This window comes from Chenopodium album, chromosome 5, assembly GCF_948465745.1.
Source record: "Chenopodium album chromosome 5, dcCheAlbu1.1, whole genome shotgun sequence".
NCBI classification, from domain to species: Eukaryota; Viridiplantae; Streptophyta; class Magnoliopsida; order Caryophyllales; family Amaranthaceae; genus Chenopodium; species Chenopodium album.
Window position 1 is genome coordinate 5161716 of NC_137838.1, and position 60049 is coordinate 5221764.

A 60049-nucleotide genomic window follows, 5' to 3' on the forward strand; every position below is an offset into this window, starting at 1 on the left:
AAATTAGATGAACAAAACAAGACCTAAGAGGCAAAGATAAGAATGAGAGGGAAGAGAAGAAGTAATTTGGAGGGAAAATGGATCCGATCCCTTTCCCCTCGCCTTTCCTCCTTTTTTCTCCTCTTTCGTCTTGGTTAACAAAGTGTTAATCTCTTGTAGTAGACATTTTGAGTATAAATTTAAGATCAATTATTGTATATATTCTACCATTATTTGATTTGTTTCTCGATGGACAAATTAAATAGGACAAACCCAAAATGGATGTGTACTTGTATATTTTTTTGGCGAAAGAGTAGCGCAATTAAATTTCAAAGTTCATCAGAAATATACTCCTTATCAAGTATCAACTGATCTGATATTTTTAACAAGGATGTGTTAGGTCAAAAGAGTATTTATTATTGTAATCAATTTATCAATTAATTTAAACGTAGTAAAGTCCACTGGAAATTGTATCTGTTGCTTTGACTTTAACACCAATTAACAAAAAACAAAACAAAATGATCATTGTCCTTTACAAGCTAAATACTCAATTCCACCCCCAGTCCCCCACCCCAACCCCAACCCCAACCCCAACCCCTTTTTCTTCTTATTAATTGTAACAATAGAAATCATGAAATAATTAGAGGAAAATAAATTATTTTAAAATTTTTTGGATATAAAAGTGAAAGTAATAGAGATATGTCTATACGAGTAAATATATGAACTACATCCGAATCCTTTATTTTCTCAGTTAATAACTTATCGTTAGCTACAAGTTACTCCTACTCCGTATGCCTAACAACTATTACTACAATTTGTCTACAATTAACGACCATACCTCCTGTCCAACAAAAAGTAAAATTAAAAAAAAAAAACCCTATAAATATATTTTGCCAAAAATCTCCTACATCTAGTTTTGAAGTATGTTTAAATCATTTTTATTACTTTGTATTTTGTTATGATCATTATAACCAAAATAAATATTTTAACCGTTTTTTTAGCTACATCATTTTGCAAATTGTACATAGACTCCTAAACATTTTTTTTTAAAAGATGAGAGAGATAGAAAAAAAAAGGACTCATATGATAGGAAAGAGATTATCATCTAAAAAAAGCGATTCAACTAATGTAAAACTTTCATTTAGGTACCAACCAAAAAAAAAAAAAACTTTCGTTTAGGTCATTTTAGAATAGCAATGCAAGTACTCCCTCCATCTCCGAAAGGAGAACTCTTATGGCCTAAATCTAGTCCCAAAATAATCATCACATTTGCATTAAAATACTCTCCTATTTGCAATAATATTTGTTCTTCCCCGTGTTAATTTTGCTTTTGCATGTACTTTTATTATTTTTTCTTTTTTTCTTTTTTGCAAACTCTATGTGAAATTCAATTTCTAATATACTTTTACCATTATCCTTTTCACTTTCTTAATACCCGCAAAATCAACCTAGAAGTGTTGCTCTTTCGGTAACGGAGGGAGTATAAAGAAAGGAAGAAATATTTGAAAGTCAACGAAATAATTTTGACAAATAAAAAAAAGATAATATTATTAAAAAATGACGTGGCAAAAGCCGATTAGTTGTAGGCAGTAGAATATAGCAGAAGCAGCGGGTAAGGAAAATCCGTGAGAGAGATAAATGCCTAACGGCAATCCCGCGGTACGTCAGTTACTCCTCCTCCTCTTTACACTCTCTCTCTCTTTACTCTCCTTCCTTATTTTCTCTCTCCTCCCCTGTTTCCACACCTTCCCAATTTCTCATTTGTTCTCTTTCAAAATTTATCATATGATAAAATTTCATGACATAAAATGAAATGGAATATGCATTAAACCTATTATGTGATCATATTCTTTACAATATTATCATAAGGTATGATCTTTGTAATATAATCATACTCCTTTGATTACTTATTTTCCGTTTTCGTTCGTTTTATGTGTTGATCTTAAGGTTGATATGTTATAAAGGTTTGTCCTGCAAAAATGGGGAAAAAAGGAGGATGGTTCTCTTCTGTGAAGAAGGTCTTCAAGTCTAAAGACTCCTCGGAAAAAAATAAGGTATGTAAAATGAGATATTTTTTGAATCTATTATTAATCTTGATTTAGTATTTCTTTAATTTAAATTGTATGTATGAGACTAATTTAAATCTTGATATAGTAGATATTAAAAGTAGGTTTGTTATAATTATGGTACCATGAAGGCATGTAGTCATGAACTATTATCGGCTCTTGTACTTGTTTGTAATAAATTTTATCTTGACGTTTCAAAATAATATACTCGTAATTTTTTTTTTACAATTTTAAATACATAAATGGCATTTCAAAAATAATGTTGTACACATTTGAGTTCAGTGTTTATATAATTATATGCTAATGTCCAATTTTTACCTATCTTGATTGAAAGCATTTTTATGATATTTTGTTTAACAAAATTCTAAACACTTTAGATTTTCCTAATTTAATAGAGACGTATTTGACATGATAAAAATCGAAAATGTAAAATTTGTCCAACCTATCAAATTTAAACAAAAATTACCTATCTATTATATAATTTCTACATCAATTTAATTAATTTAAGTTAATTTAGAAATAGCTAAATTTTTACTCCTTAAACTTGACAAAAATACCTCAAGTGGAAAAAGAAATGAAAAGAAAGCATAAATTTACTTTAACCGTACCATCTTTGCTTTACAGTTTACACAATTACACTTTAAGATTTGACACGAAAATCATCTCAATTGGATTAATTTACTTAATGTTCAAGGGAAATTTACTATTATTGAATTTATAATTTCTAAAAAAAATCTTGTCTTGACTTAAATGGCAAGTTGCTCTTATGCATCATATAGCTTTTGAGGTAACTTTATGCTTTATTCATGTAACTAATGTCGTTAGGTAGCTATTGATGAAACCTTTTTAAGGGGGAACCTAATTTATTAGGACCATGAATCAATCCTCATTGATCTGAAAATCTAAAATGCATATGATACTTGTACATATGGTCCCAATAGGTCACAAGTTGTAATCCACAATAGAATCATGGAAATTAGGCTATCAACATCAACCTTTGTGATCATCATGTGTTTTTATTAATGTTAGATCTCCATCATCCAACTACGATAAAGATTTATAATATTTTTTTTTCGTTAACTTGATTTTTATAATGTCTACACTCGATATAGTCATGTGCCATCTTATCAAATTTGTTTTAAAGTTTACTTCTATAATACATATAAATCTTTGTTGATGGTTACAGAAATAGAGTAGGGTAGAAGTGGTAAGGTATACTATTAAGGTTTTGATAAAAAAGAATAGAGTAGAAGTGAGTCAAACTTGTTGAAACGATTTAGAATAAAAGGCAAGTTAATTGAAGAACTATCCAAACTATAGGGAGTATATAATTGTGAGGTAAAGTTTGTACAATTAAAATGATATAGCTAATTTTCTCTCCTTTATTCTATCTTTGAGTATACAAAGGAAAAGAATACTTGTACAAGAAAAGCTATTCTTACTAAAACTTGTAACACAAGCTTGGAACCAAAGAAAGGGAGGAAAGCACTAGGAAAGCCACAAAAATGACTTATTGTAAGGTGAATCGTGAATGAGATAAAAAAAATTATCATAGCAATTGGTCCAACCCAATATCATGCAAAGTAGTCCACGCACACATTGATGCCTTCATGCCTTAATATAAGCTGTTAAAACTTCTGTCGTTTTTTAATGGTCGTAATAATTAATTTTATACTATTTATATTCTAACATTAACTACTTCGTATATCATACAAATATTATGTATATACTTTACTACTCCATAATATATATAAGTTAGTATTATTATATTATGAACGGTAGTTAAAATTTGGAATAATGTTTATTTTCATATACGACTACTTCGTCAAACTTGTGCATTATCGACTACTCTAATTTAAAAGTTTATATGAAGTACTCAGCAGTATTTTTGTTATCCTACATTCACTTTAGGAAAAAGGTGCCCAAAAGTGGACCAATAATGATGCACTAGAAGTTGTGTCCGTGGAGCATTTCCCAACTGAAAGTTCCCCTGATTACACCAATGATGAAAGTGGTGGAACATCTCCAACAAGGGATGATCGCACCCATGCTATAGCTGTTGCAGCAGCCACAGCAGCAGCAGCCGAGGCAGCCGTCGCAGCAGCTCAAGCAGCCGCTAAGGTTGTCCGACTAGCAGGCTATGGCCGTCAATCTAAAGAAGAAACGGCTGCCACTTTAATTCAATCACATTATCGAGGATACTTGGTAAACAACACGTCTCATTGCAAAATTTCATTATTTTATATGATCCATATTGTTTTTATTATGGAGTTAATTACTACTTCCGTTAACTATTATTTGCAACAAAGGAATATTTTATATCTCATAAATAATATTTCGTACCTCTTTGTTGCAAATTATAGTTAACTGAGGTAGTATTATGTTATGAACACAAATTCTTTTCCCTTCTTATATAACTCCGTATTTAATTTATAAATGACTATATAATTAATTTTTTTTTTTTTTTTTTTTGAAAGAGACTATATAATTAATTTTAATGTGTACCTACTTAAGATTTCACGTGACATATATATGAACAATACATTAAATATATAATGCATCACATTATCTTATTGGTATGACATTATTTTATAGATTAGATGTTTGATTTGATTGTGTTAAAGATATTAAAGTAATAATTTGGTTGTTAATTTGTTTTTGAAGGCTCGAAGGGCTTTGCGTGCATTAAAAGGGTTGGTGAGATTACAAGCATTAGTAAGGGGACATAATGTACGGAAGCAGGCTCAAATGACAATGAGGTGCATGCAAGCTCTAGTACGAGTCCAGGCTCGGGTTCGAGCCCGGAGGCTTCACTTCACCCAAAACCATCATCGCGCTAATCATGGTGCTAATCATGCCCCTAATGATAATTATGGTAAAAGAGACAATTATAACAGGACGAACACGTTGCAAGATCAATTAATCACGTCAATTAAGAGTCCAACTAAGATTAATTATGGTAGTAATAGTAATGCTGATGAGTGGGATGAAAGGCAACATAGTTTTGAGCGTATCAAGGAGAGTTCTCTAAGGAAACAAGATGCTGCTTTAAGGAGAGAGCGCGCTCTTGCTTATGCTTATGATTATCAGGTTGGTTGATTCAATCCCCACTTTATTTTTTTAAAAACATTTGTGTAAGGTCGTTTTATCATCATAAGACCACTTTTGTGAGTCACTTATAAATTTTATATCTACACATGATAAGTCATAAAGAACATTGGTGTAGATATGTTTATATTCCTAGTCTTGGATAACATAAGAGTAACATTTAAATGGCAGCAACAACACCATCCAAGTTATCTAAGGCAATCAGATAATCCTCCAATGAATGAAACAATGTTCTCAACTTATGCCAATTCAATGGACAAACCGCCGTGGGGATGGAATTGGCTAGAGCGATGGATGGCCACCCAACAACAACAACAACAACAACCAATTCAAGTCTCAAATAAAATGAAATCGGCACCAAATGAGAGTACATACGTAACAGCGGTCACCACTAGCACCGATGATGTCTCCGAGAGAACAGTAGAGATGGACATGGTTGATCCACCTTATCAAAGGTACGTAACTTTTTAATCACCTTTTAATAAAAACATAAAACTTTCAAACTCAACTCAGTCAAAACTCAACTCGAACCTTACAGGTCAGGTAGGGAGTCTAGGCAGTCCAGTTTTGACGGAGTTCCAAGTTACATGGCCCCAACCCAATCAGCCAAAGCCAAGGTTCGAGGCCTAGGCCCATCTAAACAACGGGCCCAATCTCCTTCTCCTTGGAACCATCCTTCTCCATCAGCCAAAAGGTCACCACTTGGGCCCAATTGTGCGGACTCCTCTAGTTCTGGTGGTGGGTCGGTCCACTATCAATATGCTCACACTCCAAGCCCAAGCCCAAATAGTATTGGGGCTCGAGCCCAAGCTCGAAAGATTGCAGGGTACAGCCCAGATTCTACTGGTAGTAGTGATCGAATGTTTAGTAATGGTTGGAGATGAAGATTTTATCTTATGTGATGTGACCTATGATGGACTTTTCTTGAACTTGATTGCTATTGTTGTTACATAATAATGTGAAAATTAATTTTGTACTTATTTATCATAATTATAACACAAATATCTATCTATTGTTTTGGGATATTGTGATTATCAGCTTGTGATGTAGATTTGTAAATTTTTTAAAAGTGAGTATATGTTTTGTACTGCATAATGGTAATTATATACAACTAGACTAATGTGTTTTTCTTTAATGGTAGTATAAATTTGGTAGTTATGACAAATTCATGTGTCTATGTTATTGATGGCTAACAATATTTAATCTTTTTCATAATTATTTTTCCTAATCTTTCCTTTCGAGTCTTTTATTTTTGTAACTCTAGTCACATTAGGGCGTGTATAGTTTATACCATACCAGATTACCAGGTGATTTCGATGTAATGGTATTATTATTATTATTATTATTATTATTATTATTATTTGTTTATTTTTTATACAAATCCTAGTCCCATGAATTATGATGGCCTACAACAACTTATTATATAATTTCGGAGATTTGTTTCAATATTAGTGTTACAAATAATCTACTGTACATAATAAAATATTGCTGATTTGAATACAGTCTATCTTAAAGCAAACCATATAAGATGTAAGTATAGTTGATCAATCCAATAAGGGCATGTTCACTTCAGCTTAATTTCAGTTCAGTTCAGCTCCAATCAGTTCAGTTTAGTAAATGTGAACAAATTCTTAGTTTAATTTAAATAAGTTAAGACGAAGAGAACAAACCATATAAGATGAAAGTATAGTTGATCAATCCAATGATGTGAGTATAAGTAATTAAGAGACGGAAGAAGTACGAGATTATAAGTAATTAAGAGACGGAAGGAGTACCAGAGTACATGAGAAATGACGAAAATGATGTGATAAATTTAGAAAGCAGTGCCATTCACCATCCCAAGTCGGCAAGTGTACTGTACCAGTGGCCAGTGACACATACGGTCATAGTTTATTGTCAATTTTTAATTTTTACTCAATTTTTAATTTTTTGGTTCACATTAATTTATACCTCACATACGGTCATTATGCTTTCACAAGATCCGTCCTTGAATATCTGACCTTTTTTCACAAAACCAACAAAAATACTCTAGAAATAGAATCAAATATTCATCATCAACACATAATTTTATTCTTTTTCTCTTTTTTTCTTTTCATCATTTGATATTTTCATGCCATTTTCCATTTTTACAAATCACCCATCTTTCTCTTCTTATAATGGAGTCTCTTTCACTCCAATCTTTTCACATAAATGGCTTAAATTATCGCTCTAAATTGAATTTTCCAAGCAACCCATCAGAATTTAGAGCAATTAATCAACTGGGTTTTGATTATTTTTGGAGACAAAGGTGTAAAAGATTGTCTTTTTCAGTTAAATGTCAATCATATTCTGGGAAAAATGAAGGTGGGGTTTCAAGTTCTAAAGATGGTTCTTATTCTGCAATTGAAGAGCAACAAGAAGGAGATGAAGGGCATTTAGGTCATTTGATTGGTCCTGTGAAAGATGCTTCTGGTGCCATTGTTAGTTTTAACTTGTATTCTCAATCTGGTTTGTACACTCCTCTTCTTGTTTCTATAATTTATATTGCATGTTGATTTTTAGTAATTGAAAATATTGATTGAATTTTACAAAATTATATGAATGGATATTGTGAAAATGTCTGTTTTTTTTAGATCTTAATGAATTGTTGGGAATGCTATATGATTTGTGTGGTATAATGTCATTGTAAATGAAAATATTTGAAAATTGCTATAATTGGCAATTTTGTGTTCCTTTGTCATAAGTGACAGGGAAATGATGTAACTTGAAATCAGTAGGTTTGGTAAACTATTTTAGTTGATTAGTTATGTTAACTAGCTGTTTGTTGATAATATGTAGTGGACTAGTGGTTGGAGTGTTGACTGTGGAGAAGGAATGTTGCCAACTTGATGGCTGACTGGCTGAGTAATAATTGAAATTGAAATGGTATATATTTCAAGAATAAGAAATTTGACATTTACTTAGAGGGTAGGATCAATATGAGGCTATCATGATGTGATAGGATCATGTGTCGCGGCCACAATAATCTGCATTGAATTTTTGTTTTCGAGTTATTAGTAAACGCTCAAGTGATCGCGAGTGATAATGTTTTTCATGTGCAATTGCTTTATAAATGATGGTTGTGGGCTAATGCAGGTCTTGTTATCTTGATTGATAATTTATTTTGGGGGTAATGCCATAATGTAAAGTCAGTTGACTATGTAGTTGCTCAATTTAACTTAGATAGCAATTTCCAACTAGGATGAGGGTTTAGTACTTAAGTGTATAGTTCATATTTTTAAAGTCTTGTTTCTTCACGGTGTTGTTGATAAATTGTATTAATGACCACATTATAAAATTTAAAGTTTGCTTTTCATAATTGAACAGCGAACACGGACACTAGTAACTCAAACGTTAATGCAGTCCTGGACCTGGATAAACAGGATGAAGAGCAGGGAGATTACGGCATTAAAGAAGATTTGTGGAAAGTTAGGGAAGCAACTGACAGTGAAGGAGAGGAGAAAATTTCTTCTGGATTACCGTCTAGCTTTGTTTTTGAACAAGGAGTAAGAAAGGAAATTTTGGCTGAAGACTTACTGGAAGAAACTGTTGTTGAGGGAGAGGAGAAAACTTCAGTCAAAGTAAAGTTAAGTATTGTCTTTGTTACTGCAGAAGCCGCACCATATTCCAAGACAGGGGGTTTAGGTGATGTTTGTGGTTCTTTGCCTATAGCTCTAGCTGAGCGTGGGCATCGTGTAATGGTAATTGCTCCCCGTTACATACATGGTACTGCTGCAGATAAGGTTTATGCTGGCGCATTTGATGCTGACTGCCGCATCAAGGTCAATTGTTTTGGAGGGGAACAAGAAGTCGCCTTTTTCCACCAATATAGGGATGGTGTTGATTGGGTAAGAAAAATGAATACTGCTATTAGCCTATTACTAAAGTAAAGTTCTGGTGGCTTGCCTTTTTTCTTTTCTTTTTTTTTTTTCCTCTAGTTTTTACATTCTATTGATATAGTGCCTTGTGTGGATCTTGTATGAGATTTTAGAATATATAATATATTTATGTCTCAATATATAGTGACCTTTTCATTCCATGTTATAGGTCTTTGTCGATCATCCTTCATATCATCGACCTGGAAACCCATACGGTGACAGCTTTGGTGCCTTTGGTGATAATCAGGTATGTGCCATTTCATGGATATAGAATCTCTTTCTCCTCCCATGTGAGTAGGACCAATTGTGGAAGTATGTTACAATTGAGTCAGTTTGACTTGTTTTAGTTGACAAGATACAAGAGTAACAATTTTCATCTTTGGTTGGACAGTTTCGGTTCACCTTACTTTGTCATGCAGCATGTGAAGCTCCTCTTGTCCTTCCACTAGGAGGGTACACCTATGGGGAAAAATGCTTGTTCCTTGTTAATGATTGGCATGCAGGTCTTGTACCAGTGTACGTGCTCTCTTATTTTTGACTCTCTAATGATTTTGTATTTTTTTTAAGTTGTTGAGTGATGAGTGCCAAGTTATATTGTCAGTAGCAATGGGGATCATATTTTAGACTCTTTGATTTGCTTTGATTTACTTTTCTCAATCTCATTGCTGGAGGAGGTTGAATCATTAAGGAACACTCAGAATTAAAGTTTTAAGCAGCAATGGATGAGTAGACTAGTATATTTCAAAAATGGACCTGTACAAGCCATGTAATTATTATACTGTGGAGCTCATCAAATAGACTAGTGACAGTTCCATGCCTGACCACTTTAAGCTAACTTCTAGAAAATATCTTTGAAGTACTGCAATTGATTGTAATATTGTCATTTGCAACTATGCTTGTGCAGTAGTAGTATTTGTTAACTAATGAGGTAAGGGTGCTCTTTCTTGTGATGAAAAGAATAATTTTTGTTAATATCTGAAGTTGTTTATCCCTTATAATTTTATTGTTGTCCAGTAGTTGTTTGATGAAGTACTCCATCGTTTACAACAGACCTTATTCTTGATAGAATGTTAATAAATCTTAATGCTATGACACAATGGTGTTTATTGAATGAATAGTGTTAGTTTATCATCTATCATGGGCATTTCATATTTTATTGCTTGTGAATTTCTGATAACTTATCTATGATGAACAGCAAACAGATTTATAATGTCGGTTGTTTTTGTAGACTTCTTGCAGCTAAATACCGTCCTTATGGAGTTTACAAGGATGCACGGAGCATACTTGTTATACACAACCTTTCTCATCAAGTACGTGTCTCTTGTATGGTTGATATTGGTCATGTTCTTTGAGTATATGTGATTATGTGAGTGACCACTTAATATTATAAGGTAGCCACTTGGCAAATATGATACCTTGGAAGATAATAAAGTAATTCAAAATCTCAACTTCATGCAATGCCCACATGTAATGAAGATGCAAAAGTACATTTCTAACAAACGGCTAATTATACTCATTTTGGAAATCTGTCCATCTCCTGAGCTCCCTCTTTTTTCTATCCTACATTTAGAACTTTAAATTTAGGACGTTACATACCCTTCATGCAACACAGTCTGTATCCTGACTGCAGATTTTTTTTTTTCTTTTTAAATATTTTCTATAACTACATATTGGCAGCTTTTTTTTGATTGAACACTTGTCAAACTAGAAGAAAAGCTATCCTATTGGAGAAACACTGATAATCTATATTTATATTCTGCTTTTGCTAGGGTGTGGAGCCTGCAGTAACATACGATAATTTAGGAATTCCTCCACAGTGGTATGGAGCACTAGAATGGGTGTTCCCCGAGTGGGCAAGAGCACATGAACTTGACAAAGGTGAAGCAGTCAATATTTTAAAGGGAGCCATTGTGACAGCTGATAGAATACTTACTGTTAGCCAGGTAATATTCCCTCAATTATGTATCTAGAATGTTATTTTGTTTCGTTCAGTATGCAGTATTTATTTTGGCATGCAAGTAAAATGTGGGAATAGTTTAGATACCAAATTATAATTTTATCAATTTGTCATGCTCTATGAATGGTTTCAGGGATATTCGTGGGAAATAACAACTGTGGAGGGTGGCTATGGTTTGCACGAATTACTTACCAGCAGGAAATTCGTGTTAAATGGTACTTGTATATCTTTAATTTCTTATTCAATGCTCAACTTTTCTGTTCATTGACGCATTAGGTATTTCGTGCTCTATACTCTTGTGTTGATTTTTATTTTAATTTTATTTTATATAGGGATTATTAATGGGATCAATACTTCTGAGTGGGACCCATCTAATGATGCACATATTGCAGCACCCTACTCAATTGATGATCTCTCTGGAAAGGTATTAGGATATTCATTTATTTGAAAAAACAAACCTTGAAGCAAAGATTTTAAATATATTACAGTGTATATTTCATCATCATTATCGTTTACTTGGTGTGAATTTCAGGCTCAATGCAAGGCTGCCTTACAGAAGGAGCTTGGTCTTCCTCTCAAACCTGATTGCCCATTGGTGCGATAAAGAATCAACTTCTACATCAGACTATTTAATTTACTCCTTTCTTAACTAAAACTAACTTTGGTTTTTATAGATTGGTTTTATCGGAAGGCTAGACTACCAGAAAGGTATCGATATAATTCAGGCAGCAATTCCAGAGCTTATGGGAGATGACGTGCAATTTGTAAGTAGAGTTATATGACTATATCCTTAATTTCAAAATGTGGAAAAGGGAGGTTCCTGCCCAAATTGAATCTGAAGAGGGGGTAAATGCGAACAAAATTTTCTCGGCAGAAGCCCAGAGCCTGTTTTGTTGGTCTTAATTAGTCATGTACTCCCTCTGCCTGTGATTAGCTGCCACAGTATTACAACCCCTCACAACATGACTACGCCAAATTACCCTTTAAATAGCTGTCTCTTTTCCATTCTTGCTCCGTCACTCTTCTTAAAAATTAAGCTTGGAGAGTTAATCATATAATCAATTCCAATTTTAGGATAGATCACAACCTTTTCCAGACATTCCGAAATAGTATGCGTGAATAAAATTGTTATTTCGTAATGGAGGGACTAAATAAATTTGATTTACTTAAATTAGCTGCTGTAACTGAAGTTCTTAAAGAGGAATTTAGAAGCAACTCTCCACCCTACATGCAGGGTTCTTTGTCTTCTTAGGCTTTTGATCTGTATAAAATTTTAGTGATGTGCTGGTTACGCTACTGTGAATCTGTGATGGATGCTATAACTATACTATCTGCACCAGGTTATGTTAGGGACAGGTAATTCCAAGTACGAAACATGGATGAGAGCAACAGAGGTGACATACAAAGATAAGTTTCGTGGCTGGGTTGGATTCAGTGTCCCAATTTCTCATCGAATAACTGCAGGGTAAAGTAAATAAATTCTCAGACTTATGAGACCTGGTAAAAAAAAAAATACTATGTATTACTTTCGCTAACAAGAGTTCTGTGAAACAGATGTGACATCCTTTTGATGCCATCAAGATTTGAACCATGTGGACTAAATCAACTTTATGCAATGAGATATGGAACTATACCAGTAGTTCACTCCACGGGAGGGCTTCGAGTGAGTTTTTCTCTAGCTTTTTAAGGTTTTTGCTCTTTAGAATGTGATTACTTATAATGTATTTTGCATGTAATGCAGGATACTGTTGAAACTTACAATCCTTTTGCTGTTGGGACCGATGATAGTGGTACTGGTACCGGGTATGTTTTTCTCGAGAAACGTCTTTTGTATAGTTTGCCTTTTGATTTTCTCTTATTTGTGCTTTTTTTGTTTGTTATAAAATTAACCTTTTCTTTGCATTCTTTTTTGCTACATGTAATCGACAGGTGGGGATTTGCTCCATTGGAAAAGGATAGTATGTTGTTGGTGAGTTCTATTATTTTGATCTCGATCTTTTTTTCTTTTGAGATTGAATTCTGACCATTCTTTTGATGTATAGATCTCTGTATTTCCTAGGATCTAGTTCATGTTCCTGTATCAGTCAGAATATAAAGAATGGAAAATAAAATTTGCTCTTTGACTAATACAGGTCTTTTAAATTGATAATGATATTATTCTTATCGCTAATTTTCTTGTCCCACTTAAAGTATGCACCTGGCTTTGTGAAGTATAAGCCTTAAAATTTGATCTTGGGGATCAATTAAGTAGTTCAATTCTATTTTTGTTGTGGCACGTTGATGCATGTTGTACAATTTTGAGACGGAATACTAAATTTTATTCCTTCCTCGCCTTTCCTCCCCCCAATTTTAACTCAAACTTTGTTTTTGGGGTTCGTGTACTGGCAGGCCCTGAGGAACGCTCTGAAAACTTACAGGGAATACAAGGGTTCATGGTTGGGGTTGATGAAGAGAGGCATGCAACAGGACTTCACATGGGACAGTGCTGCTGCCCATTACGAGCAGGTGTTTGAATGGGCACTCTCTGATCCTCCATACTGTTGAGATAAGAGAGAAAGCCGAGCATATAAAATTGTTTAAGCAAGAGCGGAGCATGGAAGCTTGCTGCCAATGGTACCAATAAGTATAAACAAACTTCAGAATCTCTCTAGTTGGTTTGCTGATGAATTGAAGCAATCCCATCTACTACCAATCGAGTCAGCAGCACAGAATCGGCTTTCTTTCTTCTTTTCAACTCCGTATCATTTTTGTAGGTTGGTTATTAGCAAGTCCCCTCATCTCCCGATCTTGTAATTAGTAAGCAGCCACACTCTATGCTCTTTGTACGTAGCGAGAATTTCTCTTGTAAAGTAGTACTAATAGATAAATTAATTTTCCAAGATAAAGAGAATAATAATGATGTGGAGAAAATCTATAATTAAATTAAACAGAACATATACAGCTCCATTAATTGGTCCCAAATTAAAAAGAAATGAAAGTGATGTTCAGTTCTTTAATAGAGGTATAAAGTTTTCGTGTTTTGAATATACTCTATTCCATTTATTCTTTTATATTGATGCATAATATAACTTTCTTTAGCTTACTTTTATGTCACATAATGACTAACATATTCTATAACTGTCATTTGTATATGAATTACTTTCATATAATGTTACTTCTTTTATCTTATTACGACGTAGCAATCTATGTTAAGTAGAGTTTATAGCTAGAAACCTTAGAGCTCAACCTGAAAAGAGAAAACGACTATTATTTAGAAATCGAGGGAGTATAAACCATCAGAAGTCAAAATTCCGAGTACTTTATAGCGTACGGACTACGAGTATTATATTAACCTTGATTCCTCATGGCTCACGAGTGATGAGTCATGAACCTCAAGTACAGCTAGCCTAATGTTTAATGTTTAATGTTTATGTTTTATGTTAACCTATGTTTTAGATGAATAATATTGTATAGAAATGGTGACAAGCTGGTAACACCTAAAATGGTGACAACCTAGTTATACCTTTGCTGACATGTGTCAGATCTTAACTAGATTTATCATTTTTTAAGCTTATTAATTTAGTTTTTTAATGTTCGGTTGATTGTATACATAAATTTCTCTTTCCAAAGTGATTAGGCATACTACTTGTTTAAGTACATCGACATAAACGAATCCTTGATATAAATTTTTTCTTGTTGTAGCTGGATTAAGGATTTCTTTTTCTTAAACAACAAATTTAAAAGATTCAAGAAACTTGTTTTGTGATTTGGTGTAAACTTCTTCAATTCTCTTTTAATCTTAATATACTTTAGTATTTTTATGACGTATCTTTAAAAACTATAAATAATTTATGTTGCAATTAAGAGGACACAATAAAATTTTATATTGATCAGCGCAAGTCTAACTTTTACTTGACATTAATCACTTAATTGTTCAACAATAAACTTAAACCATTTTTTATTCTTACTGTCTTACTATTCCCATCATTCTTTTTAATTTATACCATTAGTAAAGATGCGAAGCTTTAATCATAATATTCATTGATACATATAACTAAAGAAAAACGGGTCAAATCTTAAGTTACGAAAGGAGTAAAATATCATTATTACTTTCAAGAAATACTTTGAAGAAAACAAACTTTGACCGAACAAACACTTTAACATGCTAATACGAAGTACATTCAGTCATTCAACGTTATCTTAGGGATAATATCGTTCATCAAAAGACATGATTTAACATGTAGATGTAGAAGCAAACTGATAGTGAAAGGCTTTGAAAGGAAAAGGCCAACCAACTCTTGAAGAATTCTGACCAACCAAGTTACCTTTGCTTGATTCATGGCTCTAACTCAATCTAAGTACTATCTCCGTTACAAGAGTTATGTGCAACGATTTGACATAAAGCAGAGAGGGAAAATGTCTAATCGTTGCACATAACCTGTAACGGAGGTAGTATATGATTTGGCACTATAGAGTGATACTAGAGAACAAATTAGGAGTCCATATGAATATGATTGACCTTCCAAAATAGAACATGAAGCTCAATCAAAATCGAAGAAACACACGGATGAGGGCAACTTTACACCTTAAATTTAAGTTAGTACAACTTGATTTTTGCGAGTTATTGCTTCTGTTCGGATTAGTTATCGCCTAATTGGATTAAACTTTGTGTACATTATAACATGATTATTATTTTCGGTAAAGGGAGCATTGATCAAGGTCATCATTTATTTCATAAAGCTGTAAGACCAAAATATTATTATTGTTCAAATGAGGAAAAATATTCTAATTTGTAATAAGGTATAGATAGACGAATCTCTCTTAAGTAAAAACTAGATTACTAGCATTTAGACTGAAAAAAACATATATCGAATTATTAACCTTAGATATCACTATGTGACGCCATGTGTAATAATATAAGGTACTACGACATGACCACATCATCATAATCATCTAAAATCAGATTATATCATACCATTGAACGATAGACATAATATTAACGAAAAATACGTACAATCAAATCAAAATTGAACTCCTCTTTCCAATCAGAAATCAATAATCACGTTGATGATGTACTCAAAATTCAAATCGGTAACATGATAGCTAAATCGGAACTAGAGCAATAACTCACAAGATTCAAACCAAGAGTAAATTTGGAATCTTCCAAGATGAATAGGGAAGCTTTTAAGACCCCAATATAACATGTCCCATGTTTCATAAATGATTTTTTTTTTTTTTTTTTTTTTTTTTTTTTTTTTGATAATATGTTTCATAAATGATTTATGAATGTATTTGTAATCTCCCGCTATTAAGGCCAAAATTGTCAAAATAACAAAATTATCCATCCCACTTCCACCTCCACCTCCCTCCACCTTTGATGGATCCTCCTCTGCTTTCGCTGTAAAAATTAATAATTCAATTTCTTTTCTTTGATTCCAAACCCTAGATTTCTGTCTCCTTCCTAACACCCCCTTTGTCTTAACTTTCTCTCTCCTCTCTTCTTCATTTCCAATCTCAAATTCATCACTCTCAAAAACAAGAAAAAAAAAGGAGGTAATTACAGCAAAACTTATTCAAATCAATCCCAAATGTTAGCAAATATTCATCAATTTATCACCTTGATTGATTTCCCACCCAATTTTTTGATATAATTTTGTGGGTTTTTTATAATTTCATTGATTTCCCACGTAAATTAAGCTAATTTTTTTGTTGGGTTCTGATTTGATTTGATTAATTGATTGATTACCCACTAAAATTCCCCTGATTTTCTTGGTGGGTTTTCAATTTTTTGTTCAATTAATCACAAATTTGATCTGGGGTTTTGATTTTTGAGGAAAATTCCAATGATTTCAGACCCAGATCTCGTACGCTACGCTTGCGTAGCTCATCATCGTTCTTTAGATTCATCAACGATTTTGGGCGAATTTAACTCAGCTGACTCGGCGCTTCAACAACTCGCTCATCAATGTCTTCACTCTGTTCCACCACATCACAGCATTTTTTCTCACTCATATCGAAATCAAGCTTACACCTTTTTGTTAAATGATGGGTTTGTTTATTTTGGGATATTTGATTCAAAATTGAGAAAATCTGATCAAATTCAATTCTTGGGTTGTTTGAAGGACACTTTTCATCATATAATCAATGGAAAATCAGATATCAAGTTTTCAAATTTTTGCCTTCAAGGTGAGCTTCACCCAATTTTTCATAAATTGTTGTCAAAAAGTTGTGATTTTGATGCATTGCAATTAATCCCTAATGGTGTTCATAACAACAATAACTCGAAACCGGTTTCGAGTAAGAACAAGAAGATTTTGAATGTGTCATTGTTGTCTGCCTCCAAAATATGTAAAGGAGTGAAGAAAAATAAGTTGTTTGATGAGAGAACAAATAGTGGTGAGCCTTTGGTTGATGATAAAGTTGATTTGTTAAATGAGGGTAATTTTGATGTTGGTGATGTTAAAAATAGGGAAATTAATACCCCAAATGGTAATTTTTTAATGGGTGGTGGTGTTGGTGTTGGAAGGAATAAAGCTAAGAAAATATGGAGAAGACATGTTTGGATTGTGTTAGTGTTGGATTTGGCTGTTTGTTTGATTTTGTTTGGGATTTGGTTGTTTGTTTGCCGAGGGTTTCAATGCATTGAAGGGTAGTAAAATCTATCAGATTGTTCGGTATGATTTCGACAAGCTTGTTCATCATCTTGGATGTGTTCTTTTTTTGAAATTCAAGGTCATTTGGTTGATCTTGGATTTTGTGGATTTGGTGTTGAAGACTATCATCATGAAGTGTTTTACATTTGATCTTGTTGTACCATCAAGTTCATTCAGTTTTATGTCCAAAGAGTAGGAATTACTTTTGAGTGTAATTCAAAAAATGGGGATAATTTCATGTTTTTGAGCTTATTTGGTCTAGCTAATATGATAATTTGGGGTTAATATTTAGTAACCCTTTAATTTGTATTAGTTGAGGATCAATTGCTTTTGTTATACATCCCCTTGTTAAATCTGTTTTTATGTAATTCTTTGATACTGTGTATAGGAGGAAAGTCAGGAAACCATCAATATGTTACAATGTTACTTGTGCAGGCTGTTTCAAATTTTAATGGATATGATTATAACTTTTCATCTTGTTTCAACTATGTTCTTTTACTTCTGATTCATTGAATCATGGCTAATTTTATGGTTTGTGTTTGATGTATCCTTTGGTTGAGCAATCATTTTCTTTCCATGGTCTCTAGTCTTTCACCAACTTGTTTTTAAACATTTGTATGCCCTTTCTCTAATCATAATCTATAAAAGTATATCGTTTGAGATTTTCATTGTTGCTATGTTAGGTAGCACGAACATTTCTAAAAGATGATGATAGATCTTGATATTTGATACAGAGTACTTGTTAACTTGTACCAAAAGCTGCATTTCATGCTGGTTCAGATCCATTTTTGCAATTTTGCAATATTTCGGCCTTTTGCTATACTCCGTAGTACATTTTTGCCACTCATGCTGTATATTAAGCTGTTGCAATACATTGAAGCTCAAAGCACCAATATTACTCAAAAACATGGTGGGGGGAATTCATATTCACATTACCTTTTGTTTTCCACTAAACAAAACAACATTATCATTAGGATACCAATGAACAATGATTCATCGTTGCTTACTTTAAAAATTCTAATACTAAAGCAAGAAGCAACAGCTACCAATTTCTTAACACGTGTTTTTTCTATGCAAAATGCTTTTTGGAAAGATGACAAAGCTAAAGAAATTCAACCTTAATCATGATTAAGAACATGTTAAATTAATCATTTAACTTGCTAATCTAGGTAATTAGTTACAGATTAATCCTGCTGGAAACCTCGTAATTGTAGCTCATAATAGTAATAAATAAAGAAAACAAACATTATCTTGTGTCTTCATATAATGCCCATAACATTGATCAACCACCAGAATGAGAGGGTTATACTTAAACAAATCTACATAGCATGTTCTCTACAGATCCAATCTGAATTTTTAAAGGCGCGATTTTCAAGAAAAAATCAAAGTACAGCTATCAAAGATAGCCTCTCCATCTACAAATCCTTGCAAGTTTTACACAATTCGTATTAAACATTTGTATATTTATGCGACAAAATTCCGAAAATCAGATTAGTAACTCAAATGCTCGGGTATGTAACACATACAAACGTGTACAAGAGTATAATATTGTGATCTACAAATACAGCCACACAGTTATACTACATCAAGCAACCTCATTTTGTTGGAAAAAAAAAAAAGAAAGAAAATTGACCTGTGACATCCTAACATTGTGTATTTGGGTTCTCAATAAATAGTACTCCGTAAGTGATATGTTTAACCACAGGGAGTGAGCTTGCTGTTTCCTGCACCGCGAGGATTATCATCTTTCCAGTCGTCAAATGCTCTGGCTCTCTCCACTGCGGCATCATCATCTTCATCCTCCTCGGGTGGGCCTGGTTTAATAGGATCATTGTACCATGAGGAATTCGCCTCCTCTATGTACTTCTTGGTTCTCTCCTGCCATTTATTCATGATGTCCATTTCCGTCTCACCAGCTTCTTCTATACTCATGGTTGGTAACCTAAGAAGCAAAAAATTAATGCATGTAAATTCTTCATTGCAACAAGTTATGGTGTAATGAGCTGAGCTAACATGATAAACAGAGGAGCTTGTTTCCTTTTTAAATTGTCAAAAATTTATTCTAGATTCTATGTGCAGTGATGTGACTACTGATTTCAATGACTGTGCATCCAAGTTTTATGTTCAAATCAGATAAAACAGTAAAGAAAAATCCCTAAAAACGAATTGATCAACCATCCCCCCCACCAACAAAACCCCCTCAATCCAGAAGACAAAGCCGAGCTAAACACCAAGCCAGGGTTTAAATAGCAGCCTGAGGTCAGACTCTTAAGGACTGGTGAATCTTAAAGCTCAATAGAAGACTGAAATCAAGCTCAGCAGCCTAACCCAGGCGAGTCCAGGCTCAGCTTTTGAACATCCCTCACCAAATAGACAGTATCTCAATACTCGCTGAGACACTGACTACTCACCCTTCCAATATGCAGGGAGTGACGAGTAAATTTGAATGCATTAATTGCTTCTCTATAGTGCCTATCCAGCTATACTTCTAGACTTTTGACACTACTATTTTAGATTATCTTTAGGCATTACATGACATTCATTACTGAACAGGAGCCTGCCTCTCCTCTCATGATGATACACATTACACAGTGCCCACACCAAGCCCAATTAGAAAAGAAAATAATACCCAGAAAAAGCAACAGACCCAACAGTATCAGAACAACCAAAAATTTTCTGCAAATTGAAATGCTTTTCATATTCAAGGAGTCTTGATACCTGTGGCCAGGTTGAAAAACCTGTGCTGCCATTCTTTCTCTCTCGGTTGTAAGATTTCTGCCGGTGAGACTAGCTGGTCCAAATATGAGGGGTTGATGTTTGTGCTCGTGTGTCTGTGAAACACTTGCTCTCCCTTCAAGAACATCTTGTGCAAAGGTAGCACATGTTATCGGTGGTGCTGGTTTTGTGTACTGAGCTCGGGTGGCAGAATCACGATGCCACCCCTCTACCTTACTTTTCCGTTCATCTAATAGAGACTCAGTGAATTCCTTACCCAAGTCCTGCAAAGATAAGCAGGAGCTCAACAATAGATGTATAAATATCCTTACAACTACAGAGGCTGGTGTCACAGCAAAGGTATCAAAATATCAAATAAAAACCTGCATCTGTCTCTCCACAGCAGAAAGCATCTCTTCCTCTTTCTTCAGCATTTCTAGCAAATCCAAAGCCTACATAGAAGTAAAGCAACAAGTGAACAAGCCTACTTATAAAAAAAAGAGAAAACAATAAAGGTGATTTTGCATATATGATATGTCAATTTTTGCTAAGATACCTTGCAAATTGCCAAAGAGATAGTGGTAAGCCAAGCCTGCAATGACAAACACATACATTAAAAAAGGATACCATAGATAAAGGATCTTTTGGGATGTGAAACTTGCAATACTCTATATTTTGCTTAAACATTAACCTCAATTTGCAAATAAAAAATCCAGATTAAATTATGATACATCTACATTGTAACAAATATGGAGTACAAATGGGTCTGCTGGTGATCATGGTGGTGATGGGTCTGCTGGTGTTGCGGAGAACAAAATAAAGAAGTAAATTGTGTATAAGAAGTTTAAAAAGAAAAACTAACCTCCCTCTCTTCCTCCCCATCATCATCCAACACATCTTCCTCTCCTGCTTCAACAGGTGTAGATAAAGCTGAAGCTCTTGTTGAACGTCCACGTCGTTCCCTACGCTCTTTAATCTCTAGTAGCTTAGACTCAGCAGCCTTTTGTCGTTTAAAACGAGCAATCTAGATTGATTCCATACAGGAAAACATCAATGCTAAAATTTAAAAGAAATCTATATTGACATTGTTCAGCATAAATCAACGTGTCAAGGTAAACTAAAAATAATGATCAAAGCAAATGTTCTACGTAGTATATGGTACCACTTAGACCAACCTTTTTTGGCCCTTTTATCAGCAAAAGTATTAGAACTGCCTTGCTTGGAAGATTCCGACTCTTCTTCAGGTAAGAGCTCCATGGCTTCACAAAATGTAACAAATTCCTAAAAAGAGAACAATCATATTAAGACACTCCAAACTATAAGATTATGGTGAATGAACCATAACTTTGAATAGATGAACTATAATAAAATGAACCAACTTTATTCATGTACTAGTTACGACAGCAAAAACATTTTCTAGAGTATTAAAATTAACAATTTTCTAGAGTATAAAATTAATCAATTGTGTTAAATTGTGACTTGATACCTTTTTGGTTAGTTATAAACTTAAAGTATTTACAAGAAACATAAAAACAAAATATAGGCACATTTTGATGGATAACCTTATTCAAAAGGAATCCAATTTGAATATAGTATCTAATTCAATTTAAAGAATGTAATTTTCTTTTGTACCATTGCTAATTTGCTAGTACAATTAATAAACAGTTGTCTTCTTAGTATTATACGCAGTATAATAATAATTAAGCTCACTACTTATAAGAATTAGATAAAAGTACCTTCAGCTTTGTTTGTGAAGCCTTAAGAATTTGTACCCTATCTTCCTGTGAAACTTTTTCTGTCAGCTCACCTAAGTAGTATGGAACCTGTAAAGTCAAATGAATAAGAAATGTCAATCACTCTGGTGTCAACTGATCAACACAGCAGGAGCAAGCATTAACTAAGTAACTTATCCAGCCGAAAACAAATGCCTCCAAGCAATTCAGTGGGCCAGTAGCAACATCATCTAATGAAAAATGAACAAGAAAAACAACCAGTAAAGCTGAACACAAATTTCAATTGTTTAAGAAAATACATCCAGGTCTGCTGTCATTCATCTATTTAATTAATATTGATAATTCGTTATCTTCTACTGTCTGCTCATTGTTGCACAAAGTTCATACTTATACGGAGTAACATATTAGAGTCAAACAAACTTACAAGGCCCAAAACTCGACAGTACCCAAACATACCGGACCTAAATTGATATTGATTGACACATCATAATAAGCTAGTTGGAGATAGACCCGAAGATAACTCAGGCCAACCTTATCATCACCTAAATCGATCCCAGTCCAATGAATAGAATGTACTTCTAAGGCTCTAGCTAAAAGATCTTTCTTTCTATCAGATACAGGTGACACATATACATAAATCATACTTGAAACATGCGACAGAGAAATATGTAGACAGACTAGATCCAATGGAAAGAACACATGGGAATTGACTAGAGGACCTTTAGAGTAGCAATTTACCCCCTCTACCTTCTGATGACCACTTAAATAAAAAATTCTACCAACAAACAGATACACACATAGTAGCCTCTCTCCACATTGTATGCTACCAACTCAAAATGACATCAACTCAATGAACACACCTTGACAAAAGAATAGCAAGACTTACTATACTAAAACATGGCAATAAATGTAGATTGGCTTAAACAAAACTGGTGAAATCTACATGGAGCCAAAGATGGAGTATGACCAATTAAAAATTTTCTTCCAAAAATCCAAGTCAATAGGAGTGTATCACTGCTACTACATAAAGATTTAGGGAAAAAAATTGTTACTTTAACTAACTAGCATCGACAAGCTTTTAAACTCCTACATTTAAAAGATAACCGACCAATACCCCATAATTCTATAAAATCTTGTAGTGATGCAATTTGATACTACTTGATTAACCTACCTAGGGACTATGGATAATTGACTAGTAAGCCAAATCTTACCAGGAGGTTAATGGATCATAGGCCAGATGCACAAAATTGCCACGTTTTCGGTTTACTCATTTGACGTTCGTTACTCGATTTTTCTACCACCACAATTTCCTTGTGATTTCATTTCATGCCATTTTGTTTTTTTATTTTACATCACATAAATCTCTTCTTTTATTTATTTTTTCCAAAATTTGCTATTTGGGCCAATCCCCATTTTAAGTGTGAGGATTCACTCTATACTTTTTTGTAACACTGTTATTAAAATATACTGATTATGATAATAAAAACGAGTATAAACAAAATTCGTTGGTTACTTCACAAATGAGCTAGCTAAATCTCCAAAATCAAACAATCAGATGAACACCAAGCTAATTAATTAAATAAATAAGAATTACCAGAATATACTTGAGATTAGCAGTGCTAATATCCTCTTTAGTTTCATTAGTCGAAAACAATCCCAATCTACTAATCATATCCTCGCATTTCTCCAACATTTCACATCCCTTTCGTATACTCTCCTGAAAATCAACCCTAACATCAATTAAATTCCACATTAACAACAACAAAAAAATAAACAAATTAGGGTTAATAAAAAACAAAACAGCAGAAAACTTCAAATCAAACAAAAAAAAAACCTGATCAACGGTTGAATCAGAAGCCAACTGATGAATCTTACGAGCTTGATCGAATAGAGAAGGTAAACTCATCTCAGAAATATTCAATTCCCCCATTTCTGAATTGAGGAGATAGAAAGCGCGCGAAAATCAGGTCGAGATTTAAGAAATTAGGGTTTTTTCTAGGTGAATTAGGGAGGTAATTGGGGAAGAAGTTCTGGAGAGTAAAAGAGCTGGAAATATTTTGGAGGAGAGAGAAAATTAGTGGAAAGGGCTAGAATCCTGTACATCACGTCGTATGATAGAGGTAACTATTCTCTGATTATGGGCCTTACGATCGGGTTTTGCTTAATGGGCTAGAATCCATAATGTTAAAAGGCGTAAAGAAAATAGACAGGCATATACTGAGGTGCACACTTTACTATAATTCCGAGTCACTTACTTAGGCCTAAGAAAATAGGCGTTAGTATAGATTGAAATAGACAATCTATACTACTGTAATATATTAAAGGCGTTTATAAAAAATGTACGATAAATGTGTTACGCAAATCCTTTGAAAGTACATCACGTTATTACTTAATTAACCTTAATTGTTGAGCCACGTCGCCCAAAAAACCCACATTATTTCATATAAAAACTAATTTTTGGGTACGGGCGATGCCCCAGGTTATTACTTAGGGTTGATCATTAATATACATAGTAATTTATAACTCAATTAAATTTGTTATTCATATTGAATTGTCATTTGTTGCATAAAAATATTTTGTATTCAAAAGAATACATAAAAAATAACTTAGATTGGTGGTAAAACACTTAGTGTTTTTATAAACCTATAGAAATAAGATTAAGGGGATTCAAACACCCAACCATTTATAATGAAGTTGGCTATTTAACCATCTTAGCTCATTATCATGCATGTAATAAATGTGAAGAAGAAAAAATATAAATAAGTGTTAACTACATGATTATTATATTGACCATAAAAAAAGTAGACAATTAAAAATAAGAAGAGGCTAAACCATCAACTTCCCTTAATACAAAGCGGTCTAACAAAGCTTATCAAGAGCAAATCCAAGTTGATCCCTCTGATTATCTTGATTAATATACCTGAAAGACCACAATTTATACTTTTGACCAACCTTAATTTCATTCCTCTCCACCACTTGCATCCAATCCTTAACGAGAACATAAAACACTTCCCAATATTTGAATTTTAAATTGCTAATAATGTGTTTATCCTCTCCCGTGTCGGCGCATTTCACTAGTGTAGGTTCAATCAACACCACATCCATAGTCCGTCTTATAGCCCGATCCGATTTATCATAACCTATAATTTTCTTCAAGTAATCCTCTTCATGTTTGTGTAGAAAATCTTTGAATTCAATTGAATTGAATGGAATACTTAGTCTTGCTTGATTTTGTCGTGTATCACTCTTATATATATATTTTTCTTTTAACACTATCTTCAACTCTGATCCTCTCAGTTTACTTATTTCTCTCATCAACGACAACGGGGGTAACTCATTGCCACGTTGCGAAATTGACAAAGACGATGAAGATGGTGATCCAATATCATCACTAACCTTTGTTTTGTCATCATTATTATGGTGCAACTTTCCCTCGAAAGAAAGCTTTGCCAATTCATGGAATATGATGTCTTGCAACATTGAGTGTTTTTTTGTACCAAATGAATTATTGTTGGTATGATTAGATCCCAATAATAACTTGTTTTCAGAACTTTGCTTTATTTTCTTCTTCTTGAAGATGTCTTCTTTCATGATAGCTAAGAGCTCAGCTCGTGATTTCGTTTTCGAGAGCTTTTTTAATTTATCGGCGTATAAATCCCATTCATGCATTACATTTAGGGCCGAATTTCTTGTTGCAGGTGTTAGATAATCTGTTTTATGATCTACAAAAAGAAATTAAAAAAAAATATAAATAAATTATAATTATGACTTAGGTTAAACAAATTTTATGATTAAAAAAAAATAATAATAAGCATTGCATCAAATCAAAGTTGACAACTTGTAACACTCAAAAGTCTCATACCCTTGCCAAAAACTGAAAAATCGGGCGATATCTATTCATATGTTATTTTTTCAGATTTTATTTTTACACTTTACTCCACAATATTGAATTTCAAAAAAAAATAAATAAATAAATAAAAAAAAATCAGCAAATCAGTTTTCTAATGTCGAGAAGATTAAAATTATTAATAATGTCGAGAAGATTAAAAATCATAAAATTACCAATAAATTTCATTTTATTTTTTAGTTATTTAAATTTTATAATCAGATTTTTTTTTTTTTTTTTTGAATAGCAAAAATATTTCATCAATTAAAAGTCATACAACATCTACAATAGAGATCAGACGTTAACAATTACATAAGATACTTTGGAAACCTATCTCTAAATAAACGTTAAATTATTCTACTATTCAAATGAAAAAAAAAAAAACCTTTAAATTTTGGAATTAAAATCTTCAAAAACTCAGCTGGTCTTATAAATTGTAAATGACTACAAATTATAAATCTTTTAACAAATTCTTGATTAAGGCAAGACTAACATTAATGTATTGTAAAACAAATTAAAGTTACTCTAAAAGTATTTTAAGTTGTTTCGAAAAAATAAATAAATTGTATTTTAGGTTACTACTACTATGTTATATTCTATGATAAAGAAAGTTGAAGTAAGTTTACCTTCATCCATTGTAGATTCCTCCATAGTATTAGTACTCGAAATCCTTTTGGTTTCGGCAATCATACTTGTATTGATTGCCATGTCTATTTTCCTCTCTTTTCGTTTAATTGTTAAAACAACCATTGTTTCTTCAATTGTGTATAATTGAATGTTTGAGCAAATATTTATAAACGAGATGAGTGAAGTCGATAAATAATTGAATGTTTGAGCAAATATTTATAAACGAGATGAGTGAAGTCGATAAAGAAATTCCCCAAAATATGATAATTGTTTTCCTAAAATATGATTAGATATCAGGAATATTATCTAAGCTAAGAGTTCTAAACTATGTTTCCTTATATTGATCTTTGTTGAAAAAATAAGATGATATTACAGTTGTTTACTTGGAGACTTGACTTTCCCTGTAAAGTACAAAGTACTAATCTGAATATTAGTAGAATTTTATCATACGTATTTTTGCAAGATATAATTAGAAAAAAAAAAATAATAATAATAATAAAAAAATTTGAGAATTTAAATTTTATTCTGGTGTACATAAAAAATAGTCTTTTCAAAAAATCAGAGGATAGCAAATCAAATTTGACTAAACATACACGTGGCACTTATCCATTAAAAGAACACGTGGATTTTCATCAGAAAGTTCCAAATTAGGGTACACCGTCCCACACCTAATAAAAACTCTTTCCTTTTCCTACGTGGAGTAGTGTTTATAAATATATCATCTATTTCCAGCTTTTTCTTCACCAATTTATTTCTGGAAAACAAAATTTCATCTTTATTTTTTTTTTTGAAAGAAATTTCATCTTTATTTAATCCACAAAAAATAAAAATAAAATCCTCACACGAAAAAGAATTTTATCTACAACACCAAAACGATGCCGTATTGCAATGTTTCTGGTGAACAACCCGCCGGTAAAAATGGGGCCCGAATATTTTATCGAACTTACGGGAGTGGACCTGTAAAAGTTCTTCTTATAATTGGTAATTTAATTTGATAATAACAATTTTTTTGATGAATTTGAGATGGGTATTTGTTTAATTTTTCTGGGTATTTGTTGAATTTTGATGATTTTGGATGATCAGGTTTAGCTGGGACACATGATTCATGGGGTCCTCAAATCAAAGCGTTGGTAGGGACTGATGTACCCAATGATGAGAAATCAACGGTGGATGATGAGGGTGTAGGAAATGGGAGTATGGAGGTTTGTGCATTTGATAATCGGGGAATGGGTCGGAGCTTTGCTCCAATCAAAAGATCCGAGTATACGTAAGTTTTATACGAGTAGTATTCATTTTCATAATTTATTCATATGCATTGTTTTAATTTTCGTGAAATTTGTGTAATTTGAATAATGTTTCTATTTTTAGTTGAATTGTGTTAATTTATGAGATGATCACAAATTGTGAAATTGTGCTTATTTTGACTTTTCTTTGTCGGATTCTCTTAATTAAAAGAGCATGAATCATGTGAACTTTTATTCTTTACTTGTTTGTACAATTTTATTTTTTTTTGGAGTGGTTACTTGTTTGTACTTAATGGATGTTAATGAATTGTTTGTTATTATTGGTGATTTGCTTATTTAATTTAACTAAACTAGGAGGCGCAAAGTGTGATTAATGTAGAAGGGATTCAATCTTAGGATAATATAAACACTTCACTCAGCTCTCAAGATAGTCAAGAAGTAAGTTGTGTAAAACTTGTTTGAACAATTGAACTATTGATAGCACTCCAGCGTTAATGGTTGATTGGTATGCATCAATTAGGCAAATTTGCTTGTGATTACAAATGTGTGGCATTGAAAAATTCAAATAAAAAAATTATTTTTTTTGTCTATCTTATTAATTCTTCTTGGATGTTTTGGTATGTTTGAAATTATGAAAATATCTACCCAATTCCCGCTTTCCTTTTTGGTATGGAGTATTTATATAGCATGTGATTTTTGAATTGGTAAATTTTGTGTTGACCTTTACTTGCAACATGGGAGTTGAAACTCATACTTTTGACATCGGTGTGTGTTGAACTAGTCAGGAAGGAATGCTATGTTGATGAATTAAGCTTATGCAAGTTGTCAAAACTTGAATGAGTTTGTTGATTGTATCTACCCTGATAAGTTGATTGTTGGGGTTTTGAAGTTTTTAATATCTTTTTCATGAACTTTTCTGTGTTGTTGATGTTTGACATGATTTATTCTTTGACAAAATATTGTTTTTTATGAACTTTTTGGTCTTATTGATGTTGGACATTGTATTATTTTTATTTGGAACAGAACAACGATTATGGCAAAGGATGCGATAGCTGTAATGGATCATTTGGGTTGGAAGAAAGCACATGTTTTTGGGCATTCAATGGGTGAGTTCATGACTTCCCGAGGAATGTTTGTTGCCATTGAATCATAATTTTGCGCCGCTTTGACACCTTTGTTTTGCTACAGGTGGTATGATAGCTTGCAAGTTGTCAGCTTTAGTACCCGATAGAGTTTCATCCTTGGCTTTACTTAATGTTACTGGAGGAGGATTTCAATGTTTGCCAAAGGTATGGACTGGCAGTTTTCACCTTGCAAATATTTGGTTGTCTTTATCCTCGTGATATGCAATGCTTATTTAATTGTTATCATGAACATAGTTATCTCTAACAGATCATTATTCTGTAGTATGATTTGTGTTTATAGCTTTCAGTCCTGCACAATTTTTGAATGATTTCCTTCATAATGTTTGGTACATTTAATCAGTGTGATGTAAACTGGTGTCTATTAGTTGAGTATTATGGTCAACTTTATACGATTTCTTCTTTGTAAAAGTGAAAAATGATACGGAGTAGCTTCTAGGAAGTAATGAAGTATGGCTCTCCTAGTCGGCTAGTCCATGATTTCACATTGATAGCTACCTTTTGAAAGGATGAGTCTGAATATATAAAGGCCAGTGGGCCTCCTGTTTATTACGATTCTTCCAAGAAAACCATTGTTTGTTTGCTTTATTCAAGGTTAGTATTTTAGCATCGCAACATTTGTTCCCTAATTTGCTTGGCCCTGAACTATGAACAGGCTTTTCTAAGGATGGACGATACTTCTTGGAAGGTTTATCAGCTGTGTTTATTGCGTATATTGTGTACTTTTGTTTAACTTTTATGTGTGTAAAGGCTTGAAGTTGTCTAAATTAACTATTGTAGAAAACACGTGTCTGATGTATGGTGCTTGATGATGGAGCCAGTGTATCTGAGCTTCATTCTTGAACATCTTTTCTGAAATATATTTATTCTCTGGAATGTGGCTAGAACCAGAGACGACTGAATATAATAGACCTCCTTGTTAACCTCTGAACTGAGTGGACTCTGATACTGGGGGTAATGTGCGGAAGATTCTATAATTCTGCAAGACAACCTTGTTTCTCATCTTGTACTGTGAACAGACAACAACAATAACAATAAGATGTTTTACAATTTTTGTAATTCTTATAAGTGATACATAGGGACTAGATGGACTGGTACAAGAAGTCATTAATGTTTCTATAGAAATCTAAACACCAGAATACGTATTCTAATGACCCTGTTGCTTCTCAATTTCAGCTTGACCGGTTAACTGTATCAGTTGCAGTACGGTTCTTGATGGCCAAGACACCAGAAGAAAGGGCTGCTGTGGACTTGGACACACATTACAGCCAGGTAAAAATATACTCCGTATCTCTTGTTTTATTATGCTGCAAATTTAGATCAATGTTGTCAGCAAGACACCAAGTAAATGCTTCAGCTTCCTATTCCTGTTGCATACCTGCCAATCCACTAATTGTCCATAATTATGTGTAAAAGTGATGACAAATTCTCATTAGCTAATGTATTATGGATTACAGGACTATCTCAAAGAGTGTGTTGGAGAGAGTACAAGACGAGCAATTTTATACAAGGTTAGCATTTCATAAACTATTACATCTTACTGTATGTATTGATGGACTTGTTTGAATGTAATGTTGTGGAACAGTGGAAGTGCTTCAGAGATTATTCACTAAAGTTTCTGTTATCATGCTTTTATGTTTAGAATCGGATGTTTACGATATAAGTTGTTTGCTTTTCACTGAATGCAGGAATATGTCAAAGGTATATCAAAAACTGGAATGCAGGCCAATCATGGTTTTGAAGGTCAGATCAATGCTTGTTGGACACATAAGTTGACCAGAGCAGAAATTGAACAAATTCGTTTTGCTGGTTTCCTCATCTCTGTCATTCACGGAAGACATGACATCATAGCTCAAATTAGTCACGCTAAACGACTTGCGGAGAAGTTTCATCCTTTTGCCAGAATGGTGGATCTACACGGAGGGCATCTAGTGAGCCATGAGAGGACAAACGAGGTATGGATGTTTTTTACGACATTTTAAAAAGTGGGTTTTGTTTATGTCGATAACTTATAACGTATGGATATGGATGCCAAATGCACATCCAATTGTTTTTTGCAAGTTTTCTGACATACTTATTTCTGTCTTAGGTTAACGAAGCACTTCTTGATTTAATTAGAGCATCAGAATGCAAGACAAGCCCACATGATTGGACAAATTTGCCTGATAAGACAAGCTCAGGTATGCTCTCACCAACACTTCAAGCTCCCGATATCGGTTTTGCTCCCTTCTCTTGTATCTTGAGGTGCTACAAGCTTTAACATTATACTTTGTGCCCCTCTATAGGAAAGGAGCTGCTATATTCATGTTTTTCCTTCCTTTTCAGATTGGATGCCATTGATGATGCTGAGCACTACAAAATCAGCCACAAGGAGCAGCCTATCATCCATGTATAGAGTATTGGAAAGATTGAACGGCTACTTGATATATCTCTTCGGTGTCTTTGTGCTTTTATACGAGTATGTACGAAGAGCAGTGGGAAGATTCAAGCCTGTAAGGATCGGGGCTACTCTCACATGACCCAATTCATAAGATCGTTGCTCGTCTCTATAGTCATCGGGATTGAGCCTTTAAGAATACCAACAAATGGGTGCACGATTTTGATTCTGTGCAACGAAATTTTACTAGCAACGATTGCAAATGTATAGTAAATTAAAAAAAAAAAAAAAGACGGATGAGAGGGAGTGTTTTTGTCCCCTTTCCTTGCTATTGTGAGGCCTTGTATTACCAGCAGCCCTAGCATAAAATGAGGGGAGATCCCAGTTGATAATTGTAACATGTATAATTTGATCATAATTGTGAATTGAATAATTATATTGAAATATACTTTTATTCTTCTATTTATCTAGATGGCTATGGTATTAATCAAAAACTCGAATTTAGTAACGAGTGATTGCTACTAAACCTAACGAGACCAAAGAACAGAGGAGGGGCTAGTTATGCTTGCGAAAGAGCCGAAAGGCTCATCATCCCACATTTGTGATACGGGGATTCCTTACTTTCACTCTTTCCTCTTCCTTTTCTATCATGAATGCCTTTCCTCATATTCCTACAAAGTAAGGATTTAATACGGGGGACTCTTCATAACTGCAATTTATGTCTTACACAACTGCAGTTTATGTCTTACACTCAGGTGTACGGTGTATCTACAAATAGTTCGTGTACATGCCATATTACCATGCTCTACCTATATGGCTATGTGCCTATGTGTACGGTTACTTGAGATTTTAATGGACTCATTGTCAGCTATTACATACTACAGTACATATTTTGGGAACTGCCAAACTTGTCTTGGTAATTCAAATTGTACCTGGATTTGTACCAGACTAGGAAATCCATATTAGTTATAAGTAAATTAAATTACTAGCTAATTCTACAATCGACATCTTTTAGGAAAATGAATCAAATACGTGCAACATACTCTTATCATCTTTTACTAGTGTGAAGTACTTGAATTAAATTAACTTAAAAATGACTGATTTGAGGTTAATTTTCTAGATCAACAATTAGCAATACTTGTATAATACTTGGCATTATCCAAGTCAGTAAGTTATCTCTACATTTCATCAATATAATAAATTAATAATCCTTCCATTATCTAATTTTCTACCCTTCATGACTGTAAAAAAATTTATTCAAAAATAGTAAGCTAAGACATTAGACTGTCAATCAAACAAAAATTTATTGTTATAAAAATATAAACCATAATCAATACTTGTATAAGCCTTTATAAATAAAAAAAAGATATGAATGAAGTACACTATACGTCTATACTAACAATATCAGGTAAAATAGTTATATAATTTCGTCACAAAAGCCAAAAAAATCAACTCAAGCAAGATGTACGAGTTTCGGAGTATATGCATATTCATAAAAATGAATCAAAATATGCAGAGGATTATATAATAAGCAACATGAAACATAATAAATCATGCATGCCAAAAAAAAAAAAAAAAAAAAAAAAAAAGTTACCTCAAATTTTTTTTAAGATGTTGATTCTGAGGAAGAGCCAAGTACAACTTACAAATAGAGTTATTATTATGAAAGTTATTGAAGATGAGAAATAGAGAAAAATTTCACGCTTTAGTGATTAGAATGAAGGGGAGATAGAAAGAGAGAAAACAAAACAGGGGATTTGAAGGTGTCAAGTCTGTTAACATAATTTTAGGCCAAGGTATCATGGTTATTATTTTAGATGCTTTGAGAATATACGGATATGCTATTTTATATGCCTTTTTTTTATTCTCAAGAAATTTGAAGTATTTTTATGGTGCTACGTTTGTGTCGCTCTTTTATTATGAGGGGACCTTAAGTTTATCTTCTCGTTAAAAAAAAAAAAAAAAGTTTATCTTCTCGTTAAAAAAAAAAAAAAAGTTTATCTTGTATGTAAACGATTCCTATATATAATTAATTAATTATACTTCTAGGTCATAAGAATTTAGAACATATGCTAATCTTTAAAAAAATGAAAATTAAACTTTTGAACCCTTTTTCTTGGAATTATATTAGATTTATGATGATTGTTTAGTGTTAGTGAGATAGGTGATATTCCGTACTTATTATTAATTTTATTAAGAGGAAACACACAATAGATGAGGGTTTGTTCTCTTACGTTGAAATTCAGTTTAGTTCAGTTCAGTTCAGCTCAGTTCAGTTCAGTTCAGCTCCTAATTTCCTTCTCTTATAAAATATTCATTTCAGTTCAGTTCAGCTCAGTTCAGTTCAGTTGAGCTGAGTTCAGTCAATGAGAACAGGCCCTTAGTGTGAATTGGTCATGAGGATGAAAAGATGACTTATGTATTTTAAGTTTCTAACGCAACTCTCTAACACCATCATACCAACTTCTAAATAAGACATTTGTTCTTTTTTTCTTTTTTTTTTTTTTTTTTTTTTAACATAATCTTTCTAATGAAGTCAGACTAGACTCATTAGTCAACACTACTCCTAACATTACCACCAACTCACCAAGCATCAAATTCAAGTAAACCTCTAACACCTTTGCCAGTTTACCACCATGCCATCACCACAGACCCTTATAAACGAACCCACCCATCATTCAACTCGCTATGAGATACATAAGTGATTGATTGTAAGCACACCAAAACTAACTGGTCACGAACACCTAGCTTATACACACATACAGTTCTAGAACCATATAGTCCTATTCCTAGTGCTTTGGTCATGGTCCCTGGAATAGTCAGGGTCTCAGGGAGCATGGACTGTAAGGTCCATTATGTCAGTCCGATCAGCAGTCATGAAACCTTAACAAAGAGAATGATATTCAAGTTGGGTTGAAAGTGTGCATGCTTTAAAAAGGTAATATACTCGTGCGTGTCATTAACTAATCTTGCATTTCGGTAATTTTGTTATTGCATTTGAAACTCGTGTACTTGTAAAACATTTGTGCCGAAATGAAACTTAATTATTAAAGTAGACTCGGGTAATGGGGTTAGGTTATTCAATTCCAAGTACAAACTACAAAGTATGTTTTTAGCTCAAAATCACTACTTAAACATTTACTTCGTCGCACCTCATTTATTTTTCCTCTTATTTCACATTTATCACGCAAGTAAGTGAGTAATTTACTACCCCGTTTCTTATTATTTGCAACGACTTGACACAAAGTAGAGAGAGAAAAGATGTCTAATCGTTATAATTAATATGAAATGGAGGTAGTATATACATATTCGGGGGTTGTTTGGTTACACAAAGAAAATGGAGGAAGTCAAAAATCATGGGAATTTGAAAATGGGTAAGTTGTTTGGTTGACACTAAAAAGTGAAAATGAGAGAATTGCAAATTCATGGGAATTGTGACTTCCCACAAAACATGGGAAGTTGATTACCCAACCCCCCCTAGGTAAGTCAAAATTCTCATGATTTACAACTTCCTTAATGTCAACCAAACAATTTTAAGCAATTCTCATGAAATACAAATTCCTATGGGAAGTAAATTCCCATAGCAACCAAACGACACCTCGGTATTCATTTCATACCCGCTCTTGTGCAACATACTCCGCTTTTACATACATGTAATCGACTAAAATAAATTGCCAGTGTAATTTTCATTCTTTAATCTGAGCCCTTCATTGACCAGCCTCCACACTTCCAATTTCACACTGCTTTTCTCCCTTCAAAATCTCCCACCCATCTTTACATCTTCTTTCTTCAATCTTTATTTTCAATTTAATTGATTTCTTCCTTTCATACTCAATTAGCTGCTTCAATTAATTCTCAAACGACCCTTAACTCAACTTTTAATTTAGAGTTTGATCTTGGGTTTTGCGTGCTCGTCTTCAACCCCAACAAATTTATCAATGGAAGCACAAACCCTTTCTTCTCCATGGCAGTTCACCTGGTCAGTCTTCCTTCCTTTCTTTCTTTATTAAATTGATTTTATTTTTTCTTGCTATCATGAGTAAAATCGTAATATTCAATTTATTTAACTATTATATCTTGTAATTTTTGATAGTGTGTGTATGTAACAATTTATTGTGTTTTTTTAAATTTGTGGAAGTTGTGGGAAGAATTTGAGCTATTATGAAAGGTGCGCCCCAAATTACATGAATTGAAATGGGGTTTTGTAATTACGTTTCTAGATTGCATAAAGATTGAAGCTTTGAATAATTAAAAGGGGAAAAATAGAATAAGGAAATTCTGTCGTTTTTAAAAGGGGGTTAATTGTGCTTCTTGTATGAAATGGGTTTGAGGAACACCAATTTTGAAAGTGTTCAATAGAAACTGGAACTAGGTTTAGGTTTTTGGAGCAGGATGCTCCCTAAACTGCTTTGTAGCTAAGGTTTTTGAGTGATTGTAGCCTATAGAAAGATCGAAATTAAGGAGCGACATTTGTAGATTGAATTTCAAAGATATAACAATTATGTTTAAATTTGGGTTATTGGACGACTATAGCATGTTTTGAGCTGGGGCTCGTAGGAGTGGACTGAGTACGAATTCTCCATCCCCTGACCATGCCTTCTATAAGTATATGTTTATGCATTGTATACTAGTATAGTAACTTGACTCTTTGTAAGAGTAGGAGTCTTTGTATATAGTTGCACCAATTTAGTAGTTTGTGAAAGATTTGTACAGTAAAGTCCATGAATTTGGCTTGATTTTCCTCTAAAGTGCATTTTGGATGTAAATTGTTTTTGAAATAAGAATGAACCTGGTCTAGCCATCTTTGGCCACTAAATGATCTTAGTGGGCATGTGGAAGTATGCGTAATTGAATCCTAGAATCAAATTGTTAATAGCATTAATTTGATGAATGTATGCGCTGGTGTATCAAGGCTGTTAAACCATGAAGCATTTGTGGTGTAGTCTACAAAATCAGTACAGGAAAGCCTTTATGGCATTGTTTAGGAAAATGGTCTAGGCATCATTAAAAAGATTCTTATGAAAAGTAATGAAAATTTTGTGACAGCTTGACAAATTCTTGCTATTAGTTGCTGTTGAAATACTTGTGCAACAAGGTCTGTGCTTTGGTCAATGGCTTGAGTAATCAGTCCAATCTAAACTTTGAAGGGGCTTTAATGAGGCTTATATAGTTTCTGTGTTTTCAAATGTTACATAAGTTGTTTTGTGGTGTTTAAGTCATTGCTTCAGGTTTCCACTTCGGTATGATGAAATTCATGAAATGTCATCTTCCTCTTAGTTTTATAACAAGACATCAATTTGTCGACCTTTTGTGCAGTGACTTAGAAGTAAATTTTGAATCAGATGAGAAGGCGTACATTGTGTATGCAGCTCTAAATGTTGATAAAGAGGTGAGTCTTTTTGGTGCTTAAACCATCATAAAAATAATTCTCAAATGTTTCCTTAAATTTTATGTTAATTCGGGCATATCTTTCAGTTGCAACCAGATAAAGTAAAGAGGGTGCTGTCAGTTTCCAATGGAAAGCTTGTAGCGTGAGTTTCTTTCCGAGTAAAAAATGAGTTTTCCCTTCATCTTTTGTGTTTGCTTTGAGAAACCTAAAAAGGGATAATTTCTTCTGGTTTCGGTTGGTGTTTCAAACATATTTTACCCTATGTTGCTTGTTTAATTGTGAATCTCAGTCTTTCATCACTCTTACCAGCATAACATTTTCAATCATTGACTGAAGTCACTGAAGAGCATGTGCTACTTAATATTTAATTCGTTTTTCTTTTCGTCTTTGTTCTAATGACTTGTCTGCACTTTCTCATCATTTCTTTATCCTATCATTTTTACAGGCATTTCGAAGCAGTAGAAGCTAGATTTCTTCGTGCATCGTTCAGTGCTTTTGTGGATGTTCTGACTCTTGCAACGAGAACTATCGAGGAATTCAGTCCAGAAAAGGGAATTTGAGACCTGGACTTTAGGTTAGAAACTATGATCTTATTTATCCAGACTCATGTTGCTCGAAATCATTTTCAATCATTGATGGCCCTTATACAACCAGTTGCTTTACCAGAAGTGGGCTGTCTTGAGAAGATGCTGTACTCAGCTACTTAGTATAATTGATTGTGTATACAAGCATGCTCTCATGATATAGCTTGTAGTTCATTCTATTTTTTTAAAAAATAAAAAGTTTGTAATTCTTCAGAGCCACTTAGCTAGTACTAAATCTAATTTGAAGAAAAAAAAACAGGGTGTTAACTTGAAGGTTATTTTATCTCCTGTATGCATGTACTCGATTTTTTCTTCATCAACCTCGCTGTTGCTGTGTTAATTATTGTTTTATTGAAGATGAGATTCATTTTGTTCATGGTTATGAAAATTCAGCAGATGATCTTGCAGATAAGATATGATATGATCCTTTTGATTAGTCTTGAATATTCTCCGTAATATATTTCAGCAGTTAGGAGTACTACTCAAGACATATGTAAAATGTAATCAGTGATTGAATAACCTTGAAAACAAACTTCTTGGAAGTCTACGTTGACTTGGAATGTTGAACAACAAGAATCGTATTACTGCTTGGATTTCATCATAGTTATCTACACTTTGTGTCTTTTTGGTAGCTACTGACTCCTTTTTAGTAAGCATTTTTTCTGATATACTGTCTAACGTCTGGCAACTTAGTAGTCGAGAACTCATGAATAATTAGCTCGTGGTTCGGAGCAAATGAATATCACCATGGCAGTTTCATCATATGTTCATCGAAAACTGGTGGATTAGCTTAAATGAATGAACAAAAATATACTTCATATAAGCCAAGAAAGAATATACAGTATCCTGTAGAAAGATGTCTTTATTGTAGATATGAATGTACATGACTACATAGTTTTGCCTGTTAGGGAATCCTTAACTCCAAAGAATTTAATTTGACAAGTGGTAATTATCGCTTTTTCTTGATTTGATTATATCGTAAATTACAGTAGTTATTGAATTGAGACTTTAACAAGGGGTGAAGGACCTTGTATTAGTACCGATAAAATTAATTAATACGAAGTACTGTAAGTCTGTAATACATATGATACATAGCAGCTGAATGATGGCTTTAGCACATCTCACATCTTATGTGGAACAAATTACAATTACTTTCCGGTGTAAATATTAGAATAAATAATAACTGCAAAATACTGCCCATGAACCATATTATGGAGCTTCTTTTCTGGGCAAATTCTCATAGTTTTATCAGTATTCATCCAAATAAGTAAATAATGTTTCATCTTTCTTTGACTTCCGTCTGCTGAGCAATGCCTTGAGCAGACGCTTACTTTTGCTGGGGTGTCGCTCAATTTCCTTTGGCTTCTCCTTCTCATCATGAACTCGCATAGAGACTGATTTCCATGACTCTGAAAGATACTGTTCATACCATACAAAGTTCCACAGATTCAGATAACAAGCACGATTGAAGTTAAAATGGATTTTAAGATGCTGGAAATTTCCACAATACCGTACACATTTTGAATGCTTACCCGATGTCTTTCAACAGCAGAATTTGGAGTTGTTGGCCTACTGGATTTTGGTGTTGTTGGTCTTGAAGCAAGAGACCCAGAACGCAAAAGAGGAAACCGATGTGGTGAAACTGATCTTTTGTCTGATTATTGACAAAATTATCGTAATGAGAAGAAAACAATATGAAAAACTGAAAACCCATGTTACGAGTATAAAAAAAAAAAAAAAAAAAAAAAAAAAAAAAAAAAAAAAAAAAGGACGAAAAAGTAACAAAATATCTAAAGTAAAGACCTTGTTCTTTTTTGGGTGTGGAGCTGGTAAAAGAGAATGATCCAGGTAACCGGGATGGTCTAGGAGCAGGCGAAGTAGAGCGCCCTCTTCTGCTTAACATAGTACTCAAATTTAGTCAAATGATTATAAAAAAAAAATTAAATATATATATATATATATTTTAAAAAAAAAAGGAAGAAGAAGAAGAAGAAAAAGCAGTACTAAGACAAGTCCAATGAACAAAAAAAAATCTTGGAAGAAAGATTTACCTGATAAAGGAGGATGTGTCTCTGATAGAGGATGGTGTCTCTCTAATAGAGGATGGTGTCTCTCTTAATGAGGATGGCGTCTCTCTTAATGAGGATGGAGTCTCTCTAATTGTGGATGGTGACTCTTTTATTGTGGCTCTAATAGCTGAAATGAACAATTAAAGAGCAATAGGATGATTAACATTAGTAATAAAAAGGCAGCAACAGTTTGAACAAGAGTGAAACCTACCACTCCGGAATTGAAACCAGTCATCTTCATCTATGCCGCAACTTCTGTATTTCAAATTTGCAAGATTGCTGCTGTTCATGGTCTGACCAGCTGTTATAAATATAGCAAAGCAATATAAACATTAGAAAAACTATGTCATTGTAAGTATTGCATGAGGCAAATGTAAGGGAAAGTTATTCTGAAGTTCACAATCACAGACAAAGAGGATCGTGTTCTTGCCTGGTAAGACATATCTTTTATGGTATTTTGGCGTATCTGTAGTTGATGATTGCTGGGCCATGCCCTCCCTATCAATATACTCTTGGCATGTGCGTAATCTCTAAGACAAAGGACCATAAAAATGGAAGGGTTAGAGGCATGTTAAACTACCCCAACTACAGCAGAGAGGTTGTTCTGGTGAAAAACAGAAAAGACATTCAAATCGCAAGAGTTTTTATTGCCTTCACCAAATCCGAAGCCACAAAGATAAGTATTATTACTTTTGGGCCTTCTGCAAGTGTTCATTGACACAAAACAGGCGAACTGCTCCAAGTTTTAGACGGTCACTTATCTCTTTTAATCATCAATTAATTCAACATGTTTCAGGAAGTAAACAAATACAATACTATGCAAACATTAGGGTTATATAATTTTATACAAGTATATGATTTCCTGCTCATCACAAGCTTTACAGTGATAAAATTAAGGAGCCAGCAACATACATGTGTATGATGGGAAAACAAAAATTTACCTGTTCAATGCATGACACATGAAATTCTGTCTCGGAGGCTTCTTCAACTTTTTCTTCCAAAAGATCATTTACCTTATAAGTTACTGAACCTAAATGGTCTACCGTGTTCACCAAAGCTTTAATGGCATAATCCTTTAATGTATCAATAACTCTGCATGATAGGGCACAAAATAGCAAAAATTAGTGAAAAACTGTCAAAATTTAGACAAAGGTTTCCTCCAAATAATCAAACTGCTAGCGCCTTACAATTGCTTTTGATCGTCATTTGTGTAAGATAGTTCAAAGTACTCAGCCGCTGAATACAACTGAGTTCGCAAATTCTTCAAATCCTAATTACCAATAAAAAGAAAACACTAAAATGATTACAGTTATCCTACTGAACCTGGCAACATATCTTTGAAGTGTCTGGTAGCACACAAAGCAAGTTCCATTGCACAAAAGTAAGCAAGTACGAGGATTGAGGATTATACCTTAAGACTGTCAGCAAAGAGAAGACTTTGATGCATAGACGTCTCATCGTAGTTGGAAGTCCGATGATGTATAGGCAGAGTAGCGGCAGAACTTAGAGTCTCCATGAAGGAGAGCAATGAACTTCAGAATTCTTAATCCTGCAACAACCACCACCAATTGTTCAATCAATTGCCCAAACTAGATTACTAGTGAAGTTGAAGAATGAGAAGGAAATTCCAAATATATAGCTCCCTTAACTCCTGTGGTCCTCCCTCCACCCCCACGATATAGGAAAAAGAAAAAGAGAACATAAAATCGCTCTTGAAAACACCTTTCGCATTTTATCCTATAATTTATGTTCATTCAACTTCTGCAAAAGGAAAAAAAGCTACGAGTAGAGAAAAGTCGAAAACCCATTTGTGACCTAAAATTGACAGTTGTGCAAAACATTCTCGTTTGAATATCCAGTAGATGCAACAGCAAGAAGCCAAGAACAAAATAAAGAATTAAAGGAATAAGGAGATGGACATTAGGAAATGACTTTTTTATAGGGTACACCCACCCGGTAATCTACAATCTACTGAACTCCGACTAATCCGAATTCCATCCTGAGCATGTCCCAAATGAGGGAATCATTTTTGTTTACAGAATAACTACAGAGTATCATAACAGAAGTGTTTAGAGTAAAATGATATCTAATCACTGATTTTCAGCAGGACATGTTGAAAAAGTAGTATTATACTAATAATTATCCATATTTCTGTACTACCCACAAAGCAAAATCATAACTAAACTGCCATTTTACAGATTAAAAATAAATTAAACAGCACAATTTGTCTCTTCACTTTGTCTGAATCTTCAGCAATACTCACTTGTTAAAAGAGAAACAAAATGCCAAAAGTGTTTCCCTAAATCCTTAAAAACACCAAAAATTAAGATTTTTCAGACATTAAAGAAGAAGAGGAGGAAAGAATATCCAACCTTCACCAAAAAAAAATTAGAGGTACAAAATAATAATAAGCATTAAAATCAGAAAGACCCCACCTTTAAAAACTTTGCAATTAGCAATAACATTTCATAAAATCAATTTGTCACAGTCCATTTATGCAGTTCTCAGACTTCAACTGTCATCTTCTTGATCTTATTACACAATAAAAACAATTTATTACCTTTATTTAATAATAAAGTTTTCAACAACAAAAACCATCAAATTAAATCATAATCCAGCCTACCCAACTCAATAAATTCAAATTCTAAACACTAATTCATCAAATTAAACCACAACTCAGCACACCCAACTCAATCAAACCACATTCCACCATACCCAGCTCAAGAAATTTCATACAATTAATTCCACAATTTAAACAATCACAGTAAATAAATTAAAAACTTCAAAATTTTAACAGTAAGAACAAGTCATTATAGAGAGGAGATCAAACCTTGATTATAGGATCCTGTGACCAAAATTACACCCAAAGTTTCAACCTTTTTTGCACCAAAATTTGGCAGCTGACTTGAAAATAGAAGCAAAGAAAACTCCCAAAAATCTAGGAAAAACCCAAGTGAAAAATCAAATAAAGGGTATATAATCAACAGAAAAAGACAGGTGAAATTAAAAGCAAGGTCTTTGTTTGGGTTTGGTATGGAAAAAATTAGGAAAACCCACTAAAGAAAATGACAAATTGAGAATGAAAAAATTGAAGAAGTGGAGTTGGAGTTGGAGGGTATTAGAGGGGAGCACGTCGGAAGCAGAAGAGCAGGAATTGGGTTGCTTTCTAGCATGGAATGCGGAGTGACTGGGGTTTTGAAATTGTACTAATTCTTTAATTTTGATTTTAATTTTATGAAATTAAAATTATAAAATAAAGATTTGGGGGAGTTTAAGTGAGTATGAAAGTATCAATCATGATTATAGTTAAGGTGGGTCACTTTATTGGTTTTTTTTATTATTTTGATTGTTGTTCAACGATTCTTTTTCTTGTAAGTAGGTCAGCTCTAATTCTGTTCATGGGTTGGTGTGGAAATTAGAATAATGGGGTTGTTTCTTGTTTGGCTATGTGAGAATGTTGCAATTATCCCATCAAACAAATAAAATACTTCATCTTGTTTACATAACCGGTTTCTATAGTGTAGATCGGATAAAACTGACTGGAATAATTATTCAAACTAAATTTAGATTGTAGCTATACAAAGTCTTTATTTACGTTGTATTGCAATATGACCCCAACCAAAACCGATTTGAATCAGCTTGAGATAAAGTAAAATACACATTATCTTAATATGATATCATGAATTTGAGTAATATAGTCCACAATAAATCAGGTCACTCAATTTACGTTAGGTATTTGTCGGGTTGAAATCATGTTGGTCTGGTAATAGGCCGGCTCTAGACAAATTAGATTAAATTGTCGACGTCGGGTCAAATTGGTGTTAGGTTGCGATTAGGTCACAAATTCATATTTGGTTTAGTTTCTTGTTTAGTTGTTTCTAGTTGGTTATGTGTTAGATTTGGGTCTTGGAATTTGCGAGTCAAATCAGGCATTATAATGATATAATCTAATATGATCGGAATAAGTGGATTTTTTTTTAAAAAAAATAAAAGAAAAAACATTTTTTTAAACACCCCTACCTCAAACAAATATTCAAAAGATCAACGGTATTGAATTATTTAGATTTCATAAGTTTAACACCATTATTTTTTTTTAACAAGTTCACTCTTATCATATTAATCAGTAATCACCATATTTTACTTTCAAAAGCTCCAAAAGTAGACATTCTTACACAAAGAAAGGATAAACAATATCATAAGGCCACTTTATTTTTAGGCACAACTTTAATAATTGTACAAAAGCCAACCTCACAAAACTTAACCCTTTTAAAAGTAAAGTATGATAAAAACACATAACTAGTTGAATCTTTTTAACCCTATTGTATAAAATACCTCGCCTTATGTGAAACTATATATGGTCTTTGACTCTTTGTAAATAATTGTAATTGTAGAAAGGGTAAAACTTTTGAGTATAGATTATAGAACTCGAGGGTGGCAAGCAAATCTAATTTTAAGTCATATGCTTATGTACAAAACAAGTAGGGACAAAAACCATGACTTCATTGACTTGAACACTAGGTTTATTTTGGTATTATCTCAAAATTCATTATTTACATTTGACTTCTTTTTTGAATTTTGATTCCTCTTTCTCATGTGTTAGCACTCTATATAAATTGTGTGGACAAACATCTATGCCCCATAGCTAACCTCTGGTCTGCGAAAATTACGGAGATGAGCATACTTGTACAAAAATATTCTTCCATATAAGTTCCATTATGGATGACAATTGACTTAATTGATCGAATTCGTCACTATCACTTTATAGGATACGACTATACGAGTAGTGTTTAGGATATTGTACGAGTACTAATAAGAAGGCCTTCTTTTAAGAATAAGGCCATCTTTGAGCACATATTTTATTTGGGTGATGTTAGTAGAGCTATTAATTCCGGTAAATGGGTTGGGTTTGGGTCGGGTAAGATCGGGTCGGGTCAACTCGGATTAATTCCATAACCTATGAGGGTCAGGTTTGGGTTGGGTCATGCTTGAGTTGGGTCACGTCGAGTCATACTTCTTATCGGGTTTATGTCGGGTTAATAACATGTCGGGTTACATTCGAGTCGGGTAAACAATAGGTCGGGTTTAATTCGGGTTTTCACGGGTTAGGGTAATTCTCGGGTTCGAGTCGGGTTCGGTTTAAGTCAATAATTTGCGGGTTCTAGTCGGGTCAATAATAAGTCGTGTTAATTTCGAGTCGGGTTAGTAACAAATCGGGTTGAATTTTTGGGTCGGGTAAGTAATAGGTTTGGTAAAATTCGGGTCGGGTCAATAACAAGTCGGGTTGAATTTGGGTCTGGTCAATAACAAGTCGGGTTGATTTCGGGTCGAGTTTGTAACAGGTAGTGTTAAATTCGGGTCGGGTTAGGAACGGGTTGGGTTGAATTCAGGTCAAGTTAGTAACAAGTCGGGTTAAATTCGGGTTTTAACGGGTTAAAACGGGTTTGGGTCAATTTCGGTTCAAGTCAGGTTCGGTGCAAATTAATTAAATTGGTCGTTGTAAACCAGTGAATCGGTGCAAGTTGTAAACCGGTAAATTGGTCGTTTAAAAGCAAATTGGATGGTTCCACACACCCAATTGGACTCCCGGAGAGTATTAAGGACCATGGTAAACATTTCGGCAATTTTTATTACTAGGCGAAAAAAAGTCAAAAAATTTAAAAATTGAAGGCGCCCGGTGTAGAAAAGTCTTGATATTTTAGAGGATACATCTCGGGGTCATATAATGTCGTTTGGAACAATATATGAACATTATATGTGAACATTATATGTTGTCATAAATGTTCGTAGTAGGCTTGAATTGATGAAATCCTTGCAAGTTGTAAACCGGTAAATTGGTCGTTTAAAAGTAAATTGGATGGTTCCACCAACCAAGTTGGACTCCCGGGGGGTATTACCGTATTAGGGATCATGGTAAACATTTCGACAATTTTTATTTCCGGGCGAAAAAAGTCAAAATATTCCAAAACTGAAGACAATATCCACACTTTTTGAGAAATTTTGAAGGTTTCGGGGGCCTGGTGTCGAAAAGTCTTGAAATTCTAGGGGATACATCTCGGGGTCATATAATGCCGTTTGGAACCATATACGATTATTATTTGTTGTCATATATGTTCGTGGTATGCTTGAGTTAATGAAATCGGTGCAAGTTGTAAACCGATAAATTGGTCATTTAAAGGCAAATTGGATGGTTCCACCCACCCAATGAGACTAACAGACGGTATTAGGGACCGTGGTAAACATCTCGGCAATTTTTATTTATGGGCGAAAAAAAGTCAAAAAATTTCAAAATTGAAGACTAATATCCACGTTTTTTGAGAAATTTTGAAGGTTTCGGGGACCGGTGTCGAAAAGTCTTGAAATTCTAGGGGATACATCTTGTGGTCATAAAATACCGTTTGGAACCATATATGATCATTATTTGTGGTCATAAATGTTCATGGTAGGCTTGAGTTAATGAAATCGGTGCAAGTTGTAAACCGGTAAATTGGTCGTTTAAAGGCAAATTGGATGGTTCCACCCACCCAATGGGACTCCCGGGCGGTATTAGGGACCGTGGTAAATATTTCGAAAATTTTTATTTTCGGGCAAAAAAAGTCAAAATTTTCAAAATTAAAGGCTAATATCAACGCTTTTGAGAAATTTTGGAGGATTCGGGGCCCGTTGTCGAAAAGTCATGAAATTCTTGGGGATACATCTCGGGGTCATATAATGACGTTTGGAACCATATATGATCATTATTTATTGTCATACATGTTCGTGGTAGACTTGAGTTAATGAAATCATATCTTTACAAGTTATAAACCGGCAAATAGGCCGTTTAAAGGTAAATTGGATGGTTCCTCCCACCCAATTGGACTTCCGAAGGCCCGAAGGGTATTAGGGACCATGGTAAACATTTCGGAAATTATTATTTTTGAGCTAAAAAAATCTAAAAATTCCAAAATTAAAGGCTAATAACCATGCTTTTGGAGAAATTTTGGAGGTTTTGAGGCCCGGTATCGAAAAGCCTTGAGATTGTAGGGGATACATCCCGGGGTCATATAATATCGTTTGGAACTATATATGATGATTATTTGTTGTCATAAATGTTCCTGGTAAGCTTGAGTTAATGAAATCGGTGCAAGTTGTAAATTGGCCGTTTAAAGGCAAATTGGATGGTTCCACCCACCCAATTGGATTCCCGGAGGGTATTAGGGATCATGGTAAACATTTCGGCAAATTTTATATCCAGGTGAAAAAAAAGTCAAAAAAGTCTAAAATTGAAGGCTAATATCCATGATTTTTGAGAAATTTCGAATGTTTCGATGCCGGTGACGAAAAACATTGAGATTTTAGGGATACATCTCGGGGTCATATAATGTCGTTTGGAACCATATATGATCATTATATGTTGTCTTAAATGTTTGTGGTAGGCTTGAGTTAATGCAATCGCTGCAAGTTGTAAACCAGGAAATTGGTTGTTTATAGGCAAATTGGATGGTTTCACCCGACCAATTGGACTCCCGGAAGGTATTAGGGACCATGGTAAACATTTATGTAGTTTTTATTTCCGGGTGAAAAAAAGTCAAAAAATTCCAAAATTGAAGCTAATATCCACGTTTTTATATTTTCACTAGTTGTATTATGAGACGGAGGAAGTAGTACAAATAAGAAATGGGTAGATTATTTAAGGCATGTTCCAATTTACTGAAAACAACTGAATTGAACTGAACTGAAGTGATTAGAGTTGAACTGAACTGAACAGAGCTAAAATGAATTGTTTATGAGAGAAGGAAAATAGAAATTGAACTGAACTAACTGGCCTGGAGCTAAACTGAATTGAAATTAAGCTCAACATAACATACCCTATGGTTCATTTAAAATGGCAAATGTGACATACATTTGGGGAAGGGTGGAGTATGTTGTCATTTCTATAATCATTATATTAAATACATTTCTTAAAATAGGAGTATAAACGTAGATTAATGTAATTAATGTTTATCTATTTTTATTATAGTATTTTCTTATTTTAAGATTCTTATATGCAACCCTTGGTGTTTTTTTTTTCTTGATACAAGGCTATGTTTATAACTCTAAAGGTTAGTATATACGAGTACTATCTAATATCACTAATTCACTGCGGAGTATCCTTTTTTTTTTTAAAAAAAAAAAAAAAAAAAAAAACAATACCTTATAATATATGTAGTACATTTTTTTAAAGGATTACTTTATAGGTGATGTTTTATGTAGCCCTTAATGTTAAAAATAAGCATGTTATATCTTTTTAAATATAGTACTCGTATTAATTTATAAATACTCGTATTTAATGTTATATTCATAATTTTATTTCTACTATTTTTTTTTTCATTTTTAACTTTTTATGTGTAGTTTTAAGCTAGGGTTATGTATTACATTTTCCTTTCCTAATTTTTTTTTTTTTAAATTAGAAAAATGAAAAGATTCAAAGAATTCCAAAAGAAAACATGATAAAAATTAAAGAGCCGCCAACAAAAACCTAGAAAAAAGTAAGACAGGCATCGTGTACAAGGAAGGATAAAATAAGGATGATGATTAGATTTTATCTCCAGCAGTAAATTTATTACACTGGCTGCTCATGCGCAGTGCCTACTTTAACAATTCATGATTACAATTTATTTAAGCGTTAAGTTCAATATTACTAACCTCTTTATTTTTTCTGTTTTTTAACCCCTAATATATCATATCCAATTAAATTCACATAACTTACTCTTTAAACATGCAATTAATTAGTAACTTGTCACAACATACACCCGTGTAACTGAAATCTCCCCACTAACTAATATGAGTACTTAAGTTATTCTCTCAAAAAAAAAAAAAAGTTATTCCTTATTATAATTATATGCATTAACAATTACTCCGTATTATTTTTTTTTATTAAATGAGTACGAAGTTAGAATATACTCCGTACTAGTTTATCCACAATTTTTAACAAATCTTATGTCCAAACGTAATAAGTTAAAATGGTTACCCTTAACTTGTTTGGTCTTGCATGTCTCGTATGTACTAGTGGCGATATTACTCCCCCATCTCATGTGTTGATTTTGAAAATGAAATTTTAGTATTTGAAAGTTACTCTTTGATCATATATTCAACAAATTAAAACGCGTATTAATAACTAATACTATGAAAATTTTGATTATTCCGTAATATTTTTATGCTACATAATCCAAACTATTTTTACGAAAAAAAAACAATGATAATTGATAAATATTGAACATAAAAACAAAATTGAAAATGAAATGTGAGGAATTTAATCAATTTATCCAATTATGCTCCGTCCATTTCCCATAAGCATAAATTTACCACAAAATTACCAAATTAAAATACTTACATTAGTGTACAAATTAGCAAATTTAGGCCAAATCCATTTCTATATAAGTAAGTGAAAATATATTTACACAATAAAAATAATAATGTACATGCATGCATGTATCATATATGTATGAGTTTATGAATAAATAAATAAAACCCCAAAAGGTACAATTATCTGAAAATGAAAAGTGAAAAAACAATTTAATTACTCGCATCAAAAAACATATTAATGCATCCCCCCTTTTTTAGCTATTGGTATATTGTCTTCCCAATAAATTAGTTATTTATATAGTAACAATTTACAATAAACAGTATCACAAGAATATAAATTAGTAACGAAACTCCCAATTTAATCATCAAATAAATTACTCTTCCCACTTCTATTTATCTTTGCAAAAAAATACACATTTCCCTACTTTTCTCATCACTCTCTTTATACTCGATCATTTTCTCCAATCATCATGGAAATTGCTACTAATAATTTTCCTAAGATGGAGATTCAATGCTACGACCTTCAAAATTGCTGGCACCTTTTCGAAGATAGTTTCGTGCAACAAAGGTACGTACGTAACATAAAATGAGTGTGTTACATACTCGAGTTGATTACTATTTTAGTCTAACGTGTTACTAGTTTAAATTACAATATATATATATATAGTTTGTTGTAAGATATATTCAGGAGAGTTTAATATAATTTTGTTATTAACCTAATATATGTTTGAATTTAATTTAAATGCAGGTCATTATTTGAAGAATCGTTACTACCAACAATGCCACAATTTGATACAGAATTTCAGGATTATCTTCTTGATTATCCTTTCACCAATAATCAATCACTAAACAACTTAGAAAATTTAGGTGATGATTTTCAATTATGGGATGAATGCCCTCCTCTATGTGAAGAAGATGCATGGAAACCTCTTAGCCAACTTCCTCCTTTGGTACCATCACTTGCCTCAATTATCGAAAACTCAAATCAACCTCGTTTCAATGATACTCAATTTGTACTCACGGCTAGTGTGTACGACAATCAAACTTTGGACACGGTCGTGGTAGAAGGTCTTACAATGCAAAAACAAGGTAACAAATTAGTGAAAAATGAGAATAATATTATTGTTGGTGAAGATAGTTGTGATCAAAATGATGAAATTAGGAAAAATAAAATGACAAAGATCGAATCGATTGGGTACGAAGAAATAAGGAAGTATTTTGATTTGCCAATTAGTAAGGCAGCTAAAGAGTTGAATGTAGGGCTAACAGTATTGAAGAAGAGGTGTAGAGAGTTAAATATTAAAAGGTGGCCTCATAGGAAGATCAAAAGCTTGGAAGCTCTCATCAATAGTGTCAAGGTACGTCGTATATATGCATGTTTTTATTATTCTTGTTATACATAATTCAATATTATTTACTTTTAGGCTAAATAAAAAACTTGATTATGATTTATGAATGAAAAAAGAAGATATATAAACACCTTCTTTTTAATTTGTGATTGTTAATATTATGCAATTAGTATGAATAATGCATGAGTCATTGATGATTTATTCAAATTTAATTTGCATAAATACAAAAATTGCATCTTAATACTGTAAATCCCAACAAGAAAAATAAAAAAATAAAAATAAAATAAATAAAATGATTTACATACAATTACACTTTAAAGTGTACGTAACGTTATTGGTTGTCACTTGTCCCTATAATTTAATGCTTCATTAACATGAAAACTTAGATGTAGATATATATATATATATATTTTTTTTTACAGTATTTTTTATTTCTTTGCTGCGTGTGATTGAGTATAGGTGTATAGCTGTGATTTTGGGGAAGTGTATTTATATTTTTGCCTAGCATCAATATCTACTATAGTAGATTTGATCAATCATTATTTCGTTATTTATATTTAATAAATTGCAGAAATTATATATAGTTGATAGCTAGATTCTAATTTTACCATAAAAAAATTGAATTTGCTAAGTTTGTGAATTGTTAGATAGTTTGTTTACGAAGTATAAAGCTATAGTCTATAGATCTTGGACTCTTGTTATAATTTCAATTTATTGTATTCAAAACTAGAAATTTACTTGTGTCCATTGATATGTTTTTGACTTTTTGTGCATATTTATCCCTTTTCCGGTCTTATAAAGAGTGTGGTTTTATTTTGAATCTAATAATGATATTATATATGATGTATATATACGTGTAGGAGCAAGGCATGGTGAAAATGGTGGAGCGTTTAGAGGAGGACAAGAGGAAACTTCAATTTATGGCCGAATTTGAATTAACGGAGGAAACAAAGAGGCTAAGGCAACAATGTTTCAAGGCCAATTACAAGAAAAGGAGGGCCTTAGCTTTAAACTATGTTTGATACATATGATTATAACTAAAGTGACATGATATTTTGATGTGATTTAATTAACTGACGTAATCTAGTGTGTAGACTATATTAGGGGGAAGTATATTTTGGTGTTAGAATTAGATTTAGTATTAGTCTAATGTCTTTTTTTGAGGTTACAACTTACAAGTTTGTAGCTGAAGCTTGACATTTTCATTGGCAGTATGTAACCTTGTAGCTTGTTACATAGTAGTAAATGTAACAGTTTACTATCTTTGGTAAACTACTTAGCTTAAACATTTGCATTTCCTTTTTACCTTCTCTTGTTATGATATTATGATGTAAAGAATTCTGAATTATAAGTTAAAAGACCGATCTAGTATTAACAATTCGATCTCATCGATCTCACAAAAACACACTCCAAATGAGCTCAATTTGAAGTTAATTAAACGTCATAGTTTTGTATTGGGCTAGGGTTTTAAAGTTAAAATACTTTAAAGTAAACTCAAAATATCGGATTAAAAAAACAATGAAAGTTTAAACAATGACCTTTGTTTTTGTACGTGTAGGTGTGTTCAGTGTTCTTGACATAACATACTAATGATATAATAGGTGCAATAATCCATTGTTGTATTTTATATATCATTTTATACAACTTAACGCAAAGGATACATTATAAGAAAGCTATGCATAATCTAAAATCTATGATGCTTCATATCTTTGCTTCTCCTCTTTGCGCCGCCGTACCACTATTTGCTTAAGGCATTCAAGGATGTTTTCCTACAATTTTTTTAAAAAAAGAATCATACTCCATATTAGACTATTAGATACAAATAATATACTTAGTACTTATTAGTGCAAAATATTAATACAAATAATAACAAAAAAAATTGAAATGATTTGCGGTAAGGTAAGAATTTGGACTTACAAATACACGAGAGCTTGTATTTGATAATTTGTGTAGACTTCTTTTTGATCGCCTTCTAAATCTTGTTACTTTCACCTCAATATCCTTCTCATTCATAACATCACTCCCCTCAATACTATCACTCCAAGGTGAAATGCCAGAATTACCCTTGTAAAGCTTTTGATTCCACTTCGTACTATTACCACTGGCCCACCTCTTCCAAGGGCCAATTTGTCTTTTCACATCATTCTTATTACTCTTCCCTTGACCCATTACACTATTTTCTTTTACATTCAAGCCCAATACAGGACTAGCATTAAGAATTGGGCCTTCAAAGCAGAACCTTTGAGACAAGGATCGGCCCAAACTAGGCCCATCTAAAACCGTAGTTGGGGAGGAAGGCATATGGGCCACTTTAGCCTCAAGGCCCTCAACCAACATCCTAGGAGGAAGTTCTAAGCATCTAACACTCTTGGGCTTCTTACATGGGCTTGAACTGTTGGTAAACCTGGGCTTTCCGGGTGCTTCCTCCCACTTGAAGGGAATGGATGCCATGGGGTGCAACGGTGGTGTCAAAGTCCATGGTGACTCCGGCGCGATTCCCTTCAAACTTGGGAGGTTTGTGAGAGATAGCTTTGGTGGTGTGGAACCTAGTTGATCACCTAATTTAGGCCCCATACTTCATAGAAAGATCCAAAAGAACAAGTTTACAACTCATACACAACAATGCATGTAATTTTGTGCTAGGCAGACTTGTTCCATTCAATTCTTATTTAAAATATATGAGAATTGAACTTGTTACCTCACTATACGTACCAATAACACATGTTGTTCAAGATTGTTTAGTAAAAGCCGGGTTTTGTTAAGAAAAGGAAGGAGGGTGGTAGTAACGGAGAAAGATGTATGAGAAGTATGGTAGTTAAAGATTTAAAGTTAGGTATATATAGAAATGCATGATAATACATTCATAGATGAGAGGAATGTGAAAAGGAAAAGAGTTAGGAATTAGAAAACGCTCCTAGCGCTATATAACTCACGAGGAATATGAAGTATTAGCAAATTTTATGCAATAAATAAGGCATTTGGACCATATAGTACGGCTAATATTTAATAACGTTTAAATATTTATATTTAATGTTTTATATGGTCATAAAAGGCATGTAATGTTTCAATTTTTAGAGGGAATGCTATCAACGGTCACATTTTAGACGTTGAAGTTGTTAGTAATTTCTAAATTCTTATTGGTGGATTCAAGGCATGATTAGATGAAAATGGAGTTAGTTGTTCCTTTTTTCTCTCACTTTAACATCATGATGATTAGAAACATTATGCTTCATTTAGAAACCCTGATTGTAAGTAAAAGGCTTGAAAAAATAGATAAAATATTTTGAGGTTCACAAGTTTAAGCTTGTCATATCACATGGTATGACAAATCCATTACAATATAATTGCTTACAAAATATGAAAATTGGTAAAAGCAGTGCTTAAAAGAGTTGTGTATGGGTGTATGGAAAATTGATTATGACACTCCTCTTTTTAAATAGAGTATAAACACGTGTTCTTACGACAAAATGTACTGTCAAAATCAATATTTAGAGCGTCAAAATCATTTTTTAAAATTTGGGTTTGACCTAAGCTTATTTCTACAAATGTAACGAACTAAAAATAACTCGACTTTTAGAAAATCATTGGAAATTTTACTTGTCAAATTTAAATTAAATTAGATTTACTAAATTAATGAGTTTCAGTTCATATCTTTGAAGGGCCGACCATGTGAAAATATTTTAATAAAGACAAATCAGAAAATTCAAGGTTTTGTACGAATAAACCTCTTTATGTATGAAGATACTCAAGATAGGTCCAGATGTTTTTTTGAAGCTGTAAATTCAATATCATATCAACGGTCATAAAAGATTTTGCCTAAAAAATTCAAACAAATCTACCTACATTTTTCAGAGAAATCAATTCAGCTACAAATGCTGGTTGTACAATAGCAGAGAAACATATCCTCTAAATTTTCTTACTTCTAATGACATTTTATCTATGCTTTATGATTGTTGATTACAAATTATTATAATCTTAGCATTTTTTGTCAATTGGGTCGTGTTTTACACCATTGATTTACGACTACTACAAATATCAGTGTGTGTGTGTTTTTTTTTTGGTGCAATTAGCACGTTAGATATTTTAAGTGACGGATAATATGAAATGAAAAAAGTTAGTTAAGTGAACTTATTTTAGAATAGCGACCATGCCTTTTTTCTAAAATGACATTAACTCGTTAAAGAATGATACCAGTGACATTAGGATCTCAGGAAAACCAGATGGTCCTTTCAACTGAAATTACTTTCACACATTTTGATAATTTTAATCCACAAAAACAGGATCATACTTGCATATTGGTGTTCTGTTTCCGACCACGAATTGATATCATAATGAGATGTAGACACCTGAGTTATCATCTGCACTAAACTATGACTGATACAGCTGACAAATCCAAAACAAGTTCTGCAAAGAATGTTCTGAAAACTACCAAAATACAGCTGAATAACTAGATTCTCCAAATATCTGATCTGCAGCAGTATAAAACAAACACAGAAGTATATTTTTATTCAGTATACTGTATTATTTTGGATAGCTGTTTATGTACAAAGTCACATAAGAACATAAGGCTTCTTTTCTTGTTGCATCAATTGATTGAAAGAATATACATTCAATGTTTTTCATATTAAGCTAAAAACCCTGAGATTTTTTTTGTCAGATTCTGAAGTCATTACTTCAGAAAATGAATTCCCTCATAAGCTAATGTGCCTTCAAGATCACCAATAAGCCGAGACATCCTGACCTCAAGACCCCTTTGAACATCCTTAAAGAGACACTGCATTGTATCACCAAATCGCTTCATATCAAAATTATCAGGCCCGTCAAGCTCACTCGTGATCCCAGCAACAAATCCAGCAGCAATCTTGGACTGTACTTCCATCAGTTTTTGCCCTGTCGCGACTATAAATCTCTGTAATTGAAATGTTTCCTCGAGGAAGTGCTCAAGCTTCTTTGTTTCCTCTTTTGTTCTCTTGGAACTTGATACTCTTTGTTTCAAGTTTAAATCCTTATCTTCCTGAAAATAACAACAGGAAAATGGTTAAGCAAATACAGTATAGTACTTAAAATGCTGTCAGTCTGCATTATGCACAAGATATGTATGAAGCTTACCATTCGCTTGCTAAGGTCATCGGTCTTCTCTTGAAGGGATTGATATCTACTCACTTGCTTTTTAAGCAAAGAAAGCAGCGTATTAAAACTCTTAAATTCATTGCTTTCTTGATTTCCTGTTAATCTTTCAAGCATAAGCAGCTGCTGGTTTAGCCGCTTGATCTTGTAAGTAACTCCCAAGGCATGAAGATCTACTTTCCAAGGAGATGCATTAACCTTGTTCAAGCACACTTTTGCTTCTAGAATGTGTTTCTCTTCAATGTCTTCAGTGGAGGAGAAAGAGGTTGAAGAGGTATGTTTCGATGAAGAGTCTCGTTCCACTGGTTTCTTAGTCTCTTCTTCCACCACACTCATCTTTGGTTCTTGGTCCTTCTCATCTGGTTTTTTCTTTGTGAATTTAAACTTAGACCAGCCATTATCATCATCTATCGAAAGATTCCTCCTAGATGAATGTTTTCTTGCCTTTTGAACACTCAATTTGCTCAATTGCATTGAAACCTGATCCTTCAAAGTTTTAAGCTCTACTTCTCGGTCTGCCAACAAGGACTCCAATCTCAAGTTATCATCCCGGAGTTGGGACAATTCTTGATTGTAGTCTTCTGTTTTCGACTGCAACCTCTTTGACTCTACTTCTGCACTCAGTAGCTTCCATCGGCAGGCTTCTAGTTTATCTTCCTTCATCCGTATTTGCTCTTCCAAAGCATCTAACTCTAGCTGATGCCTCTGCTCAACTGCATTATGATACTTTTCTGCCTCAGCATGAACCCATTCATCCAATCGCGTTGCTTCATCTGACAGTCCAACAGCAACAACATAACTCAAGATCAATAACAAACATGAAAATTTACAAACATTGTTCTCTACAGCTTAAAAAGTTAAGGAAAATAAGTTCAGATAAGCAAATTACAGATGAAAAGAAAGATGTTAAAAATGTAAAACTTACGAAACTCGGTATGTTCTTCAGGAAATCTTTTTTCAGTCTGTGCAGAATAACTATCTTCAATTTCTTTTCTCACTTCAGCATCCAATTCATCAAAAACCGCCTTGCGTAGCTCTGATTTGGTGCTCCCTTCTCTATTCCCATCAGCCGGAAAAGCCTCTAACAGTTTCGAACTGACTTGCCTTGACAGCAAATTTCTCAATGTGTGTCTTTCACTTCTTGAACTAGGAAAACTTCCCAACCTTTCTGTTTTTCTTTCACCAATTTTCCTTTTGGGTTTGAATAGCTTGACCTCTTTCAGAATCTCAGGTGAGTCCACCTTTATTCTCCTCATCAGTGCTGATAAAATCTTATCTTTTTGCTCTGATTCTTTGCGCGTTTTCTGAAGCTCCACTGCTAACTCTTCTACCATCAACACCGCCTCTTCCTTTTCATCGAACAGACATTCAAGTTGCTGCTTAGCGCCTTCCACTTGCCTAAGCGTCCTACTCAACTCAGCTTCTAGCTGCCTTTGGTTAGACACAAGCTCAATGAAAGCCGTCTTATGCTTCAACAGCTCAGACGAATGATCTTGAGCTTTATTCTTATTAGTCTCTCTCAATTCCTCTATAACAGCCTCAGCAGACTTCAATTGCTCTTCCAACTCGTTCCTCTTCTTCTCGTCTTCCTCCAACACCTTCTCCTTAGACTTAACCAAAACTTCCATCTCCCCAAGCTTCCTATCCAAATCAGCAATAGCTTCATTCTTTCGTTTATCAAGAATTCGTAAATCATTCAAAAGACTCTCAACCTGATGCCTAAGCCGCCTCCTTTCAGCAAACCAGCCTTGCTCTTGTGCAGCATATATACTAGCAACTTTATCATTAGCTTTAGCATCCTCACTTCTTGCTCTTTTCAACTCCATGATCTCCCTCTCAGCAGCCTCAAGCTTACGATGAAGCTCATGTTTTTCGATCCTCTTCGATTCCTCACCCTCCTGCACTCTCCTCCACACCAACAATCCTAACAGATTAACACTCCCTTGCAGCATCTTTTCCCTCATTTCATCATCCAGTTTTTCACTTGACAGCTTCTTAAGAGCATAAAAGGCACAAGATATACCAAAGTACATTGCACATAAACTATCATCTCTAACTTCAGACACAAAATCACATGATTTTGACACACCCTTCTCTTCCATCATCAAGAATTCGCCTCACCACCTTCAAAATTCAACAAAACAACACCTATATTTTGTCATAAGATCATAAATTTGACAGCAAACTAACAACATAAAAATTGAAAAAATGCATAAGAAATGTAAAAAGAAAACTTACAAGGAACCAAGGACTAATTGCTTCAACTGTGATGCAGGGTATCTCAGTACTTAAAAAGTATCATCTGACATTAAATTACCAAAAATTAGTTACAGAAAACTTTAACAGAAATGACAGATTATGAGTGGAAAAGAACATGATAGTTTTGTCCTGGAATTCAGTGAAAGTTTAATACTTTTTAAACCCAATTTGCTGCTTTATTTTTCCTTTCATTTTGAGTACCTTTTAATTTTTTGATCCCCACATTAAATTTCATTCTCTTACAGCTCTAAAAACCTGGGCTTTTCAGGAGTTAAAAGGCACTAGATTCCTGGGTTTTTGTCACCATTATTTGTTATAGGAGAAAATTGAGTGTGAAAGGAGAGAGAAAAAAGAGAAAATAAAAAAGGGTACACACTAACACACTTGCAAATTTTGGTACATTTTCCAGAGTGTCATGACTCTTTAATTAAATAGACAATACATGGCCACAAAATCAAGGGATCTTTTTGTTTATTAATATCTTATCTCTACTTACTACTGTATAAGACTTGTAACAACCTACATTTGGACTTCTTTAAAGTACTAGTATTTCTTAGCTTAATTTAATTAGGATCATCTCCATTTGTTTTAGTTCAATATTATCTTCAAATGAGACCACCTTAACTAGGAATAACAATGAATAAGATGACATTTTTCTCCATCATGCATATCCGACCGTCTTGTTAAATTACAACTGGAGTGGATATGGCTCCACCTATATCATCTCTTGGCTTAATTTTACACAAAGTAATTAACCTAATCATATAAGAATATAACTCCAAAGTCCAAACAAATTAAGGCATAATCACAAGAATTTGCCATCTTTGGTAGCTTATTTCCCTTCTTTTCTGTTCCCAAATTACCCTTTATTTTCCTAGACACCTTTAAAGTAAGAAACACCTTTAAAGTTGGGGGTGTTATGTGTAAGAATTTCCAATACTAGGTAAAAAAAAGTTGATTATAACATTCACCCACCATTCACCAACATCTAAAACCCCAAACATCCAACTTCAATGCACTACTTGTAATCCAATTGAAACCACACAAATTTGCTAAAAACTAGTCAAAATAGATGGACCACAAAGTTCAGTAAAAATTCACCAAAACCCTTTAAACTCCATAATCACATTAAAAAAAAATACTACCTAAAATGTTGCAACGTAGCATAAAAATCCCATTAAAAAACACAAATTAGTCAAATAAGTAGAGCCATTAGCAACAAGATTAGCACATAAACACTAATTAAAATAAATTATCTAATGCTATTACATGGTATTTGTACATGTATATGGTCCAAGAAAGCAACAACAGTCAATGAAGAGCATATTATGTAGGAAATAAGATCAAGCAATGAAATTGAAAACCCATCATTTTCAATTTTATAATTATCAATAATATGATGAGTCCACCTAAGAAACTCAAGGAATCATTGGTCCTACACACAAAGGTAAAAATAAAAAATGAAAAATAAAAATTGGAAAAAAGGCTTCAACTTTGGTAATGAGACCTGTAAAGCAGGAACTTGTTAGGCAAAAGTAACACAAATCATAATAATTAAAGGAATAATTTAATCCCATAATTCCAAAATAATGAGTTTAAATAGTAATTGAAATTCTTCTAATTATTCAAGATCTCCCCTTGGGAGTATAGACAATAGTACTACACTTGTAAATGTCATCATTCAATTTTTTTTTTCTTCTTATTAAAATAAAATAAAACTAAAGTATACATAGAATATAGAAATGGAGAGAATGAAGTACGAGTACCTTATACGATAGGAACTCACTTTAGGGTTTAAACTCAATCCAAATATACAGTCTGAATTGATCTTTGAAAAATCGGAGATTTTCCATCTTTTTGTGAATTGTTTCAATCCAATTATAGGGCTTAAAACTAAACAGTTTGTGAAAATGCGATGATAACATTTTTTTTATTGTTATTTTTATTTTTTTTGGAATTCAACCTATGAGTAATAAGCTTAATTTTGACAATTTTGTTTAAGACAAAATGTATTTTATTAGGGTAAAAATGGGGGAAAAAATATCGGAAAAAGGGTTAAAGGGGGGAAATGAAAAAAATAGGGTAACTTTAGGAAAGTAGTGGGGTGATAATTGACACTTTGAGAGCTCTCAAGGGTCTTTTGGGGAAAATGTGCCCCGAGAAAATACAAGTTTACCATCTAAACAAATTAATGGCAAATCTACAAATATATCAACAATAGTAAATAAAGGTTACAACTTACAAAATCATATAGTTGTTGATATAATTACGAAAAATGTCATGTCGATTAGACATTTTTATTGATTTATTTACAATTTTACCACTTGATAAACGAATTTTGTTTATCAACGTGATAAATTTGAGTGTGAACAACAAAATCAACAATTTGTAATGTTGCGTGTAATTGATACGTGTCGTTTCCCGTATAAAATTAATTAATAATTTACCTTAACTTAAACCTCAAAAATATTAACAACTAGTAAAAAGGGTAAGTAAGGGTCGAACCCACGAGGAGATTGGTTAACTCTATAAACTCAAAATTAAACTCGAAACGTAAACTATATACATAAAAGAGTACTATTCACACTA

At 33.2% G+C, this 60049-nt stretch overlaps 10 protein-coding genes across 16 annotated transcripts; 6 read left to right on the plus strand and 4 right to left on the minus strand.

The window, feature by feature from the left end:
* Positions 1-1623: 1623 nt before the first annotated feature.
* Positions 1624-6270, plus strand: LOC145631626 (protein IQ-DOMAIN 21-like). 2 transcript variants are annotated; one of them, XM_081683747.1, is made up of 6 exons: positions 1624-1848; positions 1927-2033; positions 3957-4250; positions 4710-5135; positions 5325-5608; positions 5692-6270. In XM_081683747.1, exons 2-6 carry the CDS (start codon positions 1959-1961, stop codon positions 6035-6037), a joined length of 1425 nt encoding a protein of 474 aa, XP_081539873.1. In that variant the 5' UTR covers positions 1624-1848; positions 1927-1958; the 3' UTR covers positions 6038-6270. The 2 variants fall into 2 exon arrangements, with proteins under 2 accessions (XP_081539873.1, XP_081539872.1); XM_081683746.1 differs by having other exon boundaries at positions 1944-2033.
* Positions 6271-7117: 847 nt separating this feature from the next.
* Positions 7118-13932, plus strand: LOC145631627 (starch synthase 1, chloroplastic/amyloplastic-like). Its single transcript, XM_081683748.1, has 15 exons — positions 7118-7640; positions 8499-9019; positions 9219-9296; positions 9441-9565; positions 10278-10359; positions 10819-10992; positions 11140-11221; positions 11339-11430; positions 11539-11601; positions 11681-11770; positions 12347-12471; positions 12561-12669; positions 12748-12809; positions 12936-12975; positions 13395-13932. The coding sequence occupies exons 1-15, from the start codon at positions 7310-7312 to the stop codon at positions 13548-13550; spliced, it is 2130 nt and encodes a 709-aa protein (XP_081539874.1). The 5' UTR covers positions 7118-7309; the 3' UTR covers positions 13551-13932.
* Positions 13933-16309: 2377 nt separating this feature from the next.
* LOC145630168 (phytolongin Phyl2.2-like) lies at positions 16310-18123 on the plus strand. Its single transcript, XM_081682416.1, has one exon. It carries the CDS (start codon positions 16829-16831, stop codon positions 17636-17638), a length of 810 nt encoding a protein of 269 aa, XP_081538542.1. The 5' UTR covers positions 16310-16828; the 3' UTR covers positions 17639-18123.
* Positions 18124-19084: 961 nt separating this feature from the next.
* On the minus strand, positions 19085-24191 carry LOC145630169 (PP2A regulatory subunit TAP46-like). Of its 2 annotated transcripts, none has more exons than XM_081682417.1 (9): positions 23921-24191; positions 23681-23803; positions 22090-22176; positions 21531-21634; positions 21216-21378; positions 20910-20945; positions 20737-20805; positions 20357-20637; positions 19085-19580 (listed from the first exon to the last, which is right to left on the minus strand). In XM_081682417.1, the coding sequence occupies exons 1-9, from the start codon at positions 24014-24016 to the stop codon at positions 19334-19336; spliced, it is 1206 nt and encodes a 401-aa protein (XP_081538543.1). In that variant the 5' UTR covers positions 24017-24191; the 3' UTR covers positions 19085-19333. The 2 variants fall into 2 exon arrangements, with proteins under 2 accessions (XP_081538543.1, XP_081538544.1); XM_081682418.1 differs by having other exon boundaries at positions 23681-23816.
* A 3140-nt stretch (positions 24192-27331) lies between these two features.
* LOC145631628 (uncharacterized) lies at positions 27332-31828 on the plus strand. The gene is made up of 9 exons (XM_081683749.1): positions 27332-27580; positions 27683-27866; positions 28867-28949; positions 29032-29132; positions 30162-30257; positions 30443-30496; positions 30674-30940; positions 31075-31165; positions 31311-31828. The coding sequence occupies exons 1-9, from the start codon at positions 27475-27477 to the stop codon at positions 31502-31504; spliced, it is 1176 nt and encodes a 391-aa protein (XP_081539875.1). The 5' UTR covers positions 27332-27474; the 3' UTR covers positions 31505-31828.
* Positions 31829-35032: 3204 nt separating this feature from the next.
* Positions 35033-37623, plus strand: LOC145630170 (uncharacterized). The gene is made up of 4 exons (XM_081682419.1): positions 35033-35341; positions 36679-36751; positions 36838-36893; positions 37197-37623. Exons 1-4 carry the CDS (start codon positions 35301-35303, stop codon positions 37309-37311), a joined length of 285 nt encoding a protein of 94 aa, XP_081538545.1. The 5' UTR covers positions 35033-35300; the 3' UTR covers positions 37312-37623.
* Positions 37624-38349: 726 nt separating this feature from the next.
* On the minus strand, positions 38350-42721 carry LOC145630171 (protein ABIL2-like). The gene is made up of 10 exons (XM_081682420.1): positions 42235-42721; positions 40816-40953; positions 40592-40674; positions 40346-40496; positions 39835-39934; positions 39616-39705; positions 39387-39531; positions 39139-39227; positions 38868-38989; positions 38350-38754 (listed from the first exon to the last, which is right to left on the minus strand). The coding sequence occupies exons 2-10, from the start codon at positions 40918-40920 to the stop codon at positions 38584-38586; spliced, it is 1056 nt and encodes a 351-aa protein (XP_081538546.1). The 5' UTR covers positions 40921-40953; positions 42235-42721; the 3' UTR covers positions 38350-38583.
* A 6783-nt stretch (positions 42722-49504) lies between these two features.
* On the plus strand, positions 49505-51096 carry LOC145631356 (uncharacterized). The gene is made up of 2 exons (XM_081683428.1): positions 49505-50083; positions 50935-51096. Exons 1-2 carry the CDS (start codon positions 49505-49507, stop codon positions 51094-51096), a joined length of 741 nt encoding a protein of 246 aa, XP_081539554.1.
* Positions 51097-51592: 496 nt separating this feature from the next.
* On the minus strand, positions 51593-52953 carry LOC145630173 (uncharacterized). Its single transcript, XM_081682421.1, has 2 exons — positions 51992-52953; positions 51593-51843 (listed from the first exon to the last, which is right to left on the minus strand). Exons 1-2 carry the CDS (start codon positions 52646-52648, stop codon positions 51766-51768), a joined length of 735 nt encoding a protein of 244 aa, XP_081538547.1. The 5' UTR covers positions 52649-52953; the 3' UTR covers positions 51593-51765.
* Positions 52954-54556: 1603 nt separating this feature from the next.
* On the minus strand, positions 54557-57846 carry LOC145630174 (uncharacterized). Of its 5 annotated transcripts, none has more exons than XM_081682423.1 (5): positions 57662-57846; positions 57440-57503; positions 56127-57325; positions 55184-55974; positions 54557-55088 (listed from the first exon to the last, which is right to left on the minus strand). In XM_081682423.1, exons 3-5 carry the CDS (start codon positions 57304-57306, stop codon positions 54744-54746), a joined length of 2316 nt encoding a protein of 771 aa, XP_081538549.1. In that variant the 5' UTR covers positions 57307-57325; positions 57440-57503; positions 57662-57846; the 3' UTR covers positions 54557-54743. The 5 variants fall into 5 exon arrangements, with proteins under 5 accessions (XP_081538549.1, XP_081538553.1, XP_081538552.1 ...); XM_081682427.1 differs by having other exon boundaries at positions 56127-57349; XM_081682426.1 differs by having other exon boundaries at positions 57615-57846.
* Between the last annotated feature and the right edge of the window lie 2203 nt (positions 57847-60049).

Excerpts from the sequence above, each read along its gene's own strand:
- LOC145631626 (XM_081683747.1), top strand. The coding sequence starts at position 1,959 with ATGGGGAAAAAAGGAGGATGGTTCTCTTCTGTGAAGAAGGTCTTCAAG. Across the intron at positions 4,251-4,709 it reads CACATTATCGAGGATACTTG|GCTCGAAGGGCTTTGCGTGC; the intron begins GTAAACAACACG and ends TTGTTTTTGAAG. Across the intron at positions 5,609-5,691 it reads GTTGATCCACCTTATCAAAG|GTCAGGTAGGGAGTCTAGGC; the intron begins GTACGTAACTTT and ends CGAACCTTACAG.
- LOC145631627 (XM_081683748.1), top strand. The coding sequence starts at position 7,310 with ATGGAGTCTCTTTCACTCCAATCTTTTCACATAAATGGCTTAAATTAT. Across the intron at positions 9,020-9,218 it reads ATAGGGATGGTGTTGATTGG|GTCTTTGTCGATCATCCTTC; the intron begins GTAAGAAAAATG and ends TCCATGTTATAG. Across the intron at positions 12,976-13,394 it reads AAAAGGATAGTATGTTGTTG|GCCCTGAGGAACGCTCTGAA; the intron begins GTGAGTTCTATT and ends GTGTACTGGCAG.
- LOC145630168 (XM_081682416.1), top strand. The coding sequence starts at position 16,829 with ATGATTTCAGACCCAGATCTCGTACGCTACGCTTGCGTAGCTCATCAT.
- LOC145630169 (XM_081682417.1), bottom strand. The coding sequence starts at position 24,016 with ATGGGGGAATTGAATATTTCTGAGATGAGTTTACCTTCTCTATTCGAT. Across the intron at positions 21,379-21,530 it reads GCTGATAAAAGGGCCAAAAA|GATTGCTCGTTTTAAACGAC; the intron begins AGGTTGGTCTAA and ends GGAATCAATCTA. Across the intron at positions 20,946-21,215 it reads ATGGGGAGGAAGAGAGGGAG|GCTTGGCTTACCACTATCTC; the intron begins GTTAGTTTTTCT and ends TTGTCATTGCAG.
- LOC145631628 (XM_081683749.1), top strand. The coding sequence starts at position 27,475 with ATGCCGTATTGCAATGTTTCTGGTGAACAACCCGCCGGTAAAAATGGG. Across the intron at positions 27,581-27,682 it reads AAAAGTTCTTCTTATAATTG|GTTTAGCTGGGACACATGAT; the intron begins GTAATTTAATTT and ends TTGGATGATCAG. Across the intron at positions 30,497-30,673 it reads GACGAGCAATTTTATACAAG|GAATATGTCAAAGGTATATC; the intron begins GTTAGCATTTCA and ends CACTGAATGCAG.
- LOC145630170 (XM_081682419.1), top strand. The coding sequence starts at position 35,301 with ATGGAAGCACAAACCCTTTCTTCTCCATGGCAGTTCACCTG. Across the intron at positions 36,752-36,837 it reads CTCTAAATGTTGATAAAGAG|TTGCAACCAGATAAAGTAAA; the intron begins GTGAGTCTTTTT and ends CATATCTTTCAG. Across the intron at positions 36,894-37,196 it reads TCCAATGGAAAGCTTGTAGC|GCATTTCGAAGCAGTAGAAG; the intron begins GTGAGTTTCTTT and ends TCATTTTTACAG.
- LOC145630171 (XM_081682420.1), bottom strand. The coding sequence starts at position 40,920 with ATGGAGACTCTAAGTTCTGCCGCTACTCTGCCTATACATCATCGGACT. Across the intron at positions 39,935-40,345 it reads ATGTGTCATGCATTGAACAG|AGATTACGCACATGCCAAGA; the intron begins GTAAATTTTTGT and ends CCTTTGTCTTAG. Across the intron at positions 39,228-39,386 it reads GACACATCCTCCTTTATCAG|AAGAGGGCGCTCTACTTCGC; the intron begins GTAAATCTTTCT and ends TATGTTAAGCAG.
- LOC145631356 (XM_081683428.1), top strand. The coding sequence starts at position 49,505 with ATGCCACAATTTGATACAGAATTTCAGGATTATCTTCTTGATTATCCT. Across the intron at positions 50,084-50,934 it reads CTCTCATCAATAGTGTCAAG|GAGCAAGGCATGGTGAAAAT; the intron begins GTACGTCGTATA and ends ATATACGTGTAG.
- LOC145630173 (XM_081682421.1), bottom strand. The coding sequence starts at position 52,648 with ATGGGGCCTAAATTAGGTGATCAACTAGGTTCCACACCACCAAAGCTA. Across the intron at positions 51,844-51,991 it reads ATACAAGCTCTCGTGTATTT|GAAAACATCCTTGAATGCCT; the intron begins GTAAGTCCAAAT and ends AAAAAATTGTAG.
- LOC145630174 (XM_081682423.1), bottom strand. The coding sequence starts at position 57,306 with ATGATGGAAGAGAAGGGTGTGTCAAAATCATGTGATTTTGTGTCTGAA. Across the intron at positions 55,975-56,126 it reads TGAAGAACATACCGAGTTTC|ATGAAGCAACGCGATTGGAT; the intron begins GTAAGTTTTACA and ends TTGGACTGTCAG. Across the intron at positions 55,089-55,183 it reads ATGACCTTAGCAAGCGAATG|GAAGATAAGGATTTAAACTT; the intron begins GTAAGCTTCATA and ends TGTTATTTTCAG.